General features: G+C 32.3%; 7 protein-coding genes, 1 long non-coding RNA gene and 1 other non-coding gene across 13 annotated transcripts; 4 read left to right on the forward strand and 5 right to left on the reverse strand.

Moving 5' to 3' along the window:
• Window positions 1-3,702: 3,702 nt before the first annotated feature.
• Window positions 3,703-5,253, forward strand: LOC114424210 (ATP-dependent DNA helicase PIF1-like). The gene has a single exon (XM_028391061.1). The coding sequence runs from the start codon at window positions 3,703-3,705 to the stop codon at window positions 5,251-5,253; it is 1,551 nt and encodes a 516-aa protein (XP_028246862.1).
• Window positions 5,254-7,747: 2,494 nt separating this feature from the next.
• Window positions 7,748-17,875, forward strand: LOC114423368 (serine/threonine-protein phosphatase 5-like). Of its 3 annotated transcripts, none has more exons than XM_028390108.1 (14): window positions 7,748-7,891; window positions 8,903-9,057; window positions 9,243-9,412; window positions 9,494-9,565; window positions 11,265-11,415; window positions 13,125-13,298; window positions 14,149-14,257; window positions 14,347-14,464; window positions 15,475-15,622; window positions 15,975-16,223; window positions 16,382-16,507; window positions 16,590-16,690; window positions 17,127-17,201; window positions 17,403-17,875. In XM_028390108.1, the coding sequence occupies exons 2-14, from the start codon at window positions 8,988-8,990 to the stop codon at window positions 17,460-17,462; spliced, it is 1,623 nt and encodes a 540-aa protein (XP_028245909.1). In that variant the 5' UTR covers window positions 7,748-7,891; window positions 8,903-8,987; the 3' UTR covers window positions 17,463-17,875. The 3 variants fall into 3 exon arrangements, with proteins under 3 accessions (XP_028245909.1, XP_028245911.1, XP_028245910.1); XM_028390109.1 differs by lacking the exon at window positions 7,748-7,891 and adding an exon at window positions 7,928-8,047; XM_028390110.1 differs by lacking the exon at window positions 13,125-13,298 and having other exon boundaries at window positions 7,750-7,891.
• Window positions 17,876-23,122: 5,247 nt separating this feature from the next.
• LOC114423369 (protein MAIN-LIKE 2-like) lies at window positions 23,123-28,113 on the forward strand. 3 transcript variants are annotated; one of them, XM_028390111.1, is made up of 7 exons: window positions 23,123-23,267; window positions 24,620-24,793; window positions 25,217-25,335; window positions 25,455-26,099; window positions 26,223-26,390; window positions 26,486-26,875; window positions 26,950-28,113. In XM_028390111.1, exons 3-7 carry the CDS (start codon window positions 25,228-25,230, stop codon window positions 27,904-27,906), a joined length of 2,268 nt encoding a protein of 755 aa, XP_028245912.1. In that variant the 5' UTR covers window positions 23,123-23,267; window positions 24,620-24,793; window positions 25,217-25,227; the 3' UTR covers window positions 27,907-28,113. The 3 variants fall into 3 exon arrangements, with proteins under 3 accessions (XP_028245912.1, XP_028245914.1, XP_028245913.1); XM_028390113.1 differs by having other exon boundaries at window positions 26,971-28,113; XM_028390112.1 differs by lacking the exon at window positions 23,123-23,267 and adding an exon at window positions 23,352-24,096.
• Window positions 28,114-29,515: 1,402 nt separating this feature from the next.
• LOC114423370 (citrate synthase, glyoxysomal-like) lies at window positions 29,516-37,174 on the forward strand. Its single transcript, XM_028390114.1, has 13 exons — window positions 29,516-29,970; window positions 31,216-31,396; window positions 31,644-31,729; window positions 32,232-32,336; window positions 33,542-33,604; window positions 33,803-33,912; window positions 34,215-34,334; window positions 34,493-34,568; window positions 34,703-34,776; window positions 34,953-35,073; window positions 35,397-35,494; window positions 35,601-35,724; window positions 36,773-37,174. The coding sequence occupies exons 1-13, from the start codon at window positions 29,719-29,721 to the stop codon at window positions 36,902-36,904; spliced, it is 1,542 nt and encodes a 513-aa protein (XP_028245915.1). The 5' UTR covers window positions 29,516-29,718; the 3' UTR covers window positions 36,905-37,174.
• Window positions 37,175-39,624: 2,450 nt separating this feature from the next.
• TRNAM-CAU lies at window positions 39,625-39,696 on the reverse strand. The gene has a single exon. It is a non-coding gene; the product is annotated as a tRNA-Met (tRNA).
• Window positions 39,697-41,219: 1,523 nt separating this feature from the next.
• Window positions 41,220-41,581, reverse strand: LOC114421845. Its single transcript, XR_003668583.1, has 2 exons — window positions 41,521-41,581; window positions 41,220-41,442 (listed from the first exon to the last, which is right to left on the reverse strand). It is a non-coding gene; the product is annotated as an uncharacterized LOC114421845 (long non-coding RNA).
• An 83-nt stretch (window positions 41,582-41,664) lies between these two features.
• Window positions 41,665-46,884, reverse strand: LOC114424211. The gene is made up of 8 exons (XM_028391062.1): window positions 46,811-46,884; window positions 44,007-44,202; window positions 43,701-43,919; window positions 43,344-43,607; window positions 42,630-43,265; window positions 42,304-42,542; window positions 42,159-42,221; window positions 41,665-41,674 (listed from the first exon to the last, which is right to left on the reverse strand). Exons 1-8 carry the CDS (start codon window positions 46,882-46,884, stop codon window positions 41,665-41,667), a joined length of 1,701 nt encoding a protein of 566 aa, XP_028246863.1.
• Window positions 46,885-48,179: 1,295 nt separating this feature from the next.
• LOC114423371 lies at window positions 48,180-51,819 on the reverse strand. The gene is made up of 8 exons (XM_028390115.1): window positions 51,599-51,819; window positions 50,464-50,659; window positions 50,232-50,369; window positions 49,785-49,863; window positions 49,393-49,461; window positions 49,184-49,259; window positions 48,660-48,716; window positions 48,180-48,506 (listed from the first exon to the last, which is right to left on the reverse strand). Exons 2-8 carry the CDS (start codon window positions 50,650-50,652, stop codon window positions 48,422-48,424), a joined length of 693 nt encoding a protein of 230 aa, XP_028245916.1. The 5' UTR covers window positions 50,653-50,659; window positions 51,599-51,819; the 3' UTR covers window positions 48,180-48,421.
• A 10,990-nt stretch (window positions 51,820-62,809) lies between these two features.
• Window positions 62,810-69,301, reverse strand: LOC114423372 (glutamyl-tRNA(Gln) amidotransferase subunit A, chloroplastic/mitochondrial-like). Its single transcript, XM_028390117.1, has 10 exons — window positions 68,668-69,301; window positions 66,955-67,266; window positions 66,581-66,760; window positions 66,367-66,461; window positions 66,193-66,268; window positions 65,318-65,395; window positions 65,040-65,133; window positions 64,904-64,953; window positions 64,271-64,384; window positions 62,810-63,324 (listed from the first exon to the last, which is right to left on the reverse strand). Exons 1-10 carry the CDS (start codon window positions 69,205-69,207, stop codon window positions 63,232-63,234), a joined length of 1,632 nt encoding a protein of 543 aa, XP_028245918.1. The 5' UTR covers window positions 69,208-69,301; the 3' UTR covers window positions 62,810-63,231.
• Between the last annotated feature and the right edge of the window lie 1,164 nt (window positions 69,302-70,465).

Below are 70,465 nucleotides of genomic sequence, written 5' to 3' on the forward strand. Positions count from 1 at the left end.
ATAATTAAATTTGGACAATAACTATTTTAGATCATATCATAATTTCTCAAAAAATAAAAATTAGTTTAAATTTGATTTCACTTTTTTTTTTTTAAAAAAAGAAGCTCAAACCTAAATCTAATTAAAATGAGTTTTTCTCGATTGAGTTGAGGTGGAATGAACACCCATGATTCAGATTTAATTACTATCATGTTTATCATTAATTAGTGTGTGTTTGGATATGTGTTAATAAAATTAATTTTAAATTGATGTGATTTAGGTTTAGATATTTTTATTATAAAATTAAATTATGAGTAAAATCTAATATAAAATTTTGGATATAACTAAAAACTATTTAAAAATTTTAATTTAATTCAAAATTAATTCTTAATTCTTCTTTAACATAAAACTAAATATGTAAAAGTATATTTAAAATTAACTTTAGATCCTCAATCTATTTTAACACAAAATCAAACACGAACTTTGTTAATTTTCCATGTACATCAAATTGAAAAGATAAAAACAAAAGAGCTTTTGTACTTGCGATGCAAATTTCAAGTAATAAAAGTGCAAGAAAAGGATGCGTGCTTACTACGTACCCATGTTCCAAAATAGTGAAAAGCTATGAACCCTAAAACAAAACATTGGCTCTACAACACCAAGACCACTGTTCCTCTATTCAGCTATTTCTCTTTGCTGGCTTTATCTGTCTCCACCACATGCATGGGGTCACCCCTTCTCTTCTCTTAGGAGACCTACAAATGCATAGACGGAAGCACAAAAAGCTATTAGTACCCCCATAAAAAGATGTAAAACAAAACAAAAACAAAAACAACAACTCAACTTAATTACAAGTTACCAAAACGAAAAGATCGAAGAAAAGCTACCAACATCGTGACTTCGATATCCGAACCCCCTCAAATTTTGTCGTCGTCGTTGTTGTTTGTCTCCCAACTTTTGCATTGTGTGGTACACGTTGATCAAATTCTGAGATATATATTCATATATTGCTCCTCTTGACTCAACTTTTCTTTTGTTAAAGATGCTGCATCCCCCCCCTCTACGTGCAATAGAATATATATTTTAAAAACAATTATGAGAAGTACTTTAACCCTAGTGCATGACATGAATCTTACACATCATGACAGTGTTGACTCGATATCTTAACACAGTTGTGTGGCACATCACGACAAGTTCACCAATTTGAGAAAAGAAAAAGAGTCTTTATTATCATGCCAAATCAATTTTAATTAGCATACAATTAAATAAAATAAAAGGTTTTGAGTATTCATGTAATTGTTTTTCTCATGAGAGCAATTCGCGTGATTTCATATTCTAAATTATTCTTACAAGAAGTTCGAACTCATCTTTTTTTTATATGATTCAATTCTCTTCGTAAAAAAGGAAGTATACAAAAAAAAGACTGATTTTTCTATTTGTTCATGGAATTAATTGGCAATTTATTGAAGAGTTTTTTAAATCCACTTTTGAGGAATCTATAGGAAAGGCAAATCTCTAATGATGCACCTTATCCAAAATGGTTGCGGGAATATTGTAGTGTCCTTGCACGGGAACCTGCAGTTCTAACTAATAGATCACAACTCAATTACTATTCTTTTCACTTGTATTTGGTCGGTTTTCAGTGTCACAGTTTGTATGTATATAATTAACTATATATGGAACCAAAGTTTTTCTCTTTCCTTGCTTGTTTTTGTGCTTATGCTTATATGATGATTCATCAATTCTCTTACGAATAATCTTGGTAGTTTAGTTGTGTATATTAAGCAACAACAATGTAACAAACTGTTTATGTTCTACTATACAATATACATTCTTAACTTGATTATTAGAAAAAATAAAAATGTGGGAAAATGAGAAAACTAAAAATCAATTGATGAAATGCTAAAACATATTCATCTCACTCTATTTTTGCTCCTAATTAACTCCACAGCTGTTTAGCTACCTTTTCAAACAACCCTAGTTTTGTCATGACTGAAGTTCATGAGTTTTACTACGTACCATTTTTTTTTTAATCAGCTACTACGTACCATATAAAATAGCTACATATGCAGCAGCGTGGTTCAATTTACTTGACACCTTCAATTCGCGTCAAAATGTATAGAATAGGGAATTAATAACCATTCAGCTTGCCTAATAATTGATGCTATTCAAGAGTTTTGAAGGATAACTTTTGCACTAGTTTCCAGGTCTCATTTAATTTTGAGAATGTGTCACGTGTGAGATTATAATCTGTGAACAGTGAGCACAAAAATTGATCACCATAGGCAATTAATTCAATATATTTATTTCCTATTCATACGAGGACCAATGTGTGTTTAATTTCGCCTTTCATGTCTTTTTTTTTCCATCAAATTTCCATGGCATTATTCCTCTCCCAGACCAATCAATATAGTTTCACCAATTAGTTTTTAGTTATTCCATGGCTTTAAATTCATAAAAAGTTCGAAAAATATTATTTAAAAAATAAATGTTCTTTACTATATCTATATATCTTGCTAGCTGACTTCAAAACTCAACCTGCACATATATAGTATCATAAAACGATTCGAGTTTTCTTTTCGAACCGCAACCTATTGACCCGGTGGCACATTCCAGGTAGGTCAAAACTTATCGACCAAAATATAGAGATAAAACATAATATATTTAAATGGCCCAAACGATCAAATTTCAGGATGGACCCAGTGGCCCAAACCAAAAGGCACAATTGTGAATAGGAAACAATATTCTTCTTTCACTCCTTTCCCTTTCATTTTCATTTTTTGGTGGTGTTTTTCCTCCAAACTAAAACTTCAAAAACTTATCATCTTCTTAAACCTCATTTCTGCTTCTGCAAAATTTGGGTTGTTTGGGACCAGATATATTTATCTTTATTATTATCCAACTTATATTTTGATAAATTTATATGTTTAAATTTAAATTTAACTCAATTAAAACCCAATATTATATGAAATAAGACTACATCAACCTAATTTATTTTGTTACACAATATATAAATATTAATTCTTACTATATTATATATAGTTAAATCATACAATTACAGTAGTATAAAATATAATTAAAATATTTTTTATAATATATATTTAATATAAATAACATTAATATAAATATAATATCATTAAGTAAAAAAGTTTTATTATTAATAATAAATAGTTATTTCAAAATATAATACCTTTTAAAAATAATATTAGACATTTGATCAAATTGAAAAAATTAAGTGTATAACACAAACTCATTTTTAAAATACATTAGATTTAAGTAAGATTAAACTTCAAGCATAAGATAAGTTTCATAGTCAATATAAAAAATCAAAACTTGCATAAATATCTTGAAGTTCTACAAAGAGCCAAGGATCAAAATTATAATAGTTAAAAAATGCATTAGATTCTGACAAAAAAAAACATTAGATTTGATTTTTAAATATAAACATTTCAAAATTAACTCATGATTAAAGATATTGGACAAAAATGAATCCTCCCTCAGAAAATATAAAATATAGCATTTTTCGCTCTCCCATTCTTTGTAACATATCTACTTAGGCTTTAGCGCTTAGTCCAAGCCCAAAGGGTGTGTACCCATAAATGACAAAACACTCACCAGCAACACTGACTGCAACCCGTCCTCTATCTCAAGCTTAATTGTTGTTTGAATCTTCAACCCTTTTGGATGAATTAGGTGTTTTTCAAAATGTAGACAAGAAAAGCCATGAAAGTCTTCAACTTTAAAGCAGTAGCTGCTGCTGCATACAGGACCTTCAGCAGCAAGAGGGTTGCAAAACCCTCAGCTTGGGCTTTAACAAACCCCAAAACCAAGAACACCAACACCACAGTGGAACAATGCAGAACCCCCATGTCCAAAATTGAATGGAGTGAAGAGCAAAAGCAAGTTCTGTCTTCCGTATCTGAGGGAAAATCTGTTTTCATTACTGGCTCTGCTGGCACTGGAAAGACCCTTTTGCTAGAAGAGATCATCAAGTTCCTGAACAGATTGCACACCCCATATGGGGTTTATGTCACAGCTTCCACTGGGGTTGCAGCTTGTGCTCTAAAGGGCCAAACTTTACACTCTTTTGCTGGCATTGGCATCATCTTCAGTGATGATGACCCTCAGCTTTTGGTGGAGAGGGTTTTATCCAACCAGGGTGCATGCAGGAGGTGGAGAAAGGTTGAGGCTTTGGTCATAGATGAGATCAGCATGGTGAGTGCAAAACTGTTTGAGAGTCTTGAATTTGTTGCAAGAGAGATGAGGGGTGTGGATGAAACCTGGGGAGGGATTCAGCTTGTTGTGAGTGGTGATTTCTTTCAACTGCCACCAGTGGTTAGTAACAAGGATAACTGTTGTTCTTCTCAAGGGGTGATGTATGCATTTGAGGCTGAGTGTTGGAACAGAAGCTTTGATTTGCAGGTGGAGCTCACAAGGGTGTTTAGGCAATCAGATTATGGACTTACAAGGCTGCTTGAAGGAATCAGAAGAGGGGAGAGTGATCCCCAAGATTTGGAGTTCTTAGAGAACTTATGCTTAGGGAGTAGTGAGTGTGATCATGATCCTTCTATTGTGCAGCTCTTTCCTTTGAATAAAGATGTGGAGAGAGTGAATGATGAGAGGCTGAGAAGTTTGCAAAAGGATGTTGTTGTTTATAGGGCTGTTGATAGTGGTAAGGGACATTGGAAGGGGAATCTTAGGTATGGCATAGTGCCTGATGAAATTTCCCTTTGTGAAGGTGCAAGGGTTATGCTGGTTAAGAATTTGGACACTGAACATGGATTGGTAAATGGGGCTACTGGTGTAGTTGTGGGGTTTTCATGGTCATTGGGGGAAGAAGAACATCTTAGTGGAATATGTAATGATAAAGTGTTGCCTGTGGTCAAATTTGATGGAGGGAAATTTTTGACAATTAAGCCAGCAAAATGGCATCTAATGGATGGACCTGAAGTTGTTGCTTGCAGGAAGCAGATTCCTCTTATATTGGCATGGGCTATGAGCATTCACAAGTGCCAAGGAATGACTCTTGAGAGAGTTCACACTGATCTGTCTAGAGCATTTGGTTGTGGCATGGTGTATGTAGCACTTTCCCGGGTTAGAAGCTTGGAGGGACTTCATCTATCTGCTTTCAATAGATCAAAGATTAAAGTGGACCAAAGGGTTTCAAGGTTCTATAGGAGCTTGGCTTCTGAAAAGAGTAAGGAGGTTATGGTAGTTGATAGGAGGAGAGAAAAGGTGGCCACAGAAGTAGCAGTGGTGTCTCAAGAAAAGTGAGTAAGGGTAGAACAAAGTACAAGACTTGGTTTATCAAAAGGAAAATGAACAAGGTTGCTGAATACTTTGCTGAAATTCTTCTTTTTATTGCAGTTGTCATATATTATATAAACTGACCTGAGGATGAAAAGTTAAATTTTCCTCAAGAGGGTGTTATAATTGACTTATGCAAGACCTGGAAGAGCAATGTACTGTAGTCACTATTATTATTATTCTGATCCTCGAAGCTGTTCATCGATATTGATTAGTGTAAAGAGTATATCATACTAGTAGTGTATAAGATAATGTAGCCACTGTTATTATTCTGATCCTTGAGGTTGTTCATCAATATTTTTTTGATTGATGATAAATTCAAAATCTTGGTTACTCTCCTTCCATTTAAATGCTATACATCTTTTCTTCATGATGAACCGATACAAATCTCTCATAAAACTTTTTTCATACCCATTGATTCATTTAAAATTGATCCCTCCCTTTTGTATTATCATTAGTTTAAGTATGATATATATGTGTGTGGGCGCGCATGTGTGCGCCACTTAGAAACATAAACTAGAAATTTAAGTATGACTAAGTCTTGGACAAAGAATTAGTCTCATAGCTAACACAAATTATCGATGCTTGTGAGGATACCTTGGATCTCACCATGGAGCCAAAGACCCTAGTAATGGTGGTTAAAAAATAGGTTAAATTACAATTTTGGTCCCCATATAATTTTTAATTAACAATTTTGGTTCCTTTTTTTTCTCACGAGTTTGGTCACCTATTTTAGAAAATTTGCAATTTTGCATTTATTTCATTTTTATTTTATATTTTAGTTAATAAAATTATCATATATGGTATCTTAAGTGAATATGTTAGGTCTAGAATTCAAGTATACCAAAATAAATGGATAAAAATATGCAAAATTGAGGATTTAACCAAAACTATAGATTTTCTAACATAGGAAGACTAAAATCACAAGATAAAAAATAGGAGGACAAATGACATTTTGGTCCTTTATCTTTTAAAAAGTTCACTTTGGTCATTTATCTTATTAAGAAAGTACAAATCGGTCCTTTTTGTTAGATTGGAGGCCAAATAACATCTTTCTCTTAGTGTTTTCTTTATTATTTCTCTTACACTCCTCTCACAATTTTTTCTTGAATGAAGCTCTCTAAGGCTTTGTTCTCTCCCAAACCCTAATCCTAGCCCAAGCCCCAAACTCAAAACCCCTCAATCTCACCCTCTTTACCATTCTTACATTTCTCCTTTGTGGTCTTCTGCATTATGGGGGTAGTACAATAACAAGTGTGTTCATGCACCATTAGAGTCATTCCCCTCCATTTCATCCTCCTTCAATAAATATTTTAGGGGTTGTGTAGAATCAGAGTCAACAAAGACGAGGAGAATTAGAGTGACTATGCATTTGGTGTTGTGTTTTTTTAGATATGCATTTTTAGATCTTGAGTTTTTTTTATTTTATTTTTAGATGTGCATCCAATGTTGCGCTTTTTAGATCTTGCATTTTTTTTTATCTTTAGATGTGCATCTGGTGTTGCATTTTTTAGATCATGCATTTTTTTAATCTTCGGATGTGCATTTGGTTATGTGTTTATTAGATTTTGCATTATTTTTTCTTTTTAGATCTTGATTTTTTTAATCTTTATTTTAGGTGTTTAACCAGTTTGGAGATTCATTGTTTCATATTGGTATTGTTGAATCAATTGGATTTATGGTGTCATTTGTGTTTTGGGTTTGAAGATTTTGTAATGTGTTATTGAGTCTAAGAAGAAGGTGGAGAGAAGAATGAAAAAAATGACAAACCAACTTCTAAAAAAGTAAATGACCAAAACATAGTTATAAAAATTGGACCATTTGGGCGGTTGGACTGATTTGATCGGGACCGTGTCCTGGGCGACTAGAATAGGGTGTAGGACCGAAAATACAAATGACTTGATTTGGCCTGATTAACCTAATTGAGTTTGGTAAAATTCGATAACCTGGCCTAAGTTGGTTTGGTTTAGTTTTTTTTTTTTAACTTGCTATTTTTTTAATCGTTCATATAAAATGTTAAATTGTTAATAACTAATTATTGAATAACATACAATATATTTCTTAATACTATTTTTTTTATCTTGATAACAATAAACAATAACTAATTATTATCATAATTTATATATTTTATATATCTTCAGCAAACTTATTTATGATCATTTGATAACTTTTATATTTATTCTTAAAAAATAAGAATTTATTTAATTATTTGATGATAATACAAAATAATTTATAATAATAACTGATTATATAATATTTATAGTTTAATCATCACCATGAATTTAGTTTTATATATTAAAATATAAATTAATCATATTATATATATATATATATAAGTGAACCACCAATTATACCTATTACCCATTTGACTACTATCTCTTCCGGATGGATCACCAAATATGTCATTTTGTGAATTATATGAAACCAAAATTGCAATTTAGGAAAAAAAATAAAAAACTGAAAACCAGAAAGGAGTCCATGAATTAGGGTGGGTAGAGAGACAAAGTAAGAGAGAGAGAGGCGTTTGTGTTGTGTTGTGTCTCATAAACCTCACACTCTCCCTCACTATTCTCCAGCCTCCACTCGCTGAAAGAGACTCCTACTCGTACGTACCCTAACCTCTTTCTACACTTTTCTTTTTATGTGCTATTAACCCGATCCTTTTCTTTTATCTTCTTCTTCCTATTCTCTTCTTTTTCTTCTTCTTATTATTCGTATTCTTCACTGTGCTGTTTCTCCCCAACTACCCCTTTACCTTCAAGTTAGCTTCTCCCACTTATTGCTACCTTTCACAACAACTTCTGCAATCATTTTTATTTATTTATTTGTCTGTTTATATTTGCATGTGTACCTTTTATTTTTCCTCACCCTTTAGAACTTAGTTTACAGTACGTGTATTGTGAGTAATGTTATGGCTTATGGGAACTTTTTTTTTTTATGTCATTCGCATGTTTTTCTGTGTGCGCGTGTGTAACTATTAAAAAAAAAAAATCAAAATTTAAGGGTGCCCTTTTATCAAGTTATGACCTTTTCCCCTAGAATTGTATTGGGTGTTTGTGCTTTGGGGTTGAGGCTTTGCCCACCCAATTCAGCAAAAAAAATAAAAAATATTGGGTTTTGGTGTTTTGTAGCCCCTCGAATGTAGTTGATTTTGGGGACTTGGTTTTGGGGAATGGAAAATGTGAGTTTAATCATGAGGGTGTTGTGTTTGAAGTGGGAATTGAAGATGTTGATGACAGTGATATTAACGTGATTACAGTGATTGGGTTTTTAATGTTTACATTAGGAGAGAGAAAGAACCTTCATATTATAGCTTCTCTGTGTTTAAATTTTGTTTCTGTTATGAATTAGGGAGATTGGTATTAGATATAATAAATCACAATGTGAAAAGCTATCTATTCATATTACTCATACATGTATTGTTCCACTTTGTTTTTCCACCTTTATCAATTTTTGCAACACTGTATTTTTGTAGATTTGGTAATTTAAAGTCAGCACAATATAAAGTAGGTGGAAGCTTCAGGATTTGGATGTAGTTCCTTTGCTAGTTGAGTATTGTTGTGCCGGTTATTGCTATATTGCTAATTTTTTTTGTTTGCTTGTTTGATTGTTGCAGGTCAATCATTGTGAAGAAAAGAAGTGAACACTGACTCTGTTATTGTTCTGAATTTCCTCACCCTATACAACTAGTTTTAACGAACATGGAAACTGAAAAGTCTAATGTTTCAAAGGCTGAAGAATTTAAACTCCTTGCCAATGAAGCATTCAATGGTAATTAATACTCAAACAATTTCTTGATTCTTTTACTTTCTTTAACATCACAGTGAAATTTCTGGTTAACTTTAGCTGAATTATTGAATCTGACTCGATTTTAATAAGCAGACTTTTGTTGAGATGCCACTGCTTTAACTTATTTCTTTGTTAATACTTGCTGATCTTGTGAGTTCCTTTTCCAGCTCGAAAATTCTCCCAAGCCATTGATCTATATACACAAGCAATTGAGCTGAACAGTCAAAATGCAGTTTACTTTTCTAATCGTGCCTTTGCCCATCTTCGGCTTGAGGAATATGGTAGCGCAATACAAGATGCCACAAAGGCTATTGAAATTGATCCTAAATATTCAAAGGTGCTCTGAGTCCTTAAACATTAGAGGCTTTCTTATATTTACTTTAATAAAACATGTCCTTATTTTGGTTTATTGTTATAGGGTTATTACAGGCGAGGTGCTGCTCATCTTGGGCTGGGGAAATTCAAGGAAGCTCTGAAAGATTTTCAGCAGGTAACTATTTGCAACTATAAATATTTGTTACTTTGATGTCTTTAAAATATTGAAATGAAGGAGCCTGGGTTGAAAATAACATGTTCATATTAGTAGATCAGTTGCATGGCAAAATATTGGAGAACATTGATATTAATATTCGTAATCCTTTCATTAGTCATGTAGATAAACAATTCCAAAGAGAATATGGAGATGCAAAAAAAAAAATTGTAGCAACACACCATCTTTAAAGTTATTTATTTAGTATATTTTATGAAATTCTACTAACATTAGTATCGAGAGGAAGAGAGGAACGTATGTGCCAACAAATGATAATGTAAAAGGATAAAAAAAGATGTACTAACATATTATATGAAATTGTACTAATATTAGTACTCTAGAGTATGGGTTACAGCTTCGGTAAAAGGACAGAAAAGAAAGTAAAAGAGAAAACGAGATGTTGCAGACAAGGTTGTTGAGATTGAGATTCCACCTAGAATTGAGAGAGTGGAAAAGAGGTAGACAAGTAAAATGAGAGATAATAATATGGGTCATTAGATCCTGCCTAAAATGCAAAATTATATTGAAACATGCTTATATGAAATATAAAATAACTTAAATAAGCAAAATAACATTAAAATCACCACTAGCAGAAACTGTCTCAGTCCCTCAGGCCCGCAAGCATCCCCAGCCCGAGCTATTTTCACTTACAGCCACAATAGAACCACCAACCATTCACTCTCCCAAGCAGTGCCAAAACAAAATATTAACAAATAAATGCAGCACTCAGACAATTGGCAAGGCTTAGATAGGTATCTCACAGTAGCTGAGGTTGCCGCACTTACAGAACAGAGCTCAGAATTTGCAGCATGCCGCACCAACATCTTCCATGTGGCAGCTCCAAATAGTGTTTTTTTATTTAGGGATATTAGTGTTTTTTTTTTAATTTCTATTCAAATTCTTTTATAACCTTAAAATCTATATTTATTTATTTAACAAAACATTTGACTTTGATAAAATATATTTCTAATACCTTCACTGTTCTCTTTACTGATATTTGTTTAGATTCTGTGTACGTAATGTTTGTGTTGTTTTAGAGTATTGTGTCTTGGAATGAATTGCTACCATGGTTTTTTACATTCTGGTTATGTTTGTGTTACTTGTGTATGTGTATCTTGTATTGCAGTTGTGGTAGTTGGTGGCTGAAGTGGGCCAATGTGGTCTGCAATTGCAGCCTAATACTGTTTCAGGGGCCACTGCAACTGAAATGTTGCACACTTGCAGCTGCATCATGTAATGAGCTCTGCAATTTAAACAATTGATGCTTACAATTCTGTCTTCTTTTTGTAAGCCCTTTGTGTAAATAGAAGTTGTTCTGTCAACTTGCTTTCTAACTCTAGTGTCTAGAGATGATTTTTTTAAGAAAAAACTTAGTAGTTGCTAATGTTTATTGAAATTGTAGGAATCTGAATTTTTCTTGGCATGCAACCTTATTGAAATGTTCTCACACCAAAGTCATCTTGATTGGCTGAAGCTGATTGTTCTTGTCCTTTAATTCTGTTTTAATGTTTTCCTTGTTTGCAATATCTCTTAACCCAGCCTCTACTTTTAGGTTTTTACTTTCCTTCAAAGTAACCCTGACTACCTCACTCTTATTGTTCTGTAACATGCACTTTTTTCAATGTGCAAACATTTTGTTTAATATACTTTTATTGAATAGGTCAAGAAAATGTGTCCAAATGATCCTGATGCAACAAAGAAATTGAAGGAATGTGAAAAAGCAGTAATGAAACTTAAATTTGAAGAAGCGATTGCTGCACCAGAGTCTGAAAGGCGTTCAATAGCTGAATCCATAGATTTCCGAACAATAGGTAATATTTTGAATACAGTTTATGCTAGTATCTTTATTTTATCACATTTTCTGTTTGCCTCCCTCCCCTCATGCATACCTTTTTTTTCCTTGAATTTTTATACCGTTTATTATTTGATACAGTCATGCTGTTATATCCCTTAACTTTTGTGTATTTTGGATGTGTTTATTTTCTAAGGGTACTATTGCAGCTTTAATTTTGTAATGCTTAACTTGCCCGTAAAAGAGTAACTGTAGATTTGTTTTGATTATTTGAAAGTTCTAACTTCTAATACAATGTCTCCTGTGATGAATACCATCTGACATTAAATTAGCAAATTATCTTGATATCCTGATAAGAACCTTGGGAGAACCATATCACAAAAGCTAGTTGTTGTAGTTGGAGAGCCCAAGGCCTTATAAATCCCACACTACAATCCCATACTTCCAATGTGGGATTCAAGTCCCATACCTTGCTATTGGATCCTAACGTATTGTCAATGTACTAACGTGGAAAAATGCAGCAAGTATGTTGTCATTTCTATAATTAAGTTATGCTTGAGATTTTCAGTTTTTCATCAGATTATTTGATTGCATATGGTCCTTGGTTTTCTCCTCATTTAATTGTGTTGTTGATGGGATTTCCTTCTTTGAACACTGTTATTTTCACGTAGTAGATTGAATGGAGTAAGATGCCTATCACTATCTTGTTTCATTTCATTGCCACTCTTTGTAGTGAAATTTGTATTGTCTACTGGTACTGTTTCTTTGATGATAGTGGTCTTGGGTAGCAATGAAAAAAGTTCAATGGACCATTTTGCTATGAATTTGTGGATTTAATTTTTAACTCCTCAGGTTCTTGATTGCTTGTGTATATCCCATGGAATTTGTTTTCAATCCTAATAAGAAAAATATGAAGTGTAATGCTGATAGAGAAGGAAGGGCAAAACAGTGTAATATCATCTCATCTCAGTATACAAAGAAATGAATATTTAAACATCAAGATAATGCACCATCCAATGCTTAAACCTTTTTCTACAATCACAGGAACCATAAGTCAGAAATGTTTGGTGCATTGTGACACGAAAGATTACATCTTCTGTTTGCTTTTATTTCATTTCCTCAATGGTTCAAGATTCAAGAACATCTTATCGATATGATGAGTATCTTTCAAAAAAGTATTGGTGATGTAGGATCTCATCTACTTTTGTATATTCCTTTTACATATTTATTTCAACCATTCACCATCCATTTCCTAGTTGGGAAAATGACCCAGAAGGTTGTCTCACCCATATGTTTTACATTTTATATAATGCTTTTAACCAAATAGTGACACAGTTTAACTAAAGGAAAATGATCCATTTCTTCCACCACCTTCCTTTTCATTGGTAAATGGTAATTTGGAAGACTAAAAGAAAATGAAATTTATCACCAGTTTTGAGTCTCTTGTGAGGAACATGTCTTAGCAGTGACAACAAGTTTTAAAAATAATCATGTTGTATAGTTAACCATACCCTTTTCACCTCTTGGTTGATGCACTTTTTTTTCTTCCTTCCTGACCTAAATCAATAGTGAATACTTTCAGGATTCCATCACATTCCTTAATCATCCTTCTTTCCCTCTCCAATCCCTTTTCATAAATTCTAGGGATATTTTATGCCTGTCTCTTTATGAATGTTTGTCGCACTTTTCTATAAATTGTCACTCTTTGTATATATTGTATCATTATAGGAAAGGGCCGCAATTCTTCGGTGTCAACCGAAGTGGCCATAGCAGCAGTGACAGTAGCAGTTATGGCAGCGGCGGTGATGTTGTTCAGGACATCAAAGACCACAATAGTAGTTGCAATTGTGGTTGGTTTGCTGTTGCTCCTTGGGGCTTATTGGTGGAGTGGCCACAATACTGGTACACGATCTAGGTCTTAGCTTAAAATTAATCAAGACAAAACTAATTAATCATAGAATGAACTTTAAGAACCTAAGAATTTCAATTTAAGTTGGATGGAATCATTATCAATAATGCATTAAAACGTAAATTGTTTTGTTCTTTACAATGCAAATTCCTTATATTGGCTATTTTTTGGAGCAAGTTAATCACGTGAAAAGCATCTCTTGTTTCTTTAAGATCCTAGTTCCTTAGAATGTGCTTAATACCCTTGTTAGGCTTTCTGATACTAACTTAGGCTCATTCTTTTGAGAAGATTTCAATTTGGTATGTTCTCCAATAAGGAATTAAGGATAGTAGTAGGTGCTATGCATTTTTCAATTTACTTGTAAGAGTATTTTATCTGAAACTGTAAGAGGTGCAAGAAAGGAGGATAAGTCATCCCCTAAACTGACTAATAAAGAACAATGTACATGTTATGCTTATTTTTACTATTTTCAGCTGCTTGCACATTGTTTGAATTATTTTATCTTTTCGGGGTGTTCAATTGCTACCTGGATCGACATTACAAACTTCGGTAATTTGAAAGATTGTTGAGTATGTATTTTATAGATGCCTTTGGATGTGATAGATAATGTAATTTCATGATCTTCAACCCCTCCCATTCTTTTCATTGGATTGCTAATTTCAAGGACCATTAACAACACACTTGCATGATAGATGAGCAACTGTTCTTGTTTGTATTATCGGTGGTCTATAAGATTAACGACCTTTTTTGCTGATTTATATTTACATTAATTCTAAGTTCTACTGTATCGTTTTATTCCACTCATGGACATGAACAAAGTTTGGTGTTTCATTTTAATGCTAGATGTTGAGCCACAATATTCAGGAGCAAGAATAGAGGGGGATGCTGTTACTTTGGATTTTGTGAAAAAAATGATGGAAGATTTCAAGAATCAGAAATTCTTACATAAACGGTACCAAAGGAAAAAAATTCATTGTATATCTGTTTCTTGACAAGTTATTGAAATGTCTTTTTCTCTCTTGTCCTGTTTCAATTTTTTAGGTATGCATTCCAGATTGTATTGCAAACAAGAGAGATGTTGCAAGCTTTGCCTTCTCTTGTTGACATACATGTTCCTGATGGCAAACATTTTACTGTTTGTGGTGATGTTCATGGTCAGGTAATTGGTTTATTACAATATTTGAATTGTTCATAACATTTTTTGGGTCACAGACTTGATTTTGAACTTAAGGGCAGCTGAAGTTGATAGGTGACTTCAGAATATGGTAAAACAAATTATTGCTTATAACTTTGTAATGCCTTCTGTTACTTTTACAGGAAACCCATTTGAAATAATTTAATCGCATATGAGAAGCAACTGTGAAAACCCGTCCTTTAAAATTCTGACATTCATTTTTATCAATAATCACCAATTTACAGCCTCCAGGATCTACTGCACTCCTTTACAGGGCTTTTCTCATACATCTCTTATCCAAACCTTGGAAATGACATTAAAAACTAAATTTGTTAATCAAATACTTTGCTGATCCAAAAAAAATGCATTTGTAAACATCATAAACTGAAGAAAAACTATGCAAATAATTAACTGACCACTCCTACTGTTGTGAAATAAAGCATCTTTCCTTTCTAGTGGTTGGATATGGGGAGAAAGAGCACACTGGAATTTGAAATTCAACAAGTCACTGCTTTACTAATAAAATATCAAGATTTACTGTGTATGTCTGAATCATTCCTATTGTAGTGTTGGCACTAAAAAAGAAATTAGGCTGTGCAGTCGAGTAGGATGCTTGTGTGTAGTGTTTATAATACAAAATAGACTTGTCAAAAGGAAGTAACTTAGGAAAAAGTGGCGTTTGAGGGAAATTAGCCCATTTTTCGTTTGAAAAACCAACCTGAACAATGCCGTGCATTGTGTTTCCAGAGTAACTTGAAGTCTTGAACAGTAATAAAAAACGAAATTTGAATCCCATAGAAGGTTCTCCCATCATTGCAGGGCATGTAATTTATAAATTTTGTTATCTTTTAAACAGTTCCATTTCTCTCAGACATACTTGAATGTGATGTGAAGTCTTCTTTTATCCTGTTGCATCATTTTGCTTGGCTTTTGAATTTTTTTCTTTAATTTTTAACCTTGCAATTTCATTAGTATTTGTTTTCCATCTTCTGCAGTACTATGATCTTCTGAATATTTTTGAGCTTAATGGGCTTCCTTCAGAAGAGAATCCGTATCTATTTAATGGTGACTTTGTGGATAGGGGATCTTTTTCATTGGAAGTTATCCTCACTTTGTTTGCATTTAAGTGCATGTCTCCATCAGGTAAACCCTAGATCTTCATCAGTAACTTTTGTTATCCCTTTTTTGAGACATTATGAATTTAGGATCCCTTAATCATCTGTTTTGTTGCATTTTACGATCTGTTAGAATCAAAAAGATTTTTTCCCTCTAATATTATAAGTTGAAATTCTTTATTATTCCTTTTGCAATTGACCTCATAAATTGCAGTAATTAGTTTTATTGTTTCAAGTGAATTGTATAATGTTGTCTGTGATTGGGCATTACTTAAATATTTTCTTCTTTCCTCACTTTATCCAGTTCGGTTGTTTGAGAGAATGTTATTCGTTTTTCTCCTAGTATATTGTAACTTATTTTGTTGCCATATGATTTTCAGCCATATATTTAGCCAGAGGAAATCATGAGAGTAAGAGCATGAACAAGATATATGGTTTTGAGGGTGAGGTGCGCTCGAAGTTGAATGAAACATTTGTCGAACTATTTGCAGAAGTATTCTGCTGTTTGCCTTTGGCTCATGTGATAAATGAGAAAGTTTTCGTAGTTCATGGAGGTCTTTTTAGTGTTGATGGGGTCAAACTCTCTGACATCCGATCAATTAATAGATTTTGTGAGCCTCCTGAAGAAGGTTAGATACATCCTTTTTTGTTGTCTCTAATTGATCTCCCAGTTAACCACACATACCTAAATCCCTCTAAACTTTCCATTCTTGCACTACATAGACTCACCTTTGGCTTTTTCACCCTCAGTATTGTAGTTTTATGTACCTATGTTTGGTATGTGTAGGGTTGATGTGTGAATTGCTATGGAGCGATCCACAACCTCTCCCTGGAAGGGGCCCAAGTAAGCGTGGTGTAGGCCTTTCTTTTGGTGCAGATGTTACAAAAAGGTTTTTGCAGGAAAATAATTTAGGTATGTTTTGCATTAGTCTGATGTTTTATTAAAGCTTATTTGTTCTTTAATCAGTGGCTTCACATAAATTACCAATTTACAGATTTAGTTGTGAGATCTCACGAAGTAAAGGATGAGGGTTATGAGATTGAACATGAGGGTAAACTCATAACTGTGTTTTCTGCTCCAAATTACTGTGACCAGGTAACCATATCCCTTCTGCTATATTCTTTTTTATTTTTATGGCATTTGCTTACTTGATTGTCTTGGAAGATTTGAGAGGAGGGAGAAAGGGGGCTGGGGGAATGGGATTCATGGATCCCAGCCCCATGTTATTGAAAGAGGCATATGTTGTAGTAATCATTTATATAGGCTCATCCCTCAGGTTGTGCTTTGTGTATGTAAACATATTATCAAGATAAGTTCCAGGAGTGAGGAAATTAATCATGTTACTTGCCTGATTAACTAGGATGCTTTTCCAGCCACATTAAGTGTGTAAATGAAAATAATATTTCACTGCCTTTCCTTTGTATATTTGTTGTTTGCATGGACAGTGTGCATAGGGCATGCTTATATTAATATCAAATCATTTTCCCTTCTATGAAGTGTGTAAATGTTGATTTTTCATTGCATGCTGCAGATGGGTAACAAGGGTGCCTTTATTCGATTTGAAGCGCCTGATTTGAAACCTAACATTGTCACATTTTCAGCGGTGGTTAGTATCTTTTATCTTTTGGAGTATGCTCTGTTATATCATGTTTTGTCACTCATCCTCCACACAAAAAAAAATGAATATGTTCTTTCTTTGTTTTATTTAACAAATTTTCTGGTGCATTATGACTGCATATCTTTCAATCTGTGTTATATAGGGTTGACATTCTTTCCTTGTGTCTGGTTTATTTTGTTGAATATGCAGCCACACCCTGATGTCAAACCTATGGCATATGCAAACAACTTCCTCCGGATGTTCTCATAATTTATACAGCTGACTAGAAGCCTAGAACTGCCAATTGTTATGCTGTTTTGCAATGACTGTGTTATGCCCTAAGGGCAAGTTTAAGGTGGTGGCTAGCGAAGATTTGGTACATGTTGGCCACTGTTGTTATGTATAATATTTTTGGCTTAAAATTTTATTAAAATTCATTTTTTCTCCCCCCTAATGTTACCCCTTTAGCTTGTGCCTTGTCATTTGGCAAACAAGTGTAAGAAAAATTTGCATCTTCATTAGCTTTGTGAAACTCTAGTGATAATGTTTACTTAAAACTGAACATGGACACTGCATAGATGGATGCAAGACCATTTACTTTGTGTTTCTGCTAGTGTCTAGCTGTTGATTAGACTTGGATCCCAAGTTTCAATTGAATGAGATATTTGTTTTATGCAAGACCATTTACTTTGTGTTTCTGCCAGTGTCTAGCTGTTGATTAGACTTGGATCCCAAGTTTCAATTGAATGAGATATTTGTTTACAAAATTGATGGTTGCTTGTTATTAAACTTAGAGTTTATGTAAACTCGTAAGAGTTTTATAGACTCGACTCGTAGACTCGTAAGAGTCCATTTCATATAAAAATAATAACAAGATATTTATAAATAGCATATCAATTAAACATTTAAACAATATAATAAAATAAAATAGTAAATCATAAATTTCACAATTCTTAAATAACCAAGTCTAATAATGTATTAGTACTAGATAATAATTATTTTAGTGGTAGATCATTGTCATTGAGGGTTTGATGTTATTAGAAAACAAAAATTTGATGTTATTAAATGTAAGAATTTTTTTTATTTGAAAACAACACATTAAAGAAGGTATTTTGAACACTAAATAGACAAAAAATATTCTAAAATGACTTATATTTTTGTTTAATTTTTTTAACTTACTAACTCGTTAACTCAGTGATAAATTCAAGAGTCTATCTATCAAGTTTATTTAAAGTTTAGAGTCTATCCAAAGTTTATTAAAAATAGAGTTTACTCATGAGTTAATTCATAGAAGATAGAGTTAGCGAGTTAACTTGAGAGTTTAATAACCATGATTGTTTGTTTCACTGAAATAATTATTTTTATTAATCAAATATTAAAAGGTTTGTATCTCCAAATTTGAGGATTCAAAGTTTATTCTGCAACATTTTTTGTCAAGATAAATTTTATCCTTACTAGCAGCAGTCCATGACGGAAGGATAATATTGATCTTTATTATATGGAATATATTTTTACCAAGAAATATTAAGGGAAAAATAAGTGAAAGCACTTGACAAATTTTGCACGAGGATAACTTAAAAAGGTTGTCTATTTTTATTATTATTTCAATTTCTATGTATCTGAGTTTTTGTATTGTTGTTGTTCATATAGTAGCTGTCGTAATTAAAGTTTTACTAATTTACTAAAAAAGAAAACAATAGAATTAAGTCGAAATTATGATTTATAATCCCTTCATGAGCCGATATTCATAAAAATCATGAGCCACATTCTTAAGGTTTTGCCCAAAACGATTGGTTGAAAATCTATATGGAAAATGAGTATATGACCTGAAGCGGTGAATCTCGATGCTTTCATGTTATCTTGTGCTTGCGAGTTAGTTAGTAAAAGTTTAGATAGAGAAATTTTGTTAATTAACTTGACATAAAACTTGCTTTTATGTAAACTTGGGTTTACTCGGGTAGAATCATATGTACTCAAGTTTAGGGACGATTGAGTGAGTGAATTCGAATTGTATTTTGCTTATAAAGAAACTTAAAATGTTGTGTAAATGAAGTTTGAATGTTGGATTTCAACATTCAAAATGACAATGGTGTAATTCAATTTCGAAGTTGCGTCTAACATGCCAATGTGAAGATAATTTCCGCCAAGGAGTGAACAAAGTTGGAAGACGTGGAGATCCTCAATACAAGTGCAATGAGGTGGGTAACATGACTTGGATGAACCCAACAATGCAGTGCATGCTTGGCTTTCAGGTGTATGAAGCTTGAACGAATGTTTGTAAAAGACACTCGTTCGTTACTTTTAATCTTAACGAATGTTTGGAACGGAATTCCAAATATGCTTTTAAGTTTGGGATGAAACTCATGAGTTCTAGTGGTGAACCTAACTCGGTGACTCTCATGAGGTGTACAAACCTAGGATCAATGAATGTTGAATGTTGATGTTGTTATTTGCCAACATCCTAGTCCATTAAGAATTCAACGGACATTCAGCCTAAAATGAAGGAAGACTTAGGCTCCAAATATTAACAACCATTTGGAAACTATAAACTCAACCATCATGTGAGTACCAACTCAATTATTATTGGTCTACAATGGTGATAATGGAAATCAAATCAAAGTCCTCATATATTTATTTCAACCTTCCATCATTTAGTTGACCTTAATAGATTAAGTAACAACTCAATTGAATATCCGTGAAATGGTTATGAATGGTTAATAGCTTAATAATTTAATTGTCACTCACCAATACTCAACACCTAAGGGCTTAAGTGCCTACTTTCTATACGTTTATTAGTTACCAGAAATATTTTGCATTACCTAGTTCATTTTAGCAATAAATTTTAAAGAACTGTAAGCAGCCTGTGTAGTCTATTTTATATATTACTTTTTATATTTATTTGATTACTTGTATAAAAGGAATTGGACCAATTAAGGAATATCATGAGTAAGCACTCTGTGTAGTTAATTCTGTATATTACTTTTTATATTTACTGATTACTTGTATAAAAGGAATTGGACCAATTAAGGAATATCATGAATTTGCATGACCTCTTTTAAGATCTCAAGTCAATTAAGCGAGAGTGAAAATGATGTGAAAATTTTATTACCAAATTCACCATTTTTTTCCTTGAGGAATGCACTTTACTTCCGCTGTCATTCCTTGTGAAAAAAATGCCTTTTTTGTTGAAAAAAATGGTGCTAGATATTTAGTTTATACGTGATAAATTATGTTAGAAATCAAAACATTTTATTGAATAAAAGGGATCTAGATACTCTTTATATCTTTAATGTTTGAATAACACATACATCTAATTTATAAATAAAATAAAATAACTAAATGCAAAATTCGACCATGCTTACTTATATCATTCAACCTAATTATCAAAATCAAATGGGTATTTCACCATCTATTTCTGACTAAAAGATCATAAACTTAGTGTTTATGTCACATTGTTTCTAAACTTAGATTGATCTTCATTTTTTGACTTTGTCCCTTTTTTTTCCTTTCAAAAGTTGGTCTATGGTGATGATTTTTACTTCAACTTTTTAAATTAATCAACTGATTGAACACAAGTGATTAATGTGTTAAAGTTAAGATTAAATTGTTCAAGTACTATCCGAATTATTTGATTTTTGGTGAAAATAATTTTTTGTTAGACTTTACTTATCTCCTGATTGATCTTCAGAAGTCAAAATCTCTTTCTCCTAATGAATTGAAAGGTTAAGATAAAAAAAAAACTTTAACTTTTCAAATTAATGAAGTTGTTGAAAAACAATTAAACACATGATGTTATAATTTAGAAATATATACTGACATGATAAGCAATTTTGTGACTTGAAACCATTCTTAACGGTGTAAAAAAATTGTTCACAGCGATACATTTCTACATGTTAAGCTCTCTACGCTCTAACAACTTGTATCCAAATTTGGATCCAATTCAAAATCTAATATTAAACCACAATCCCTAATGGATAGTTAGATAAACACCAACTCTCCAATGACAAAGAAAAATTCTACAAGTTTACATATTTAGTAAAATAAAATAAAATTAGTATACCGTGTGTCCAAGTCCTACTTCTCTTAAATAGAGAAAACCTAAACTTATTAGTAATGAATTTCATTTTGTGGGGTTTAAGTTAATAAAATTTTATGAATTTCATCTCTTATTTAATGAATTTTATTTATAGTTTTGTACTTTGTAATCAACTTTAATCAATAGTAGAGAGTATATTAATATGTGAGTATTATAAAGTGTTTCTAACATTTTTCATGTAAAAAAAATCTAGACCTCAAATTGCACATATAAAAATGACTCTCAACAAAGTTTTCTTCTCCAATCTTACATTTTTATCGAAATGTTTCTTTATATATATAAAAAAGTGTCCTAGCCTTGTTTACCACATTTACTAAAATGGAGAGCTTGGGGAACATGAGACCTAAAATGCAATACCAAGAACATGATATAACGTGTGTTTGCTAAGGTATTGCATTCAATCGAATTCGTATCATTTAGAAGTTGTCTATTGTTATTTTTGGACATGATTTTGGTGGCGTTTGTCGTTCTAAACACGCTAATAGTCATTGTTAACAAAATTTTGTTGAAAAGAATCTGGAGTCCATTCCACAAAAGTAGTAAAACTAGTTAATTTGAAGACAATTGCAAAATGTACTCAATTTTTTTTCTTGTTAATAAGTTTATATAAACATCATTCTTTTGTTTCTCTCTCCCTCTCCCTCTCTTTCAACTTCTTTCCATTTTTTCTCAATGCTACCTCTTTTTTTTTTTTTTTTTTTTTTCTATTCCATTCTCTGGTGATGCTCTCCCTTTTTCTTTTTCTCTTTCATTGATCATTCAGCTTTTTCTTCTCCGGTGTCGCTCTTCTTCCACAATTTTTTTTATTGCCTTTAATCGACATAACTTGCATCCACACTAGATTTTTTTCATCTCATTTTTTCCCTATTACTCCAACAATATATGCTTCTTGTCTTGCTCTATTTTTTTTTTCTAATTTGTTTTGTCACATATGCTCTATGACCTAATGATGCACCACTACATGCATTGTAAGAATGTCCACAAGTGCTTAACTCACAGTCCACACAATATAAGCATCAATTTTTTGTTTCTATTTAAATTGTGTTTTTTTTAGTCTGACTCGTTTAACCTGCTGGATTAGACTGTGAGCAGTCATGAGTTTTTTAATGCTTTAATTAAAAAAAAATGTAATTCGACTACTTTAGTAAAAGTAAAATAAAATAAAACTAGACTAATAAAAGAATCTTGTGGACATTGGAAAACATCATGTAGCAAAACAATGCATGTTGCTAAATGGCTATTCACACCTCCTTTTCAGCATATGTTCCCTGCACCCAACATACATATGCTAAATATTTACGCAATTGGACTATAAAATAATAAAAAAAGGGTTTTTAATTTGTTTTTTTAGATTTTTTTTTAAATGGGTTTGAAAAATGTGCTAAATTTTAGATTTTTAAATTTTTTTTTTCTATTTTTTTTCAAATGCAGACGGGTCTATTTAGCCTGTAAGCTAATTGCTGGCTTGGTAAAATATAGAGCCCTTTAAATTGCAGGCAAGTTTGTCTGGTTGCGAGTTTTGCGGGTGCAGACTTAAACTCACAGACTTATCCGTATACCATATACCCAACTCAAGATACAAGTCTCATGTATAATTTCATCCCATGCTCTTCAATCTCAAATATCACAATGTGTGTAAGTGCTGCACCAAGGAAGATTTCACATAATTGTGGAAGCCATTAATCTGAATAATTCTGCAAGAACAAATCTTCTTACTCTACAATTAAAAGGGTATTTTGGATAATAAATACACAAAAAGGAAAAGGGGTACATGAGCAATTTCCTAATGAGAATCATAGGCCCAAATCATGGGGACAACTTGGGCCACCCCCAAACCCAAAGGAATCCCCCATTGAGAATTCCACACACACCCTTTGTACGTGTGTAATGTTTGCCCTCAAACAATTACAAACCTGTGCTAAGTGCTAAATCAAGCGACGACGACGGTGGAAGTCGTATCGTGTTCTCCTCCATTCACTGTAAGCCCCCCCTCTCTCTCTCTCTCTCTTCACTTTTCTTCGTTTTTATTTTAATTATTAATTATTATTCTAACACTCAATGCAATTCTGAGCGAAAACTTAAGCCATGCAGATCTCTTCTCACCTTCTTCCTGTGCTTCTCCTCTATCATCTTTCTCTCTCTGGGTCCCAAATTCGTGTGGGACCCAACCACTTCTCTGTGAATGAGTTTTTTTTTTTTTTTTTGGTGTGATGACCCAGTTGGACCCTTTTGTTCAATTTGCCCAAAGTTTTCATTTTTTTTTTGGTGGGGTGGGGGTGGTTTTGCGTGATTCACTATTTGCTCTCTGTTTTTGGTCTCAAGTAAATTCTGGATTGTGGGGTGTGGGTTTTTGAGCAAAAACGGTGGTGCCTGTAATGCTAATTGATGATTGTTGAAGTGTTTTTGGAGTGAGTTATGTTGAGTGCTGTGGAATGGGGAAAGGGAAGGGAAGGGTTGTTTGTTGAGTTGTGTTGAGGTTGTGCCTTGAGGGAGAATATTCTGTTTGTTTTGAGTAGAAAAAGGTTGTGGCTTTTGTTTGTGGAAGTTAAGGTTCAAGGAAGAGTTGTGGTGTTTGTTTGGTTCAGGAGGTTGAAATGGGATGATGATAGAAAGATGAAGTTTTTAAAATTCTGGATTAGCTGTTGAGTGGTAATATGGGGAATGAGGTTTTGCTTTTGAATTGAAAAGTGAAGTGATGTTAGGTTCAAGGAAGAATCGGCAGATAGGGATTAAGGAAAGTGGGTTTTGATAAACTATGGAGAAAATGAATTATTTTTTTAAAGTTGAGTGGGACCCAGACAATTTGAAGTTAAGTTAAAGAACTTTTTTCTTCTTCTTGTAGAAGGATGGTGCTTTCTGTGATTTAAATGAAAGAAAAATGATTTGAACTTGTGTAAGCCTTGGTATAGGATTGTTTTTTTAAAACTATTTTTCATGGACTAAGCAGCTATTATACTTTTAGTGATCATTATATCAAATTCTTTCTATTTTAGGCATGACTCTACCGGCCTTAAAGTTAAAAGAGAAATGTTTTGAATCTGTTGGATGACTAGGCAATAGCCTCATTTCAAGCTCTTATGCTTTTGGGCAGAGCAACAGATGATGGTCTGTTGTTGACTTCCTGTTTGTTGTGATCTTATGCTTGTCGTATATCACTAATTGTGTTAGTATTGTTTTTTGTTGTATAATATCACTAACTGCATTCGGATTCTGTTTTGTCGTATATCACTAATTGCGTTAGTATTGTGTTTTGTCGTATATTATCACTAACTGCATTCGTCTTCTGCTTTTGTCGTATATCACTAACCGTGTTAATGTTGTGTTTTGTCAGATTCGGCGCTCTGGCAATTTTCCCTCAAAATGTTTTTCGTACAAGGAAAGAGAATTTTGTAACTCAATGCAGCAAGAATAGATGGCAGTCAAAGTTGAGGCTTATCCATTACTCGGTTTAGATAACAGGAAAGATCAATCCCTAAAATCTGCAATATAAATCCTTCATTTCCTGGTAAAGAAAGTTCATATATATATATATATATTTATATAATTTGTAATGCCATTCCTTAATTGAGTTGATAGATGCTGATTTCTGTCAAGTTTCATTTTTGGACATTCTTCTCATTATTCCAATTCTACCGTTATCATTGGCATATGTTATTGTTTTTGAAGTTTTGAACTGGTTGCTTATGGGGCTTTGGGGCTAATAATTTGGAATTTTGGGGCTACTAAAAGACTAATCCTTAGGATTTGTAGGCTTATATGCCTTTGATGTATTGACAAGATTTTACCTTCGTCCTTTTTGTTTTCAAGAGTTTGCATTTTTCTCAGCCATTGCATTCCTCTCTTTTATATTGTAAACTTCTTTTATTAAAAGAAAACTTTGAAGATCATGTTTCTTATTTCAATTCTTTGTTGGATGTTTGGTTGTTAGTCGTCATAGTAATGGAAGCGGCAGCAGTGGACCCTTATACAACTAATCCAGGTCCAATTGATGGTTCAGTACTGTATGACCAAGACAAGCATGTCTCTGCAGCAGTTTGGGATGGACAGGTACTGTTTTCTAGCTGAGAAGCCTTTCTGCTTCATATTTTAATTCATTTTCTTTTCTGAAAAATCTTGTCTATATCTTGATTATTTATATAACTGTTCTCTCATTAATGCATTAACAGGAGCGTGGTGCCCTCAGATGTCATGAACATACTTCAAAGCTTGATCAGTGGACACTTACTCATAAACAGGTTGAGTTGGTAGATAAGGCTGGATTTGGATACTTAAGGTCAATCCCAGCTATTAGTCTAGACAATCCTCTTATCTCAGCTCTAGTTGAAAGGTGGAGAAGAGAAACAAACACATTTCACTTGAATGTTGGTGAAATGACAGTAACTCTTAAAGATGTTGCACTCTTGCTTGGGCTGGCAATTGATGGAGAACCTGTAATTGGTATTACCTATACCGCATGCAGTTCAGTGTGTGAAAAGTATCTTGGTAGATCACCAGAGTCTGGTTACACAAGTGGCGGAATGGTGAAGCTAAGTTGGTTGAAAGAGTTCTTTTCTCGCTGTCCTGAAGATGCTCCATTGGAAGTGATTGAGCAACATACTCGTGCATATCTTCTTTATCTTGTAGGTAGCACCATATTCTCCACAACTACAGGGAACAAAGTCCCTGTAATGTATCTGCCATTATTTGAGAATTTTGATAGATGTGGGCAATATGCCTGGGGTGCTGCAGCATTGTCATTCTTGTATCGTGCACTCGGCAATGCCTCACTAAAAACTCAAAGTACCATTAGTGGCTGTTTAACACTACTTCAGGTAATTTATACAAGTGTGCTTCTCTTCTTTTTAACTCCTCTTTGACTGTTATCTCCATTTTCTTTCAAACTGCAGTTTTCCTTTCTTAAAAGTGTTTATTTAATTGGTTATATGTATTTACAGTGTTGGAGTTACTTTCACCTAAATATTGGACGACCAAAGCTCAATCTTGAGCTGATGCATGATCGATTTCCCTTTGTGCTTAGATGGAAAGGAAAACAAAGTGGCCCAACTGCAAATCGTGATGTAGTTTTCTATCGGAAGTCTCTGGATTCCCTAAAACCATGTGATGTATGTCTTATTTTCATTTGTATGTTTAATACTGATCTGGCAATTTTCTTATTACTTTAAAAGTAGAATCTAGTTGAACCGGTGTAAATGTACAGGTGGAGTGGCTCCCATACCGAAACATGGACAGCATGGTAATTCCAGAATATATCAAAAGCACTTTAATTCTTGGGAGGTCAAAGACAATGCTGATATGCTTTGATAAGGCAGAACGACATCTTCCAAATCGATGCTTAAGGCAATATGGCATGCTTCAATCTATTCCAGATGATGTGGAGCGGTGGGAGAGGAAGAGTAGAGGAGTTGATGGTGGCGTTGATTTGTCAGGGAAAATGGAATCCGAGCTTAATGAATGGATGGACCGTCAAGTGAGTATTGTTGATGGAGATGAGGGTGCAGATGAAAGTGAGTACATGGAGTGGTATATGAGAATCACTCGTAAGTTCATCGGAAGGCCTATATCTCTGTCGTCTGAGTTTCAGAGAACGGTAAGGATATGTTTCATGAATTTGGTTTTATATCTTATAGCAATTATAGATTAAGTTTGAAATGCTTTTTAAAGAACATAAACAAATGTTTGCAGAATGCTGGTCTGAGGGATATTGCACACATAGCGGATACCTTTTCAACAAAAGGGCTAGATCCACAACAAATTGAATCAATATCAAGGATAAGATATATTGCGCATGAATGTCTGAGAGACCAATTTGGTGGTTTGGTCATGGCGTCAGGGAGCCCCCAAGTTGAACTAGGAAAAAGGGTCAGAGGAAAGGAGAGGGTTAGAAGAAAAGGAGGAGCGGGTAAACGACTGCGAAAGGATGGTGTGGTTCAATATAATGCCGTTAGTGAGGATGAACAACCTCAGTACTATGGCACTGCTATTGAGGTTGGCCAATTACATCTAAGTCATATTGAGAGAGAGCTGAGTCATGCACAATTATGTAGTGTTGACAATGAAGTCAGTGTTGCCCAGTTGATTCATGCAAATGCTGATGGTGAGAATATGCAGCTCTGTGATCCACACATTGAGGTTGATGAATCAGATCTAGGCTATGCAGCAGGTGAAGAAAATAATGAGGACCCAGATGATGCGGCTGCTGAATTTAGTCCTGAAGAACTAAAGCACAGAGTTGGTGAAGAAATAAAGCAAGAGCTTAACCATGTGCCTGGAGAGGAAAACATCGAGGAACTGAATGCAGCCAATGAGATTCATTTTGTGGAACCTTCAGATAATATGGTGATTGATAATTCACAGCTTTGTGATGTTAGTCCCGACGATTCAACGCTTCCAGATGCTGCTGCTGCTGAGGTCAATCACTCACAACTTGCTGACTCAAGTGGTGTGATCAATCCACAACAAAGCAGTCCAACTGACAATCTTGTTAATTCTCAGCTTTCTCACATTAACCTTGAAAGTGAATTTCTTTCTGCTAAAGGAGCAATGGAAGTGTCTCAACATTCTTCTATTGAAACTCGTGAGGATATTTCACAGAATGGTGATTGTAGTGTTGCTGTATAGGGTGAATACCTTACAATATTGTAGAGAAGCAAAATTTTTTAGGCTGACTCAATTTAAAGGTGTGATCCTTGTATAATTATTTATATTCATTTTTTGATGCATAGCTTGCAGCTTTTTCTATGCTTGTGAATTAAGGTGCATGACATGCAACTTAATCGCTCAGGCATCACCAATACAATACAAGAAATGGGTGATTATGCAGTATCACATTCCCTGGTTCCTCTGGAAATGGGTGTAAATGGGAGTTCAAAGTCGCTAATACTCTTTTTGAGTTTCTATAGTGAAGGGCAGAATAAGAGTTATCAAGGTTGTCTTCCAAAATCTACCAGGTTTAAAAAGTTCATATATGTTTTTAATAATTTAGTGTTATCAATAGATATATAAAAACTGTTCAGCAGTTATCACGTCTTAACAGTTTGTACTTTATTTTGTTTTTAATGTATTTTATTTTTGTTTTTAAAAAAATCAAGCATTTTATTTTATTATTTTTTCTCTCACTTTTATCCCTATAAAGAACCGTGGATTGCACGGGTTTCAATGTTAGTTCTCTATGAAAGGATAAAATATGATGTTTTCTTTGTTTTTTTTTAATGTTGGAAATACGTAATCAAACAAGTTTTTTATTTAAAAAATATTTTCATCACTAAAATTGTTTTCATATCAATACTTACCGAACAGTTTTTTCCCTCTTATTTTGTTTTGAAAAACAATTTTCAAATTATTTTATAGAGTATTAACAAGTAAGAAATAAACTCATATCATTAAATGATGTGTGTTTGATTTCTGCTGCGGATGTATTCCTGCTGTGTGTTCAATTTCTACGAAAAAAACTATTTTATAGAACAATTTTTAAATATTAAAAAGACTTAAATAACAATTAGATCCCTATAAAATACTTTATTTGTTTTTATTGAAAAATGCTAAAGAGACCGAACGGTTTTCTTCAAAACCTTAGTTGATCCCGTTAAAACGTGACAATTGTCAACACTTTATAAATAAAATATTAACTAATATTAACAATTGAAATTTGTTTCTTATTCCAAACTTACTCCTCTCTCTATTCTGTTTTTTCATGGAACATTTTGCAAATAAGACATCAGATGCAACACTCATTAATGTTTTACAATTTTACAATAGAGAAAATTCTTTTTCAAAATGGCCTTTGGGTGACCTAAAAAGGAAAATAAACTTGAAAACCTCAGTTACATGAAATGCTATATACATAAATAATGGTTTGTCATTTTGATCAAATAATTTAAACAATCTAACTAGTCGAATCTTGTTTTATACATAATTTTTTTTCAATAACTACTTACCCCAATTAACTGACCATGTGAATATAAAGATATATCACAATTTGTTTGCTTCCATTCTAATGTACTAAACCCCAAAATTAATTTAACGGGTCTTTCAAATATCTCATCCTTCATTAACTATTTTGTGATTGTTGGAGTTTTCTGACTCAAATTGTTGTCATTATAATCAAAGTTAAACAAAATTTGAATAGACATATAATATCCTGACTATTTTTAAACAAATAATCAAGAGATTAAAAATGATAAAAAAAATAATTTTCTCGACTATAAAGCATATACGTGAAACATGCGCATTATTTGCATATTCAACTCTGAAACACGTGCATCACTGTGACACGGTCCGAAACAATTTCGCTTTTCCCTTCAAACTTCCAAGTTCCAATTCAACTCTGATCCTTAAATTCATTTGCATATTCAGTCCTTTGAATTATTCCACTTTCTTCAAATCATTCCAATTCCACAACCAACGAAGAAGCATCATCAACACAACACAACAATGTCAAAAACAACTACTTCTTCCGAACAAACTGCACGAAACCGTTTGGCCACCCTCGCAGCTCACTTGCTTCCCTCCGACGCCACCTCCGCCGCCGCGATCCTCCACCCCCACCGGCTCTCCGCCCCCACCGGAGACTTGCCGCCGGCGAACCTGAAGGGCACCCTTACCGTCGTCGACGAGAGGACCGGCAAGAAGTACCAGATCGAAGTCACCCCAGATGGCACCGTCAGAGCCTCTGACTTCAAGAAGGTACTTCTGATGCTGATTCCTCTTCCTTTTTCGATTTGGTGAAGTGGGTTTTCGTCAATTTCGATCCTTTTGTATTGTTTCCTCTTTTGGATTACTGTTTGTGGTGTATTTTGATGTTGATATTGATGCGTTTTTTTTTTTTTTTTTGAGAAAGTTGTGGTTTTGTTGATAATTTTCGGTTGTGATCTTGGCCCACGAAAGGGGTTTGAATTTGGTGAATTGGGTTGTGCTCAATTTTGCTTGGATAAATTACTTTTTTAGTCCTTCAAAGTGTTTAGCAATGTCACGTAGGTTTTAAAAAGATGGAGATTGCAAACAAATACTCGAAAGACGAAAGTACTAGCTGATTCATCTATGTCTCTAAACTTAATTACTTACAGGCATTTTGGCTCCCGAGAACATGTTAATATAATGTGATTGACATTGTTTTTTTCAAGGACTTTATTTTTAATTTCCTTAGTTTCAGGGACGAAATAGGTGATTTGCCCTGCTTCGTGAATTGTTTGGAATGAGTGAGTTGCCAATTTGGTCGATTTGGTTGCTGACATTAACAAAATGGCAAATTGATAGCTGAAAATGTAAATTGTCAATCAATTTAGTATCTATGTTAGATGCTGTGATTGCTGTCCTGTAGCGCTGTTCAAAAGGATGAGTTGGCACGTTAAATGCCTGTGTGGCATCCAACTTTAGCACACACGCACCTGCCATGTTATTCCTTATATATGTCAAAGGAGTTATAAGGTGTGTTGGATGGTTAAAGGAGGAGGAAAGGGGGGAAATGTCACGGGTTCGATTCCCTTTGGCTAACAAAAACTAACATTTCTAACAACTAACATTTGACTTTCAAAAAAACATTGTGCCTTCAAAATTGGTAATTTTGAAGAAATGTTTTTCCTAAGCTCTTGTTTTAGAGGAAGACGAGAATTTTGTGAATAGTAGAGATGAAGACGAGAAAAGAGAGGGGGGGGGGGGGGTCAATTTTGTCAATTTGTTCCCTCTTATTTGGATGTACTGTTGGATGTCAAGCAAGCACTTTTGTTATTAAATGTAAAAACAAAAAATAAAATAGGCTTTCTCAAATTTTAAGGTTAGTAAGGTAATTTATTTTGTATTTTATTCAGATTTTATGGTGACATACTGAAATCGAAAAATCGGAGGTTGTTTGTAATTAATTGTAATGATGATTTTTTATGTTAATATTGTTTAGTGTTAGATTATGAGGTTTTTCTTATTTTTGATTTGTAGATATCATCTGGGAAAAATGACAAGGGACTCAAACTTTATGATCCTGGCTATTTGAACACTGCTCCTGTCATCTCAAGGATTTCTTACATTGATGGTGATGCTGGAATCCTTAGATATAGAGGATATCCTATTGAAGACTTGGCAGAGAAAAGCACCTTTACAGAAGTGTCATATCTCATACGTGAGTATTGGTTAGAATTTTTCTTGCATGTGCATGGGACTTATGTGGCCATTGTTTATGAAAAGTGAATGGATTTTTCTTTTCACTGATGATTAGCTGAGATACGGATTTTATATCAGCAAAGATGCATATACAGTTTATGCAGGTGTAGGGTCCTTATTAATGAATCCTGTTAATTACAGGCTTCATTTTATGAATTAAATACATGTTTTTAGTGTTTATTAACTCTGCTTTTCTCTGTCTTTAGTGTATGGAAATTTGCCTTCTGAAAGTCAGTTAGCGGAATGGGAATTCGCCTTATCTCAGCATTCAGCTGTACCACAAGGAGTTTTGGTGAGCTTTTCTGCTATCAAATGACTTACTATTGGTTTAAGGACCCAAATTATGTGGTAGCTCTTTATTTTTATTTATTGTTAATATTTACAATGAACAAGTGATTAAAAGCTTAAGTAATCAATCAGAGTATTAAGCAGTAAGTTCATGCACATACATTATCTTGACATCTTGAAGATGTGAGTTAGCAATGCTTTTAAGGTGAAACTTGGGGATCATATTCAGCACTTTGCTATTTCACTTAACTGGATGGTTGATAAATGCTAGGGGTGGCTCATGTATAAGTATTATTGTTGTTCACTTTTATGTTATGTATATGCCTCTTTTACCAGACTGGTTTGTGTTCCAAGTTATAAGCCTGAGAATTTCTTGTGCAATCACTCTACATAGTTCTTAGTTCTTTTGTCATGATTATTTAAAGGACAGTAATCAGGTTCTTAATTTATTTTTGAGAAGTACAAGTGTATTAATCTAACAGCTGCAGTATACATTTGTTTTGTAGGATATGATAGAATCAATGCCTCATGATGCACATCCTATGGGCATGCTTGTCAATGCCATGAGCGCTTTGTCTGTTTTTCATCCTGATGCAAATCCTGCTCTCAAAGTAAGTAACACAAACTTTGGTCAAGTTCAAGTTACTGAACTTTTGATCTGCTCGACAGTGATTCATAAACAATGCAAACCTTACCTTTGTTATGAAAATATGTTCTTAATTTTATCTTGTAGAAACTTGTATTTTTTTAAATTTCTAGTTTTTGCAAATCTTTTAGCTCATTTCATTTGATTTTTTGTGAGTATTATATACTCACATAGGTGGTTGTTAAGTATTATTTACAGTAATGAGCTTTGATTCTGTTGATATTAAAGGGATTTAGGTAGGTAAGGAGGAAGAAAGAATAGAGATTCTGAATAATATTCTCTTGTATATAATGACATGACCTGTTGGATGTGATACAAAAACAAAGCTATAATCTCTATTTATACTTATACAAGACTCCTAATACTAATGAAATAAGGAAACAGATTGTAAAATGTAAAGAAATATGGAAGCTACTCCTAAGAGATTATTTAAGATACTTGGAAATATTCTAATATATAACCATGATATTATGAGATATCCCTCTAGATATTCTAACAGATTCTACACATTGTGGGAGCCCCTGAAGATTTTAGGTGTCTATAAAATTGAATCACTGAAAATTTTAGTTACAAATCAAAACTCAGAATTTTGTAACAATTTATAAATTAATATTATTTTGCTTTATATTATCTGAACCCCCAAGGTCTGAGTTGGTAGCTATTGCCTAAGATGATTGCACTATTTAAGTTTATAATGAGACAAGTAATCAATAGAACTGCATCATATGTTTTGAGTTTGAACCTTTGTTTTTTTTTTTTGGTGAATGAACCATTATTTACCTCAGCTTTGAAATACTTAAGAAAAACAAAAATAGGTGATTCTTTTCCAGTCAATTTCTGCAGTATTTACTTAATTCTGTCAAATAATGCTAAGTTGTTCCCTTGAAAATAATGATTTATTTTAGTTGTTATATTGAAAAAATTGGTAGACCCAGGTTTACAGTTTGTTGATTCTACCTGCCGGCCTCTCTTTTAGATTTGATGCTGTTCATTATTTTGATAAGTGGTTATCGTGGGATATTACATTTTCCTACGTCTTAGTTCAATATACATGTGAGTGCAGAGTAGTACTTTATTATTTATTAGGATTTAACATGTTATTGCCTTGTTGTGTTTAATTTGATTCAGCTTTGACTATTTATTTTAAAACTTTTTTGTATTTTAATGTAGGGTCTTGATATCTACAACTCAAAGCAAGTGAGAGACAAGCAAATAGCACGGGTTATTGGAAAGGTTTGCTTATTCAGTTGTCTTTGTTCTTCTTAAGCATCTGTCCCAGATATATGTAATAAGTAATTCAATTATTCTGAATGCTTCTCGCGTGCTTATTGGTTATCTTCTGAATTTCCATGAAGTATTCAATCAATTCAATGCTTATTTGCAAGCTCTCCAACTGCTTTGTTGCATCATTATTTTCTACTTTGATTGCAGATAACAACAATTGCTGCTGCGATTAATCTTAGATTGGCAGGAAGGCCGCCTGTGCTTCCATCCAACAAACTTTCTTACACAGAGAACTTCCTATACATGCTAGATTCTTTGTATGTCTTGCTGTATTAAGTCTGATTGATATTTGGAATAACCTGAAGTTGTTTTTTGTGTTTTAAGTTATTTTTTCTTCTGAATTCTGAGCTTCATGATGGTTTTCATTTTTCTTTTCCTCTGGCTCTGATACAAAAAAAATCTATATCTTATCAAAAGTAATATGATTTACTTTAAAAAAAAAAAAGTAGTATTATTTAATTTTTGATGGTAGAATGTTAACTACATATCTAATTTATTTTTGTTATCGTGAGATTTATCAGCATAACTCAAATAAAATCTCCTTTAACCATGTTTTCAGTGGCAATCGATCATATAAACCTAATCCTCGACTAACTCGAGCGCTGGACATTATCTTCGTCCTGCATGCAGAACATGAAATGAATTGCTCTACATCTGCTGTACGTCACCTCTCATCAAGGTAGACATCTTACTACCTAAGCAAGAGGTTCCTGCAAATCAAACTTACAGAGTCAGCTTTGACTGATAACAGACACAATTTGGGCTAAGTAGATTTTCCAAGCAAAATGAAGCAACTTGCTTATATTATGTAACTATTACCTTATTTGTGCTTTGCAGTGGTGTTGATGTATATACTGCTATTGCTGGGGCTGTTGGAGCTCTATATGGACCTCTTCATGGTGGAGCCAATGAGGTAACGTAAATGGCTTAGGATGTTCTCATGATTATTTTCCAATTGCTTATTTAAATATGGAAAGCAAACAAAGCAGAAGTCTAACCTTTGACTGTACTCATTGAACGAGGCTAATGTAACTTTTGGTTATGCAGGCTGTCCTCAAAATGTTGAGTGAAATTGGAACTGTTGAGAACATTCCAGCATTCATTGAGGGTGTTAAAGCCAGGTGGCTATTACTTTCCTTTTCTTTTTCTTTTCATGTGTCTGTTTATCCTATCTGTGTAAAAAGGATGATGGTGTGATGACTTGCTCTTTTATGACTCCTATTTTTTGGGTCTCTTCACAGCCAGCAGGGAAAATGATAAGTTTTATTTGATATACTGTCTGTTGCTTTTTCTCCAGGAAACGGAAGCTCAGTGGTTTTGGACATCGTGTGTACAAAAATTATGATCCAAGAGCAAAGGTCTTGAGGAAACTGACAGAGGAAGTGTTTTCCATTGTTGGCCGGGATCCTCTTATAGAGGTGTTTATCCATTTTTGTGCTTGCTATGTATCTTTTGTATAATCCTTACACTGGATATGCTGTTAAACAATATCAAAATATTACATTTTGAAAGTTTTTTCCGTACATGTTATTTTGAGACATTTTTTTAAAAAATCTGTTGCAAACTATTTTGCATAGTTTTTACATATAATGTATATATGTACAAGTATTTGAAATAAATTCACGACAGTTCAGTCAAATTTTGTTACAGGAAAATTTCATATGCTTAAAGTGATGTCGACTCAGTTCCATATATTCAGTTTGAACTTGAAAGTTTCATCTGAAATTATTTGATTGTGCAGATTGCTGTTGCCTTGGAGAAGATTGCACTGTCTGATGAGTATTTCATCAAGAGGAAGCTATATCCAAATGTTGACTTCTACTCTGGACTGATTTATAGGTAACCTATTATTGCATCCAGTTTTTGTAACCAGGGAGGATAACAACATATGTTACTCCTCCCACATTATATGACTAGGATTGAGCTGATGGTTTTGTGCCATCAGGGCCATGGGGTTTCAACCTGAGTTTTTCACTGTTTTATTTGCCATCCCTCGAATGGCCGGGTACTTGGCACATTGGCGAGAGTCCTTGGATGATCCTGATACAAAGATTATGAGACCTCAACAGGTTATTTCCTTTCCTTAAATCATTTCTCTGGTTATATCATGATCTTGCATATTGGCATAATCATTCTTGGTTAATGTGTGCTGATATGCTTGTACGTATGATGTGCTGATATTCTTAGTTGTATCGGTGAGGCTGAATTATATCTTTAGCAATGGGAAATATTTGTAAATACAACAGACTGATATGGTAAACCAGTAGTGGATATATGCTGCTTACCCTGTGTCATTATTAGGCTTGATGTGGCGGAAATGACTTAAGCTGGGTTAGTTTTAGATTAAGGCTTGTTTGCATAAATTTCTCCATAAGCACTTATAGAAGAAAAGAAGAAAAAATGAAATATGTTTCTCCAAAAGTTAAAATTAGCTTATGCATAAACTAATTTGTAGAAGCACTTTCATATTAGCTTTATCCAAAAGCTGATTTTTAAGTTATGCATAAGCTAAATTTAACTTATGGAGAAGCTTATTTCATTTTTCTTATTCTACTAATGCTTATGAAAAAGTTTATCCAAATAGATCTTAAATGGTAAGTAGTTTTCTGCCAACATTTTCTCATAGCAAGCATTCCACTTAGCAGTTAAAAAAAATCACACAATATTTTGCTGTTATTTTCTTGGTAGTTGATGAAGTTTGATCACCATATCAGCCACACAAATGAGATGTTATTGCATAGACCATGTTTGTTTGTGCAGTTAGTGAATTACTCCCTCCATCCCAAAATAATAGTCATCCTAGGTTGTCTTATACATACTAAGAAAAAATAATAAATAGATGAAAGAAAGTACTAATTTTGCAAAATTAACCTTACATTGTCATTAATCCATTTCTAGATTTTATAATTCATCATTAATATATAAGGGATATAAGTGGAAAAAAGTAATTAATGTTACATTGAAAAACTAAAATGATAATTATAATGAGGCACTTTTTTTTCCTTACATGACAATTATAATAAGATGGGGGAGTAATTGACTAGGGCAAATGTTACCATTTTATTACAGGTTTTTGGATTTTTGAGCTACTCTTATTATGACTATTTGATGTTCCAGGTTTATGTTGGGGAGTGGTTGAGGCATTATGCACCAATTAATCAAAGGACTGCATCAAGTAACACTGACAAACTTGGTCAATTGGCTGTATCAAACGCCTCAAAGAGGCGTCTTGCTGGATCTGGGGCTTAACTAGTGAAACTGCCAAGTGCTCAATAAGGTCCAGACTCCAGAGAAAAAATTAATTTTTTTTCTGGTACATAAAATAAGTTTGTTTGTTTATGTATAAAATTATGATATCAAATAGATAAATAAAATCATGAAATCAATAAGACCATGGTTTCAGTATTTTTTTTCTATCTGAAAAAAAAAAGAAAGACTCCTTGTATTTGCAATGTCATAACATAAATTGTATAATTCTGAAATCTCTATCTCAATATGGAATGTGGATCAGATGACATATGGAGGCTAGTACAATTGTTAGAGGTAGGGAGAGACTAAGAAAAAACTGAAAATTAAATCATTATAAATGGTTTAAAGGGAAATAATTGGTTTGTTAATACAATCTAAAATAGAATATTAGTGTTGTAAGCTTAATGGGAAAAAAAACTTATTATCTTCGTTGTTTATGAGTTTTTTATTACCTAAATTTTCTTTGGTATAATCTAAATGAGGTAAGGGGTTTTCTTTAAAAGCATGTCACTGCATAAATTAAGCAAGCTGGTGGAATGTTGATGGGATTTGCAAGTTCCGGCTTTCAACTATTCAAGTAGGTCTTGTAGTAGACTAGTAGTTATGCTGATAATTTCATCAATATAAGTTGTAAAAATTGTGAATAATTTAAATTAATGAATCAATCGAAAATAAATACTTATGAGGATAAACCAATACGGTCATGGTCGATGACTGAGTTTCTTAATCATACTTTTAAAAATTTGATTCCTTGGCCGTGTTATGGAGATATATTGATTTTAAAAGAAAAAAAATACTTATGAAAATAAACAAACTAATAACTTTTGTGTGATATTATGTTTTTTAATCACCGATGCAAAGTTAAAAGTGGAAAAGTTTTATCTTGTACCCAAAAGCTTTAGTAAACAGGAAAGATGAGGCAGGGGTTTGGGGTATTATCAAGCTTAATATATGAAAACATCATTTTAACTTTTAAAATTTAAATAAATGTGTTGATAAATGACATCAGTTATCTTAAGAAGGGGTGAATTAATTTATCACTAACAAAACAAACTTTTAACCCCCTTTTAAATGATAGACTTAGAATGCAGAACTAGAAACAACAATCAATTTAATAATTTTCTTTAAACATACAAAATTGCAATAATATAAATTTGATAAGGGAAGAGAGAAATATAAACTCGATTTATACCTGAACCACACAGGAACAACCTTTCCCTTGTGTTCATAAATTCTTACAACTTAAGAGACCCTTGGTCCCTTAATCAATCTCTTTGAATAAGAAGAAGAAGAATTCCTTCTTTAAGAGAAAGATATTACAATTGAAGTTCATGGATGAATTCTTAATGGATTTGCAAGTGTTTGCCCAAAAGTTGTTCAGAGAGCATTTGGGAATGAAGTTCTATTGGAATATCTCTCTCATACTTTTTGAAGTCAAACACACATATATAGGTCCTTCGTGCATTTTCAAGATGGTTTGAAGAGATGTGCCTTTTCAAGAAGCTTTTTCTGATATTCTTTACTGGTAATCGATTACAGTTATATTTTGAAGGATCATGAAGTTTGAATTTGAATTTCAAGAGTTTCATTACTGGTAATCGATTACAGGTTCAAAAATCAAATTCAAAATCCTTTTTAACAGCTATTTTTCAAACTTTTCTTTTCTTCTAGTTACACTGCCTCTTAATCGATTACCAGAGCCTTTCATGTTTGACTTGATTTTTAGTTAATCTTAGAGTAAGACTTTGTTTGTTGAAGTAATCTTGTGTTAATCTTAAAGCAATGTTTATCCTTTGAAATAACCTTACTTGATTCTTCTTTGACATCATCAAAATTCATTCATGTATTCATACATTCACAAAATGTATATCTTATATTATTGTTCTTCTCTAAATATATTTTAAAAATAATTATCTAAAAAATGAAGTAAAAATAATAATTTTATTATGATAACAAATTTTAATTATATTTTATTTCCATGAGTCCATATTAAATGCTTACTTGTGTAAAAATAAGTGTAAAACATGAATTTGGCATCCATTCTCTAACCTTTAAATGGATAAAGCTATTAAACTAATTTCTTAATAAGCTATATTCTATTTTAGCTAGAGATTAAGAATTTGCCAATAATTTCTTTTAATAAGTAGGTTCTTAATGAACATGGAAAGGGCACTAAAAATAAATGAACATGGAAAGAGTACCCGAAAAATTACTTTTTGATAATAGTGTCCTATGGAGAATCGCATAATTCAGCGTTAGTTATATATGGCATAAGTTGCCTAACATGTGAAAAAAGACATATTTTTAATTTTAAAATATAAATTTCAATTCATCATCTATCTATCCTATATTTTTCTCTGCATGCAATTTATAAATAATTATCTCAAAAGAAGTTAAATAAAAAATATTTTGCTATAAAAATAAATTTAATTGCGTATGTAAAAATATTAGATATAAAAACTAAAAATCGTTTGATAATTATTTTTTGCTTTGGAAAGATGTTACCCTCATTCGTTTTCTTTAATTCCGTAGCTTTTGTTGTGTAGTATTTGGTACCATAGTTCAGGACAAAAACTTAAAGCGTTTTAAAAATAGTTTATATACAAATAACTTCTTCTAGTTTATATATATAAAAAACAAAACTGTACCAAAAAAGCCTTCAGTTGTATTTGAATTTGATTGAGAGAAAAAATAACCCAAAAAATTCGGAAGCTACTCTTTATCAGAGCCAGGTTTCGATCCTGGGACCTGTGGGTTATGGGCCCACCACGCTTCCGCTGCGCCACTCTGATTGTTGAAGTATTATTCATAATAATATTACTTATTCTAGAAAATTGTATGGTATTTAAATTTAATGAAAGGAGCTGTTTTCATCTTTTTTGGGTACATAAACAGTTTTCTTCTTAATGCCTACGCTTTAAATTTAAAAAAACAATAAAAATAGAAATAAAGAATGCACATGAAATTGAGATTTGGTTGTGGGATTCTCACAAACTTGATCGTGGTAAGCAAATGTTGCAATGTCGGGTAGTTACTAAAGCAAGGAATTACGTGGGAATGGAATGAATTTGATATTCAATTAGGTTTGGTGATGGAGTAGCTATAATGTTAGGCTCTACAATTACATGACTGGGTTCCGTTTTGATGTTAATGGGTACCTGTTTTTTGCATTAATATTTTGGGAGGCAATTTTTCAAAACGAAAATTTCTTCCTTCAATTGAAATTCAAGTTTTGATTAGTGAAAAAACACAAGTTATATGAATTTGATTTTCTTATTTAAATAATACAAATTTAGAGTTTTATCTTTACTTGTTTAAAAATTTAGAAACTTTAACGTGATTTAATAAATTATTTATTATTTATTATTTAATTACTTTTATCTATTTTTTCTTTAAATCACTACTAGAAAATAAGGTTTTAACATCGGTTATTTAAGACTTTCAACATCGGTTATTAATTGATGTTGAAAGTACCGATGTGGAAAGTAGTATCATTAACATCGGTTTTTCAAAACCGATGTTAACTAATACATACAACATCGGTTATTTAAATAAGCGATGTTATATGATACGAATTATGAAAAAAAAAAATTATAAATCTATAAATTAACATCGGTTTTTTAAAAAACTGATGTTGTAAGTGACATTTAACATCGGTTTTTTAAAAAACTGATGTTGTAAGTGACATTTAACATCGGTTTTTTAAAAAACTGATGTTGTAAGTAACATTTAACATCGGTTTTTTAAAAAACTGATGTTGTAAGTGACATTTAACATCAATTTTTTAAATAACAAATGTTAAATGTGACATGTGACATCGGTTTTTTAAAAACTGATGTTGTAAGTAACATTTCACATCAGTTTTTTAAAAATCTGATGTTGTAAGTGATATTTAACATCGGTTATTTAAATAGGCGATGTTATATGATATGAATTATGAAGAAAAAAAAGTTATAAATCTATAAATCAACATCGATTTTTAAAAAACTGATGTTGTTAGTGACATTTAACATCGGTTTTTTAAAAAACTGATGTTGTAAGTGACATTTAACATCGGTTTTTTAAAAAACTGATGTTGTAAGTGACATTTAACATCGGTTTTTTAAAAAACGGATGTTGTAAGTGACATTTAACATCGGTTTTTTAAAAAACTGATGTTGTAAGTAAGATTTAACATCGGTTTTTTAAAAAACTGATGTTGTTTTAGAAATTTATTTTTAACATGATGTCTGTTTTTTCAATAAATCCCAAAAATAACCTGCAAATTTTAAAATCAGACCACACAACATATAATTTTCATTCTGTTTTGAAACAGTTTTTACCAGAAAATTCAATAAGAAATTTACTAATTACTATGAATTTAAAACATATTTAATGTTGAGACATGAATTGTAAATTAAGTAAGTAAATATAAACTACAATTACAAGATTGTCTAAACATCCTAAGTTTCATTTTTCACTTTCAAATAGTACTTTGCCCACTGGTTGCGAAGTGCCTTCAATCTTTCTGGTTCCAATGGTCTAGGATCAGTGAAATACTGCATGATATAATAAAACATAAGTTAATAATATATTAGCAATCATAATAATATGAAATTTGGTGAATTAAAAATTACCATTTCCCAATTATTCTGGAAATTTCCTAAGATTATAGTTGACATCCAATGCATGACGTAATACCCACACTCAGTGCTTCCTTTTTGTCTATTACACTAAATACATTATGAAATTTAGATATGCAACGTTCAGTACAAATTAGTCTACACAATACTAAAATATAAGTGAAAACATATTGTTTAAATAACTTACTTTAACAACAATCCACCTAGCAGGAGTCTTGGATTTACTTTGTTGAGTATCGTCAAGTCCTTTCAAAGCACTATTGAATACAAACATAGATTCTTATTGTACATTTAAAATTTTGATTTACCTGACTAATGCTAATGCAAATATATTAAAAAACAACACTGACCTATTAATTATGCCTTTGAGGTAGTTGTCTGGCTTATTATGCAACGAACAAAACCAAATGACAACATTTTCCTTAGGCAAAATGACGACCATTTGCCAATGTGCACTGCAGTGGAGACCAATATATGTTATTATACTATTATACATTATTTAAATTCATTTGTTGAGTTTAAGTTACCCATTCAAGTAGGCTCCTAGGTACACATCTCGTTTTGAATTTTGCATCCAGTTCTTAATGTAATTTTCTGATTCAAATTGTGATTGGCCAGATCTCTGGATAGACTGTGGCTCGAGGAATCCATACACATCGATATTCCCAGCTCGCATACTTGTCTCAGTCATATGCCTATTATTGTTAACACAAAGTAAATTATGCATGAAGGTAAAACAATAAATTAGGTAACTAACAATAATCTAAATTGACTTACAGAATCCACAACTGTATAACAGATATGCTGAGACATTGACCACCATGTGCAATTTCAGACAGATCTTCATGCTTTATGTACAAGGGAAAGTTTTCATTAAATAGGCCAAACAAGGTAGCATCCCACATAACCTGCAATGGCTTCAGAAAAAGCTGTGGAATGGTCAATGTCATTAGATATAGCGGATCATCGACCTCATCATCCGGCCTATCTGCAGGTTTCGCGGGTCTCACAGCTCCCTGTTTATCCAACATAATTAATTGACATAATTTAATCACAGTAAACATTTTAATTGGAAAAATAAGCATTTAATGACACTAAAATACCTGTTCTGATAAACGCTTGACTAGATGTGTCGGCCAAGCAAGGAATGTGTTAAGAGCCTGTCCCACGACCTTAACCTCTTTAGTGGGTACAGGAATGGGAGCATCTACATCTCTAATCTCCTCAACACTAACCTTAACTTGATCATGCAGCAAAGGAATGTTGTGAATTGTTGTAGATCCCTCATAAACTCTTCCCAGGGCAACCAGGCGAGAAGGATATTCTTCAATATACAACCCACATTTGTATGAGTCACCGGTGTCTAGATCGTTCCCTGAGGGATCAACACAACTCTCCTTTGTGCTGACACGAGCAGCTGAAGGACCAACATCAGGTTCAGGAGGCAGTGCGAGTCCCTGTGATTGCATTTGGCTGAAGGATAACATTAGCCGTCGAGTGACTTTTTCTGTGATTGAATCCTCTAGTTGGTCCTTGATTTGTTGCGTCAACTGTTGCAGGTATTCGGGAGCAATGGAGGAGGTCCTTGAAGCTGATCCAAAGTATTGTTTGATGGTTATACCGGCTCCTACAGCACGCACACGACCAGGGTGTTCTGGTCGCCCAATGGCAGCAGTCAGTATATCATGACGTCCATGGGTAACAAAGGAACCCTGTGAGGCCTGCTCCTCAAGCGCATCCTGTGAAGAACACATTTATTCTATACTTAATCACACAATAAAAAAAATAATTACAATTATGAATTGAAAGTGACTTACAATCTTGTCAGCAATTTCCTTTGCTGCTTCAGATGTCATGTCACCAGTTTTCTTGGTGCGGGCTAGCTTCCACTTCACGTGTCGTTTGATGGGAGATGGAGGATCAATGACGGTGTCAGTGCTTCCGGATTGAGTTGCTTCCTCTAGTTTTTTCTTTCTCTTCTCATCCATCAACTTTTTTTCTAAATATTCATAACCCCCACGAGACATCACGTGAGGGGCAGTGTTTTGTTTTTGGACAGCTTGTGCTTTTTTTCGAACATTCTGTAAAAATGAAACATTAATGAAACTCATGATTACAATGTATTATAATAAGTTCATTTAAAGTTAAAAAAATGAAAATCCCAAATTAGTTACCTCCCATGAAGGGTCTCTACGGCTCTGGCAAAATTGGGTCCATTTCTCCTTGCTAATGCCGTACATTTTGCATACAGTGTCATCAACACTATCCTTGTCAGCTGCAAGTGCCCATTTCGACGTCAAATCAGACTTAAACTGTCTCCACCGCTCCCCCACAGTCTGAAGTATTTTCTTTTTTGTCCTTAAATCAGATGCTTCAGGGATATCAAATTCAGCCTAACAAAGAGTAAATTAGGTTTTATTAATACTAAATTCAAATATTTGGCTAACAAACAATATGGAACATGAAATAATACATGATACCTGAATATCCTCCCATATCAAATCCTTCTGAGTAATAGGGACATGCTTCCAATTTTCGTATGTGACATCCACCTTATCACGAGCAACGATCCCTAAATATGTTCTAAATTTCTTGCTGTGGGGACCGTCTGCTTTGCCAGTAACAGGATCCACATGGACAAGGGGTCTCTCTGCCCCAACTGGTCTAGGGTAAGTACTAGTATTAATTAAAAAAAGACTTTAAATAATAATTAGACTTGCATTAAACTTGAGCACTAGATTATAATTTGCAGAATGATAATTCCCTTTTAAGGTAAGTACTTTGCTTTATTAATTTAATTTGCTCGTGTTGACTGTTGAGTTTCAAAAGCAATTTGTTGATTGTCAATATATCAGTCCCCCATTGGAAATTGAAATTCAATTTGAAGTTAGATACTGGTACGAATCTTCTTTTTCTTTTTGTAATATAAGTCAATTATTTGCACTTTTAACTATAACTTGTTTAATTGACTTTTGCATTCTCAAATTAATTTATCAGTGAATGGACAATTGATATTTGGGCCCAGTTCAGTTTTGAACCGTTTAGCCCAACTAGAATTTTTTAACAGGCCTATTTCTCTTCGCCAATATAAATCAAAAAGAATAATAAAAACAGCTAGTTTTCTTTTTAAAAGAGAAACGCTATATTTGTTAATTAGTTCGATTTTCATGGTTTAGTAATTTACTTTTTTTAAAGCAATTCATGAGCAAACCAACATTAATCAATCACATTTTCATATAATTTAAAAACATGCCTATATACTTTATCAATCAACTTCATTTTGACGAATGATATGCCTTTTAAAAAATATTAATTTTATATTTTTTATACTCTATTTGAATTTTAAAAAATTATTATATTTTTTATATTTCAGTAAATATATATGTATCTTTAACGTTTTTTCCTAAAATATGTATCTTTTTGACGGCATGTATTTAATATTATGCAAGAATCATATCTTAAATTAATTTTTAGAATTTTTTTATAAATAACAATGATTTTATATTTATTCTGAAATATGTCCATTGAAATAAATTATTTTATCGGTCATAGAGATCTGACTAAACAATTATTTTTTTTTGTCTTTTCTTGGTTGAATAGTTATTATATATTTTTATGTTTAATTTTTACGAATAAAAAAAATTAATCAATCCGACCCTACACTTACTTGGATAGTAGTCACACACTACATTTGGACATTTGCAGTAGATCGATCTTTGACAAAAAAAAGTTACGCAAGATTTTAATTTCTATAAAGAAACCATATAATTTTGTTGATTAAATAATAATAAAATTAAATTTACGAAATTCATTTTAAAAATTTAGTTTAATTTTTAAATGTTTACCTTTTGAATTTATATTTGTTTCTTAATTATTATATATTTTTAATTAAAATATAATTAATAACGCAATATATGATTTTTTTAAAATATATAAAAATTAAAAAAAAATTTATATTAACATCGGTTTTTTGGAAAACCGATGTTAACATATCATATGTTAACATCGGTTTTTCAAAAACCGATGTTAACTAATGATGTTAACATCGGTTTTTTCAAAAACCGATGTTAACTAATGATGTTAACATCGGTTTTCCAAAAAACCGATGTTAACTAATGATGTTAACATCGGTTTTCCAAAAAACCGATGTTAACGTGTATGCATTAACATCGGTTTTTTGGAAAACCGATGTTAACATATTATACGTTAACATCGGTTTTTGAAAAACCGATGTTAACAAATGATGTTAACATCGGTTTTCCAAAAAACCGATGTTAACATCATTAGTTAACATCGGTTTTTTGGAAAACCGATGTTAAGAATAATACTTTATTTACAAATATGCCACCGCGTTTAACTTAACATCGGTTTTGTAAAAACCCGATGTTAATAAGCCGATGTTAAAACTACTTTTTGTAATAGTGAATAAAAATTTGTTTATTATTTTAGTGTTTCATAGATAACTTTTACGCTAAAAAATAAAGTAAATTGTTCATGAAGTTAACTTAAGATTAGAGATAAAATTTTGGATGATAAAAATGGTGGATTTTTTAAAGAAAAATCATGGCCATTCATTTAATATACAACCCTTGAAAGTTGGTATTAATTAAATGATAATGATAATAAATAAAATTATTTTTTTATAAGTAAATATAATAAACAAAATTGCAATGATCAAGTTATATATATGTATACCATTATTCTTGAATCTTAAGTTTATAATGTTTAACTGAGTCATTAAATAATGACCATGATGTTCTAATGATGGTGGGTTGAATCAATGAATTTTTACTATTAAATGACTAAATATTTTCTTTGTAAATATAATTTGATTTGATGTCATTATTATCATTGAGGAACCAAATTAACATTAACATAGTCCTTCAATGACAAGATAGTAGTAGTTTACTTTCAAGTGAGACATTTTTACTTGATCACGGGAAAACTAATGTTCTACTTTGGAATGTCTCATTGGGTCATTCCAATCACTTTGTATAATATATGTGAATTATTTTTCAAAAGCAATGTAAGACATGCAATGCAATCATCATTGTTTTAAGTTTTAGAATTTCTTTATTTCTTTCATGCCCAAAAGCTTGACTCATTTGAAGGTCTAGAAACTTTTAAGCATGGCATAGTTTACTAACAACTTGCATTGCTCGTCTTTATGCTGTTAGTCTTGTAAATCAATCCCACATTAATTATAAACTTTATTACAATTAATGATTAAATTGAATCATGTTAATGGTAAATATCCCGGGTTCAGAGTGACATTCTCACGAACCTCGCATTCAGATCACACAGTTTCATATGCCAAAACTCAAGTACACAAGATGGATATTTGAATTCTGGATCCATTGCTATTATATCATACCTTTGATCATTCAAGCATGGAATATGTCAATGTTATCACCTACAAATTGTTTTAATTTTTCTAGTTCAATTAAAATAATAAAGTGTAAACTTCCGAGTTGGTGGATCTTGCATCTTGTTTTTCCTTCAACAATGAGATTTTAGTTTGGAATTAGGTATGATGTATCCATGGATATGGTGTGAAAACATTAAATACAGATAGACAACCTATTGAATACTTTAAATTAAATTACTTGGGAAAAAAAACATTCACTCACTATGAAACACTTTTTGGTGATAACAATGAGAGGTTGTTTGTAATTTGGTTTAATTCAATTTTTCATTAAAAGGTTACCCAAATTAAACTTAAAAATATATATAATTGGTTCAATTTTCCTTTAAAATAAAATCCAAACAAACCAAATCTTTATTGTGCGATTTGGTTTGATTCCACTTTTATGATTTTATTAAAATATTATTTCATTAAAATTTATATATTTTTTTCATCTTTTAAATTAAATTACATTAAAAAGAATTACTAATAACAATCAAAGAAACTTATTAACATGTTTAACCTTTTACAATAACAATTTACTAAGTTTTTATTCATTTAAATCAAATATATCTTAAAAAGATTGTCCGAAAAAGAAATTGATATACAATATATAAATTTTATATACATAACACTATGAAATATGATAAAACTCAAGTACACAAAAGTAATGCAAGTATTAATACAAGTATTGTGATTTGATTTGATTTCAAAAATACAACACAAATTGAACCAAATGAATCAATTTAAGAAAAAAATTATCCAAACAAATAAAAAAGAATGAATTTGATTCAATTTTTTATTTTTTTTAGGGGTTTCCAATTTTTTATTTTAAGTCGATTTAGATTTTAAAACCCTATAGCAACAAGCATCCCTAATGAAAAAGCACAGCAGCAACAAACTTTCTACCATGACATTAATATGCATCTTCCTACTATCTCGCAAGTTATACTTTTATCCATTTATGTTGCGAAATTCATCCCCAGGTTACCAAATTTTCAAAATGAAATGGACTTTTAAGTTTCTAATCATTGTACTGAAATTGATTTATGGAACCATTAAGTAATCTAAATAATACAATTACACAAATCAAGTTTGAGAAAGACAAGTAGATAACTTGAAAGCAATTAACATTTTGAAGAAAAGAATAAAACTTCCTCCTCCCTATTTAGATTGAAATTGGTTCACTATAACTGTTGAACAACAAACCTATAGAATCCCCCATGCCAGCATCTACACCATAAACATCTGATATGAAAAATAAAGGAATTTTTTATTGGTACATGAATATAAATATATTATATTACAACAATGACCATGCATACTACGCTTCAATTCTATCTATCTATGCGGCAAACATAAATGCAAACAAAAGTAAAATTTCTTAGCTGAGAAATAGAAGCCATTTTTTTTTTCTTATTAAGGAGATAAATGTTTAAAATTTAAAAGCAAATCACGATACATGGCATTGCTATCTTTCACAGTCTGCCCCTAAAATACCCTCTTTGTAGGTTTGGGATCTTTGGAAGTTGAACCAATTCCAGAAATGCTTCCGGTCTTCTTGAAGCTTGATGAACTACAGGGACATGGAACAACATCGGAATCATTGAGAAGAGAGAGCAGGAAAAAGAAAAAATAGGGTTAAATATAGTTCAGCCTTATAAACCAAGGACAAAAGTGAATGCCAAGAAATAGTTTCTACAAAAGAAAGAAATGATGTTATATGTACCTTGGATTCCTCTGGATAGATTTATTCTTCATTGCTGCAAGATTTTTTACCTCATGACTGTAGAAAATTGAAAAGAAAAAAAATTTAAGTCATTCAGTTGGGCATACAAGCTTTAAGATGAATGATCACAAAACAGAATTACAGCAGACAAAATTCCAGTAAAATTCATGATAAAATTATTATTTTTTTCTTTTTTAACTACTTTAACATATAGGCCCGGCTAGTTGATTCGGCCCACTATCAATGCAAGGCCCAAATGTGACAAACTTTGAGGTCAAGAACCCTTGGATTGGATATTCCAACCTAGGAACAAAATTACAGTGAAGTAAGAAAGATTGTGGACGATAAATAGCTGAATGCAATCTTGTGCATGCTACAGGAAGAAAAAGTGTAGTTTCCCAATGATCAAATAAAAAGCATCCCGTCCTAGGGAAAAGCTTGCTCACTTTCTTAGCTGGATGGAAGTATGGATTGGACTTGAGATTCTTGGAAGCATCAAATAATTATTATAAAAGAAATGTTACCTCTTCAGAAATTCTATCTTTGCCTTCTTCATTATGTTACTCTTCACATTTGATACATTGTATCCAGGTCCATTATCTACAACAGATCATCAAAAAGATGAAACAATAAATAAAAGCTACAACTTGATCAAATTCAAAATGTACTTAACAAAAGTACAGTAGTTGGAGTGAATGAGAAGGAAACAAACATGAAAAAAATAAAGGGTTACCTCCCCAAAATCTTCTTTTACTTGAAGGTGGAACTTTAGTGCATGTCCTTACTTGCCTACTCTGTTTTCCTACAGAGAACCAATACTTGGTAACTATTTGAAACTAAACAGGTTGCAAGAAATATAAGTATATAACTATCCAAGAATTGCTACATTGCTCCCCAGTGTAAAATGAAAGGCTAATCAAATCAAATCAGTAATTAATAGTTATATTAGTATTCGTTTTTTGAAATAAAACAATCATATTTACCAGAAGGAAAAACTAATATAAAGAAGACAAAGGATTAGACCTTCATCTTAAATAAAGCAGAAAAAGCCAGTAAAACTTAGACAAGCCCCTCTCCCCAAAAACCATAAATACAGAAAAACAAGAACATGGACTAGGGTCATACTTGCATCTTCTTTCTTGTACAGTTGTCTGATTCGGTCAAGTGCTTCATTCTCAGCCTGAGCCCTTTCCTTTCCTTTTGCCTATGTATAGAATTAGAAGTGAGACTAATCACTCAACACATTTATACATTTATACTATGCACATTATAAAGTAATGATTACAAGAGGAACCATTCCCTGAATTAGAGTCACTCAGTACTAATCACCTGAGTCAGTAACAGCTAATACCACTCATTATACATACGCTTAATTCTAACATTTAATTCTATATTTCTTGGTACCGTAAGGATGTTACCTTGTTAACACAACTGATAATTAGAGTTTTTTTTTGGTAGAGATAATGAAAGAAACGGTAGTAATATCTAATACTTCTCTTTCATTTAAATTAATTGAGGCTTAAAAGGCAAAACAAAAGTCAAAACAGCAAAGCAAATAAAGAAAAGTTATACCTCATACAATTGCATCCATCTAAAGTTCACTCTTTTTTCCTTCATCCTCTTAATCACTTCATTAGTGTTATTTGTGCCAAACTGCTTTTCATAGAACTTTTTCCACAACTTATCAGTTACAGGGCTGAGATTTCTTCCCTGAGAAAGCACATCAATCAAGCATATTAGATAACCATTATATTCTTGTTCTAACTTCATTCTCATTTAACAAAAACAACAAAGCCCATCTTACCTTGGTGGACTTCTCCACATGCATCAACTGGTCAGCTGTGCAGTGCGGCAAAATTTGCTCGAGCAGATGCTGGTCAAGAGAACCAACATTTCCAAGGTACCTTACATTATCTATTACTTTCTGAACACAAAGGTCAACCAGGGATGGGGTTCGCATCTCACGTGCACGTATTTGATCTCTTCTCATCATAGTAACACTGATCACGAAGAAAACAACACAACAATCAAAATTTCATTAAGGGAACAAAATAAAAACTAATCATCAAAACTAACTAAATTCAGATGATGGGTATAATTTTTCCAAGTTTTTGTTTCTCAGTAAGCTTAGCCTCACATAACCAAGAAAACAATAATTACCAAAATACCACCCTTTCTTTTTTGGTACATGAATTAGTAGTTAAAATCAATAACAACAATAAGAAGAAAATTTAATTAGAAAATGTTGACTTTCAATCACAGATTATTATGACAAGTTTGTTCACTTTTAATAATTACTGTAAAAGTTATACCTAAGACAATTTTTTCATTGACTGACAGTATAAAAATTACTACACTGATATATAGATTAAACTGCTACTACTAAAATTCCTCTCCATCCATTAGACAATAAATCTATTTTTCACTTTAACCTTTGGTTAAAAATTAATTAAAGAAAACTGATTCAAAATTATCTTGATTTAAAAGATTAATCAATAAAATAATAGATAAAAAAGGGTTGTGTTGAAAATAAATGAATTGATGGTTGTACGCCACACCAACCACCCGAGCTATGCTTATGAAGAAAACACCATCAAATCGATCATATTCAGCAAAAAGGTAACTGAAAATTGGAACTTGATCATATTAACCTTCAGTTTTATTAATTCATAACATTAAAAAAAAAAAACAGAAGATTTATAAGGTTCTTCCCCCTGTTGCAGATATTTTGGTTATTTATTAAAAAAAAAAAACTTCCCACGATCCCCTAATTCCTATTTTTCTTTTAGCAAACCCAATCCAATTAAAAAATCATCAAAAGGGCAATTTAAAAAAAAAAACAAAAAAAAGAAAAGAAAATGGAATATAGATCATTAAGATAATCGAAACAGAAACTCAATTCCTTAAAACACAGATCGAGAAAATTTTGATGTGCTTACAGATTCGATCGAAACAACGAAGGTGGATCCGAAAGAAGGGACAGAAACGTCGACGGATCCGAGATACGAACGTAACTAAGGTAGAGAGAGAAAGAAAGAGTGTCGACAACGGTTGCAAGAGGACGAGGAGGACTCAGGCGCGTGAGTCCCACGCGCTTTGTTTTTTTGTCAACAATGCTAACATGCGCCGTGAGGGAGTGTTGTGCCAATGTAGAGTGGTTGAGAGATTAGTAGCACCATTAAATATTCGCGTGGCGCGTTTTTTTAACCGCCTGGCATTCTTTCTTACTTTAACCCTTTCTTTGAGGAAATTACGGTTAAAAAGAATAAGAAAATACTTTATTCGTTTTTATTTTGTTTTCTTTGTGGGAGATTCAGTTTTGTTAAATACATTGATTTGTTTTAATGTATCAACAGGAGATTCATTGATTGATTTCCTAGGATGGTCATTATCTGTTGTTTATCCTATTTTATTTATTAGTATGGTGTATTTCTTTCTCTTTTTTAATTGACATATTATCTTATATTAGGAGAAAAAAAGAAAAAAATATGTGTGAGAGAATTAAATTTGCGTCATATAACATATATGAAGAGTTAAAATTTAATGTCAAAAAGTCATACGATTTTTTTTTATAAAATTTACATGACTTTTTAATTGATTACATGATATTAAATATTGATGTTTCATGTTTGATTATAATTTTGACACAAATTTTAAATAAATTATTAATTAAAATTAAATATTTATTATTAAAGAAAAAAATTGACTATTTTAAAAATCTTATATTATTTGTTTATAATTATAAGAAAAATAACTACGTAAATAAAATATACTTTTATATAACTTAGTTACTATTTTTTTAAAATTCAAATTAAATTTTTAGAAAATTATATGTAATTTTAATGAAACTGTTTTTAAATTTAAGTATACACTATTATTATCTTGTACGAATCAAGCATTAATTGAATATGATTAAAATTTATCATGTTCTCATCATATTCATTTATCCATCATATCCTATCTTGACAACCAACTAATAGATATGAAATGCGGTCCTAAAATTATCATATGCAGATGAATCGAGAAAATGTTTTTTATTACTAAAATTATAAAAATGATATTTTATTTTTTGTTTTGTTTTCTTTAACGATTTCTTGAGCTCAGGTATTCCATTGTACAAGTTTCTAAAACAATATAAGAAGACTCTTGAGGCAAGTTATAATAAGGAAATGAAGAAGATTTTCAAGGCACTGAATTCAAAATTATTTTTGAAAACCTTTTCTCCCATTGTACAAGGCAACAATTTTAAATTTATTGTCTTAAAAGTCTTCTCCCTTTCCTTGTTATAACATGTATAATAGTTTTCATATTGTGTCACAAATTTATACAATGGAATACTTGAGTTCAAGAAATCCTTAAAAAAAATTATTCATACTTTCACTCCTTTGGGTGATGGACATTCCAACACAAATTCTAATGTACATATGGAACTATCCATTTTTCTCGAATGTAGTATATCTTATGCAACCACTTATTATCTTGCAACCCATATTTATCTATTATTGCTTCTCAATCAGATTCAAATTCTTCAATAGTGAGAGATTGACAAATGCACTTGTGAAATTGATTTTTAAATTCACTATGCTCATGATAAATATGGTTCAAGTACTCTCAAATTTTTTTTCTTTTGGAAACACCCTTGCAACAAAATTAGTGATAACAACGTCTTGATTTGTGATAATAGTTTTAGGAGAAACTTTAGACATTGCCTTTAGCCAAGTATTCAACAACCAAACTAAGTTCTCTGTAGTTTCATATCCCATAATAGAGCACAACCAACCAAAAAAAAATATTGTTGATGATGATTAACTCCAGTTAATGGAACGGAAGGCATCATGTATCTATTTGTAAGTGTAATACCCCATTTTTCGTAAATAAATTTTAAAATTTTTTTAATTAAAAATAAATAGAGTTTTAGAAAAATGGTAAGGTTTTTATAATTAAATAAATAAGAAGAAATAACTTTATTAAAATAATGGTTTGAAGGAAAAAAATATTTGATTTATTCATTTGATAGGAAATAAAATAGAGATATTTTTTTATAAAATAATAAAAATAAAGAAAAATAGAGTAAATAATAGGCTGGGAATACCTAGCTACAAATAAAGCCATGTAAAGTCACTTTTTAGACTGATGATTGTTTCTGCCGTTTCCCTTCCTCTCAATTTCGTTTTCCCTTCTTCTCCTTCCAAAATCTTTTTTTTCTTCTCAAATTCATTAATCGTTGGATCATTGTGAAATTTGAGCACCATGTTTAGAACGCATTTCCGAACATTCTGACCGTTGGAATTTGGGAAACAATGTCGGAGGTGAGAGAATTGCCCTTCGCATCGTAGTTTTTCCTTTTCACACAGAGACTCAAAATCAGTCCCAGTAAAACTACGATCTTGGACTTGTTAACCATTGGATCATTGTGAAATTTGGATAACGTGTTCGAAATTCATCGCTGCACATTTTCACCGTTGGGATTTATAAAATAATGTCTGGAGAGGGAGAAATACTCATTTCACGAGGACAATGGAATCTATGATTCAATCTCTTCTCTTTCTCTCTAATGTTTGGAAACTTTATCAGAGCAACTAGAGGAAAAACTTGAGGAATATTAGGAAACCATTAGAGATGCCACTATCACTTTCGGAACACACGTGAGTCCACTTAGAGGTAAGGGATGAGTTTATCGCAATTGGAATTAGAATGGACATGAGTAGCAATCCTTAAGGGATCAAATTGGGATTTATTTTGGGATGTTTATTGTATTGAAATTTTTCCTGTATGATTATATGAAATTTTTTGAGGGGTTTTACTCCCCGTGGATTGAGAAATATTTTTGAATAATTTGTTTGTGTTTTTGATAGGACTAACGTGATAAATAATTATATTGGGATCATGAAATTATGATTAAAATTGTATATAAGTGATAAATTAAATATGTGATGAATTGTGGGATAACATGTTGCTTTGAAATTATAATATTGTTATTGAGATTGAGTATAAGTGCAAAGTTGAATATGTGTTAATTTGTGAGATACACGTAAACATGCGATGGTGGATTGTGATATTATGAGATATGAAATTGTGAACATGAGATTTAGTTGTGAATTAGTGTGTGGTTAACACTTGATCTAAAAATACTTGTGTTATGAGCTGTGAATTATACAATAATCTGACCAGTATTTACCTTGAGAAAAATGTTCATGCGCAATGTTGAAGGGGAAGTGTAGGATTCCTAGTTAGGAATCTAAAGTGTTAAATTGTAGCGCAATATGTTAAACGTATTTGAAACACGAGTGTGAGATCATGGATATTGTATAATTCATGAGCAATGCCTATGTGTAAAAAAAAATTGTTATAAGGGTTGAACCTGAATCAGGAAGGTGAGGCCCTAACGGATTCTTCGGAGTCTAGGCTTTGGGGGTAAAAACACTCGGTTTGAGTGCTCCTTTAAGCTTATCTTGATCCCATATGGTTGGAGCATTCTCGTAAAACGGAGTGATCTTGACTGATCACCTTATGATTTTACTTAGTGAGAGTGACCTGACATACCCATTGTGTGGTGTGACTTGTTATGTACTCTTAAGCACCCTAGGGTGGTTTTTCACTGACATAATACCATATTGCATATATGCTTGAGTCTTAGTGTATCTGTTGCATAATGCTTGTGTATTTATTGATATTGATTGATTTAGTGATATTGTATCTGTTGCATAATGCTTGTGCCAATGTAGAGTGGTTGAGAGATTAGTAGCACCATTAAATATTCGCGTGGCGCGTTTTTTTAACCGCCTGGCATTCTTTCTTACTTTAACCCTTTCTTTGAGGAAATTACGGTTAAAAAGAATAAGAAAATACTTTATTCGTTTTTATTTTGTTTTCTTTGTGGGAGATTCAGTTTTGTTAAATCCATTGATTTGTTTTAATGTATCAACAGGAGATTCATTGATTGATTTCCTAGGATGGTCATTATCTGTTGTTTATCCTATTTTATTTATTAGTATGGTGTATTTCTTTCTCTTTTTTAATTGACATATTATCTTATATTAGGAGAAAAAAAGAAAAAAATATGTGTGAGAGAATTAAATTTGCGTCATATAACATATATGAAGAGTTAAAATTTAATGTCAAAAAGTCATACGATTTTTTTTTATAAAATTTACATGACTTTTTAATTGATTACATGATATTAAATATTGATGTTTCATGTTTGATTATAATTTTGACACAAATTTTAAATAAATTATTAATTAAAATTAAATATTTATTATTAAAGAAAAAAATTGACTATTTTAAAAATCTTATATTATTTGTTTATAATTATAAGAAAAATAACTACGTAAATAAAATATACTTTTATATAACTTAGTTACTATTTTTTTAAAATTCAAATTAAATTTTTAGAAAATTATATGTAATTTTAATGAAACTGTTTTTAAATTTAAGTATACACTATTATTATCTTGTACGAATCAAGCATTAATTGAATATGATTAAAATTTATCATGTTCTCATCATATTCATTTATCCATCATATCCTATCTTGACAACCAACTAATAGATATGAAATGCGGTCCTAAAATTATCATATGCAGATGAATCGAGAAAATGTTTTTTATTACTAAAATTATAAAAATGATATTTTATTTTTTGTTTTGTTTTCTTTAACGATTTCTTGAGCTCAGGTATTCCATTGTACAAGTTTCTAAAACAATATAAGAAGACTCTTGAGGCAAGTTATAATAAGGAAATGAAGAAGATTTTCAAGGCACTGAATTCAAAATTATTTTTGAAAACCTTTTCTCCCATTGTACAAGGCAACAATTTTAAATTTATTGTCTTAAAAGTCTTCTCCCTTTCCTTGTTATAACATGTATAATAGTTTTCATATTGTGTCACAAATTTATACAATGGAATACTTGAGTTCAAGAAATCCTTAAAAAAAATTATTCATACTTTCACTCCTTTGGGTGATGGACATTCCAACACAAATTCTAATGTACATATGGAACTATCCATTTTTCTCGAATGTAGTATATCTTATGCAACCACTTATTATCTTGCAACCCATATTTATCTATTATTGCTTCTCAATCAGATTCAAATTCTTCAATAGTGAGAGATTGACAAATGCACTTGTGAAATTGATTTTTAAATTCACTATGCTCATGATAAATATGGTTCAAGTACTCTCAAATTTTTTTTTCTTTTGGAAACACCCTTGCAACAAAATTAGTGATAACAACGTCTTGATTTGTGATAATAGTTTTAGGAGAAACTTTAGACATTGCCTTTAGCCAAGTATTCAACAACCAAACTAAGTTCTCTGTAGTTTCATATCCCATAATAGAGCACAACCAACCAAAAAAAAATATTGTTGATGATGATTAACTCCAGTTAATGGAACGGAAGGCATCATGTATCTATTTGTAAGTGTAATACCCCATTTTTCGTAAATAAATTTTAAAATTTTTTTAATTAAAAATAAATAGAGTTTTAGAAAAATGGTAAGGTTTTTATAATTAAATAAATAAGAAGAAATAACTTTATTAAAATAATGGTTTGAAGGAAAAAAATATTTGATTTATTCATTTGATAGGAAATAAAATAGAGATATTTTTTTATAAAATAATAAAAATAAAGAAAAATAGAGTAAATAATAGGCTGGGAATACCTAGCTACAAATAAAGCCATGTAAAGTCACTTTTTAGACTGATGATTGTTTCTGTCGTTTCTCTTCCTCTCAATTTCGTTTTCCCTTCTTCTCCTTCCAAAATCTTTTTTTTCTTCTCAAATTCATTAATCGTTGGATCATTGTGAAATTTGAGCACCATGTTTAGAACGCATTTCCGAACATTCTGACCGTTGGAATTTGGGAAACAATGTCGGAGGTGAGAGAATTGCCCTTCGCATCGTAGTTTTTCCTTTTCACACAGAGACTCAAAATCAGTCCCAGTAAAACTACGATCTTGGACTTGTTAACCATTGGATCATTGTGAAATTTGGATAACGTGTTCGAAATTCATCGCTGCACATTTTCACCGTTGGGATTTATAAAATAATGTCTGGAGAGGGAGAAATACTCATTTCACGAGGACAATGGAATCTATGATTCAATCTCTTCTCTTTCTCTCTAATGTTTGGAAACTTTATCAGAGCAACTAGAGGAAAAACTTGAGGAATATTAGGAAACCATTAGAGATGCCACTATCACTTTCGGAACACACGTGAGTCCACTTAGAGGTAAGGGATGAGTTTATCGCAATTGGAATTAGAATGGACATGAGTAGCAATCCTTAAGGGATCAAATTGGGATTTATTTTGGGATGTTTATTGTATTGAAATTTTTCCTGTATGATTATATGAAATTTTTTGAGGGGTTTTACTCCCCGTGGATTGAGAAATATTTTTGAATAATTTGTTTGTGTTTTTGATAGGACTAACGTGATAAATAATTATATTGGGATCATGAAATTATGATTGAAATTGTATATAAGTGATAAATTAAATATGTGATGAATTGTGGGATAACATGTTGCTTTGAAATTATAATATTGTTATTGAGATTGAGTATAAGTGCAAAGTTGAATATGTGTTAATTTGTGAGATACACGTAAACATGCGATGGTGGATTGTGATATTATGAGATATGAAATTGTGAACATGAGATTTAGTTGTGAATTAGTGTGTGGTTAACACTTGATCTAAAAATACTTGTGTTATGAGCTGTGAATTATACAATAATCTGACCAGTATTTACCTTGAGAAAAATGTTCATGCGCAATGTTGAAGGGGAAGTGTAGGATTCCTAGTTAGGAATCTAAAGTGTTAAATTGTAGCGCAATATGTTAAACGTATTTGAAACACGAGTGTGAGATCATGGATATTGTATAATTCATGAGCAATGCCTATGTGTAAAAAAAATTGTTATAAGGGTTGAACCTGAATCAGGAAGGTGAGGCCCTAACGGATTCTTCGGAGTCTAGGCTTTGGGGGTAAAAACACTCGGTTTGAGTGCTCCTTTAAGCTTATCTTGATCCCATATGGTTGGAGCATTCTCGTAAAACGGAGTGATCTTGACTGATCACCTTATGATTTTACTTAGTGAGAGTGACCTGACATACCCATTGTGTGGTGTGACTTGTTATGTACTCTTAAGCACCCTAGGGTGGTTTTTCACTGACATAATACCATATTGCATATATGCTTGAGTCTTAGTGTATCTGTTGCATAATGCTTGTGTATTTATTGATATTGATTGATTTAGTGATATTGTGTTTTGATCTTTGAATACGTGAATGATGTGAAAATAAATGAGATGTGTTGTGGTTTGATGTGATGTTACGCGACAAAGTGGTGGAATTACGTGAGCTATGTTTAAATAAGTTGTATCTCATTTATATGATATGTATATCTAGTTGTCTCATTTCTTTCTATTAGTTAGGAATGTAATAATTCACTCCCAGTGTGCTATTTGTGTTGGGATCATGTGATGATCTTGAACTTTGTGTTCTTGGGAGCAGATGATTAGGTGAATGACTATGGAGAATCCCATGCTAGAAGACGCAGGAACACAATGCTTTGATAGGATGTGACATTGGGGTATATGTTTCTATATTAATTGTATGAAGTATTGGACGGCCTAGTTTGAGCCGAGATGATTTTATTATTTATTTGGACAAGTTTTATTATGATGCGAGAAAAGTGAATCTAAGTCTTTTACCCTTTTGAAAGGATTTTATTTAAATGTGTTTTAAGAACTTTTAATTAACTATAATTTCTTTTCCTTTTATTATTAGTACATATATGTATGGGGTAGAGGGTGTCACAATAACTATCTTGGATCAAAAGTCACAACATCACCAAAAAATTTGTAAGATATTTAAGACCTTGAATCAACCCAAAAACAATTTTCTAATTGTCCATCTGCATCAATTTTAAGTGCATAAAAAATCGAGGATTCTTCAATTGACAACTTCTTTTGTGAACATTGATTGATAATCTCCCTTTTTTTAATTGTCTTTGTCTCTTTTTACTTAAGTAATCAATAACATCTTGTGGACTAAATTCAACATTTCAATTCCACCACTTTCAGTACACAAGACACATGTTTTTTTACTAGGACTTAAACCAGAATCATCAATCACATCAATAAGTTTTTTTGCACTGGTGTTTTCTTCCTATAAAAGAAATTGTGAACTCTTGGGGGAAAAAGTTAATGATTATGGTCTCTCATAAATCTAGAAATAATCCATTTATCCTCAATTTTCTTTACATATAACATTGTCTTGCTTCCAATCCTTGTTTCATCCTGTGTTGCAAGGCTAATTTTTTTTTAACTTTTTTTCCCTTTTTCACATATTTTTTTCCCTGGTGTCCTTCCTTTGAACAAAACATCTTTTTACCAATTATCATACCATTGGTTCTTGATTTAGTAAAACGACCCATACGAAAATTATTAAACTAAAACATTTCTTATTTGCATATCTTGCACAGTACTTATATGCATCTTTAAATGATTCAAACTTCATTCCATCATAAGGTTATACCAAAGACTCCAATGATAATTCACTATTGGGATCATCTACATTAAGATCACCTTCACTTTCACTATCAGAACTAATTATGATAGAATCTTTGTGCACATCAATCATCTCAATTCCTATATAAGTGACACAATAATAATAATAAACAACTACACATATACAAATATATGAAGGAATCAAATTGAGAATAATGATATTGAATGTAATTTTAAACTCAAATATACTAACTGTATTTGTTTTTTTTATAGGCAAAAATATTTATGTATGTTAATGAAAAGTACAAACAGAGTCATATTACAAGATACTATCATATGAAGGACAATCCCCCTACTCAAATGATACAACACATCCTGCAACCACAACATAGGGACCAAAGCTACCCACACACTCTCGAATTTTGATATTTGAAACTTGCATATACAAAGATACCAAAGATAGTAAGTTGAGGATAATGTATGCAAACTGAACATGGTAGCTAATGAAATGCCTAGCAAAGTAACCACCCCAGGTCAATTAAAAAAAAACCCACATAACTGCATGTGGAATGCTTCTCCAAATTGTAGTTTATTAGAAAATGAACCCCACTGTTAATGCTTGGACCAAAATAATATAACCCCACAGCTGCCAGATCAACATAATCATGATCAATAAGCTACCAATTCTATTTTCTGTACTATACTAATTGAATTCTAGTACAAGCATTGGAAGAATCAAACATATTTTTTTTGACAAAAAAGAAAAAAACGAACATCTTAATCACGATCAATAATTAATTATAATGAAAATAGAACCTCAAAACAAAGACACATACATACACTCGTTAGGCTGTTTCGTTAAAACACACACACACACACATGGGAGAACCTCTCCAATGTTTACATTCAAAGAAACCCATAAAAAAGAGAACACATGGTAGCAGTGGAGAAAAAAAGAACGAAGAATGAAGCATGCTTGTTATATACGTAACCTGTCATGAGTAGAGACGACGATGTAAGTGGACAGTGCAAAGCAAAGAAAGTGCGATGAACGTGTAGTAGGACGAGAAAAGAAAGTACGAGAATCAGAGGTAAATTTTTGCTTTTGATTCTCTATCTTTGCCTTTGATTTGATTTTTTTGCTTTTGATTTACTATCTTTGCCTTCATATAGAATTTACTCTACGCCGTTTTCAACTCTTAAATTTAGGGAAGATCAATTGTTGTATAGTGAATCTCTGTATGCATTTGTCTTGCAACTCTCCTTAAAACAGGTTAGTTGTTAAATTTTGGTACATCTAATAGAAGTGCGGGGATCAAACTGAATAGGGTTCTTTGTCTACGTTTTTATTTGAACTTTGTTCATTTTTAAGGATGTGTTTGAAAATTTCAACGTAAAAGAATAGGAAGAAACAAAAATAGAAGAGATTGATTTTAATATTTAAATTAAGAGATTTATCTAATATTCTTACAAACAAATAAAAGATTAAGATATAAATTTGTTGGGATTTTAGAGTAAAATAGGGAAGAAAAGAATGCAAAATTAAAAATAATACATTCAAATTTCACTAAAAAAAAGGTGAAGTAAAAAAGCGGTATAAAATTAGCTGAAAAATAAGATTTTTGATCGAGTAAGTAAATTCATATACTGATAATATAAAAAAATGTTGTACTATACAAAATTTAAAACTTTTTATCTAATTATAAATAAATAATTTACGAGCCACTTCTCCGTGTAATGGAAAAAACACTTGCAAAGAATTATTTTGATTTTACTGAAATGCTTATTTTATTTACAAATGATTAAAATAAAGACAAAAATACATTTTGGTTACCCTATTTTTGCAATTCATAATTTTGATTTTTCATTTTTAAACGGAGACATTTAGTTCCACAATTTTTCAAAATCAATTATTTTAGTCCCTCCTCTAAATTAGGACGTCGACATCTAAATTTTAAACTTTGACTCTTACATGACACAATTTTAGTGACATAACACTATTATTTGCTTATTTTAAGGTGATTAGGATTTTTATTTAAGTAAAATAATTAAAATAAAGAAATGGGGAAATTGAAAAAAAAATACTTAGATTAAATAATCCTAATCACTTTAAAATAAACATTATTTATCTAAGCAATTAACTAATTTAGAAAGAATATTAACATGACTATCACAATTTGAAGACGAAACAGATTATAAATCACTGCATTAAGTAGGTGAAACTAAAGGCTGTGTTCAGTTGCAAAGAGAGAAATAAGTTAGACAAGACAGAAATAAGGTGGTTACATTTGGTTTGTGCGATTTTGGAGAGGTAAAATTAAGAATTTTTCTCTTCCCACTCGCAGTAAAATCGATTCGATTTTCTTTTATACAATATTATTTTTCATTTATTTCTCTTAATCCAAACAAAACAACACATCAGTTTATTTCTCCTTTTTCAAATTATCTCCTATTCCTATCTACCCAATTTCTCTCCTTTAAACTAAACACCCTAAATGCTACTTTACGTTGTTCTCGTTCCTGTTCACATACATAAAAATTCTGATCAGTCACAACACAAATTGTAACAGTAAGGTCCCTTTTTTGGACTTCAACATTAGGAGCTGACAAATTAAAGTATTCTGTGGCTACAAGCACCTTTCAATGTAACCAACATACTGATTCAAGCCTTGTTTGCATCCAAGCAAATTTATAAAGAAATTAGAAAATCCGTATTCAAAAGTTTCGACAACCTATTTGAAATCCTCAAGAATAAATTACAAGGGCAAATTATTTCAATTACAATCTAGCTAATTCTACATTGAATAAAACACAACATTAATTATTCATACAATTTGTCCCCAAAGCACATGACCCCCTCATCAAAAAGCTAATTGAAGGTTTATTATGAACATACTCAATTTCAAATAGTGAACTTTCTCACCCAACCCCCTTTCAGTAGTGTGACTAAAAAAATTGAAGTATTACCTGAGCTGAAAAATACCTGTTCCAGTCACCTCATTGTCTTGAAACTAATGGAACTATAGATGGAACACTAAAATGTAGAATTATAAGTTATACTCAGTATGCAATGTCATCAACTACAATTGGTGGAACGAATTTGCAATTTTCAAGGGTTTGCTCAAAGATATGTCCCACTCTCAGCAGCTCTCCCTGCAATTATAAGTTCCCAGACAAAGGATGATTCTGTTGCTCAATATCACAAATATACTCTTGCACATCATCACATGCCACATTTTTCTTCATTATGTATTTTATTCCAAAAAATTTCCAATCAGAATAACAGTAAGACCACGTTAGTTAACATTGGATGTATGGTAACTTTCAATCATATAAGCAAAGAAAATCACACTGACCAACTGTATCTTTCCTAGAAAAATGATGGATATTTTCACACACAGAGGAGGAATTCACTTCTTCATTTTTACAAGTCAAAATCACTCTTACAACATCTAATAACTTTTCAGTGAATAATTTTGTCCCAAAATACCACTGGATTGAAAGTTCCTATTATATAGATTATGTTTATAGTTTTTTACTTCATTCATGTTGCAGGCATTGTTTTTTATGAAAACTTTATTAGTAATGTTTCCTTTATTATTCACCATTTGAATTGTGATAGTCTTTTAACTCAACATCTGCTTAACTTTTAGGCCTCCTGCTTCATCCAGCAAGTGAACAGCATCGCAAAAAATGAGACGAATTTCAATCAAAACTTGGTGCATATAACATCTATGCTCACAGAAAAGCACTTTGGAACAGACATCGTTGAACCATCCCGAGAAAGAAAAGAGACACCAATGTCAAAACACAAGATCATTGTGATTTGTACCTTCTACACAAATATCTCATTTGACAGATAATTGGGAACAATTTTTTTAGAATTTCACATTATCCCTAAAGCTTTGATTTTCTATTTTTTTCCTTCCCTTGATATTGTTTGATCATTTTCAACTTAAACTTCAAAAAACTAGGTATTGGCATCTTCCTTTTTAATAATTTTAAGAAATATAGACTAGTAAAGAAAACAAAACTACTGGTAACAATAGAGAACTCCACCAACAAAGACTCCATTGCAGTGGATAGGAAAAGTAAATACCTCATTAAATGCAGCACCAATCATTTGCAGACCAACAGGAAGGCCTGAAGGCCCACCCTCAACAAATCCGCATGGCAAAACCAAGGCAGGTAGTCCAGCTAGATTGACATTTACCTGCAAAAAGACAAACCACCAATGAAGACGGGCAAACACTATGCTTGATATGTTAATGGATACGAATGAAACCTCAGACAGTACACAAGATCAAACTCTTAACCATTGGGTAATTAGTTATGTTCAATGGTGACTTAATTCCAACAGGAGATTCCCTTGCAGAGCTGCTAGAACTCAAACTACTACGTACAGGAACATGTTGAGGATGAACTCATGCAATGCAACCAACCCTGCAGTTAACGGTTAGCAAAGGTAATTCCTGGATTGGTTAGCACCCATCTAGATTTTCTAAGGCTAAACCTACACTTCTTGCCAGATCCGATCACCATCAGTTATGTTCTCTTCTCAAGTGCTCAAAGGGTTTCATGTTTTAGTAGCTCATTATGTATGACTCAAGCTTGAGCTAAGTGGAGTTGAAGAAGTTCAATAGAGTCTAAGACCTCATACTAATACTATTTGGCTTACACATAATCAACACTATGAGACAGAAATCTAGCCCAAGAAGAATGAAATGCTTACAGTCATGATATCGCCTGCATACATAGCCAATGGATCATTTTTCTTTTCACCTGAAAATGCCAAAGGCAATGAAACAATTAGCACTGCAGGCACTAAAGTGCAATAATGCAAAAAGCAAAGAGATCTAGATGCTTACCAATTTTATAAGCAGCTGAAGGAGCTGCAGGGGAAATCAAGATGTCATTTTGACTGAGGGCCTCCTTAAAGCTATTCCTAATTATGGTCCTTACCTGTAACATAACATTCATAAATATCTTAATTAAAACCCTAAACTTCTAGAAGAAGATGAAATCGATTAACTGCAGAAACTTTAAATTTCTTAAAGCAACATGTATTTGCACCAATCATATGAAACTGAATTCATAATAAAGACTTAAATCAGACATATCAAGGAAAAAAAAAAATTAGTAGTACCTGCTGTGCACGTTTGTAATATGCATCATAGTAACCAGCTGAAAGGGCATATGTTCCCATCAAAATTCTCATTTTAACCTGAGACATATTTAAAATTGAAAGCTAGCTTAAAAACCAATATTGACGCATAAGGACCATTTCTTTTAAACATGTATATGCTACCATAGGAGTGTTCGCAGTGCGGTTTAGTGCAGTTTTTACTTAAAATTAGTTTGAACCAAACAAAAGAATTAAGTGCGGTGTAGTTTGGTTCCGTTTAAATTATTTATAAAATTCAAACTAAACCAAACCAATATTTGCGGTTTGGTTTGATTCGGTTTTTGCAGTTTGAAAATTCTGCTAGTAAGTAATAAAAAAATGCTTAAAAAGTTTGTTATTAATTGGACAAAACTTAAATAACAACTAGTTCAACAATCAACGATATAAATGGACAACAATTGAACTTAAAGTAAAACAGTAATTATTTTCAAGTTGAATAATAACCATTTTACTTAAAAGTAGAAAATAACATAATACCTCCTTCAAAGTTCCAACAGGTGAACTTAAAAAAAAAAACAGTAAAACAACATTCAAAATATTTACTTCCAACCATGGAAACTTAGAAAATAGATATCCAACAACAAAACATTAATTGCAACAATAGTTTTTAAGGGTGTTCGCAATTTGGTTTGGTTAGGTTCGATTTCCGCGTGCCAAACCCCGAACAGAACTGGACCGCGCGGTTTGGAAAATACAAAAACCAAATCAAACCAATGATCATTTGTTTTTTTGTGGTTTTCAGTTTTACGCTTGGTTTGGTTTGGTTTTGAACACCCCTATGCTACCACACATCTTGTAGCCAAATTTGAAATTAAGAAGGAATGAAAACTGTGTACCTCAGAACCAAACCCTTGAGCCCGGGAACCTCCATAAAGAGAATCTAGCTCATCAGCATAAACTTGGTTTCCATATCTAAATATATACATAGGGTTAAAGTCAGGCTAATGGTTTATCAATGAAAATTTAGAACATATAATGAAACATTGTGGTCTGTTGAGCAGGTCACTTACCTGATACCATCATAACGAGACAAGTTGGAAGATGATTCAGATACAGCAAGGATATAATATGCTGGCAACCCAAGGGAAAAGGATGGCAGTGAAACCTGTAATAAGTTCATAGCAAATGGAAAAGACATACTGAGAATCTAAACTGTAAGAATACAAACTTGGAAAGCACCTATAGAAGTTATCATTCAGAATTGTAGAGAAAAACGATAAGCACCTCATTCACAGAGCATCCTAATTCCTCAAAATGCAAAGCAGCTGCCCGAATTGCAGAAATTACTCCAGCATCAACACCATCATCAATAGTTTCACGGATCAAACCAACTCTCAGTCCCTTCAAGGGCTTACTTTCCAAGGAGCTCACAGCGACAAAATGAGATTGAAAGTCAGGCACATCCTGATAAATGAGATTATTTATTATCGAAAAGACATTGACTTAATAACAAGAAATAAATAAGGCCTACATCCAGTAATTTCAGCAATCACCCATCTTATTGAGAAACAGATTTTACCAAACAATATTAATATCCCTTGCCAACAAAGAGAAATGACAACAGTTATACCAAACATGGTGAAAACCTCATACCCTACCTGCTTACTTGAGGTGGCATCAAATCTATCATGGCCAGCAATTGCATGAAGGAGAGTCCCAGTATCAGCAACCGATGAACCAAAACAGCCAATAGCATCAAGTGATGATGCATACGCCATAAGTCCAAATCTTGAGACACGCCCATAAGTTGGCTTCAAACCTACAACACCACAAAAAGATGCTGGCTGCCTCACACTTCCACCAGTGTCACTTCCCAACGATACAACACACTGTCTGGCAGAAACTGCAGCTGCTGATCCTCCTGATGATCCTCCTGGCACCCTAGACTCATCCCATGGGTTGGCAGTCACCTATTGAATGAACATATGCAGCACCTGAGTAAACCAATCGCAGTTATAAATGGGAGATATGAATAATAAAGCTAGGAACCAAACAAGAAAAATTGATAGCCAACCCACAAGTGAGGCACAGCCAACACAACCACACTTTCTTTCTTTTTTTTTCTTTTTCTATCCATTAAATTATTCTATAACATTACAGGAATGAAAATTAGCAATGCATCATCGGATGTAATGTCCATCATGCCATTCATTGACAATTTTCATACCTCATTTTCTCTCCCAAACAAACACTGAAATCCTGGTTTCAATAGAACAGGAATCAACATTCCAACTCCTAAACACAAAATGACAAAAAAAGAAGAAAGAAAGCAACCACGTAGTCATAAATTCACTCATCCTACCTTCATTTCAAATAATAACAGAACCAGGCCATTTGAAATTTGATTAGATACATCTTAGACACACCTAGCATCACACAATGCTCTTACATCACCCCACTCAACACATGCAACGTCAACCATGTGGATCACTAATCATCTTGATAACATTATCTAAGAAACTCAATTTTAAATCTTCAACAATAGTGCATGTGTGTGAGAACATATCTGGAGAGAGCATAAGAAATAAGAGGATTTGGCTATTGAACCATCCACGGATGGTCAAAAATCATACATTTTAATTATACAAAGATTCTCCCCTCGTGTTGTCATCTCTCACCCGATATACTTCCTATACAATAACCATAACGATAAGGATTAATGCTATTTTCAGTCCACAAAAATTTCCAAATCAACTTTTAAAACTATAGTTTTCGTCCATGTATTTTTTAAAATATCCAAAAATTTTCCTTTATATAGGACCAAATCACCCAAGTTTGAGTATTTCAAAAATAAGGATTAATGCTATTTTCAGTCCACAAAATCAACTTTTAAAACTATAGTTTTCGTCCATGTGTTTTTTTAAATATCCCAACTTTTTCCTCTATATAGGACCAAAGTTTGAGTATTTCAAAAAAATATAGAACCTACAATCGAGGACCAAAATCAAAATTAGGAAACTTTCCAGAGACTAAAACACCATTAACCCCAATACTACTAAAAATAAGAATACAGTTTAGTTCAGCTTGAATGCTGATTTAAACCTATAAAATACAAACACTGACTAGCCTTCAAATTGAACAATACAATAATTAAATAGATAAATGGCCAACATGTATAATGCAGTGACAATTTATTCCTAAAAGAACAAAAATTCTAATTTAGTCCTTCAACATGTAAAAAGTAAAAAGTGTCACAACTAAATTTTCATTCTTTTAACACTAAATTGTCACCACTTAAAAATGGTCATTTACGCATAATTAAATAGTAAATAAAATAAAATGTAGAAATAAAGGGGAGAGAAAGAGAGAACCTGAAATGCAGAAGCTTCAGTGGTGCTACCCATTCCAAACTCATCCATATTGGTTTTCCCAACAACGATCCCTCCCAACTCCCTCACTCTCTTCACCGCGGTGGCGTCGAACGGCGCCCGGTACCCTTCAAGGATGCGGGACCCGGCGGTCGACGGCATGTCGGCGGTGCAAATGTTGTCCTTGACGCCGACCAGCACGCCGGCGAGGGGGCCGGGGTCCTCCCCGGCGGCGATGCGGGCGTCGAGGCGGCGCGCGTGGGCAAGGAGGGCGTCATCGTCGGGGAGGTGGAGGAAGGAGCGGAGGCGGGGCTCGGCGAGGCGGAGGCGCGCGAGTTGGGAGAGGACAAGGTCGGCGGCGGAGGCGCGGCGGGAGAGGAGGGCGTGGCGGATGGAGAGGATTTCGGACTGCGGCGGAGGGGAGGGGGAGGAGGGGGTGAGAGTTTGGGTTTGGTGGGTGAGGGAGGCGCGTGAGGTGAAGGAGTGAGGGTGGCGCGTGAGGCGAGAGAGGGAGCGAGGGGTTTGAAGTGTGGATAATAGCATTTTGGTTTGAGGGAGAGAAGAAGAAAGGGAAATGGGAATGAAGGAACGAATTTTGAATATGGGAAGTGAGCTGGAAGGGAAGCACACATAGGGATGGATAGGTTAATGTTTCGGATATTGTTATGCTAACTTTAATGGGAAAAGCCTTCAAAAATCAAAATACAAACAAAGGCTAAATTACTTTATTTCTACATATTTAACTAAAATAATTTATTACTATATTATATATGTTTTCAAATGACGTATTTTAAAGTTTAAAATAATTAGTTTAAATATAATCCAAAAACTAAAATAATAGTATTAATCTAAAACATTAGATAATGACTAATGTAAAAACATTGAAGTGAAAAATATAATATTAATGTAATGACTAACACATTTTAAGTAATTTCTATGTGATTGACTATAGTAACTCTATTTAATAATAGTATATAAGATCATAAGAAGAATCAAATAAATGAAAGAAAGAAAAAGATAAAACTAAAAATAAATAATTAAGTATAAATAAAATATATTAGTCTTAAATTAAAGCAATTGATTAGGTCATCCATTGAGTAGGTTCAAATTGAAGACAAAATAATGAGAATCAAATCAATTATAATTAATTTGGTTTGAATTGAATTCTCAGATTTATTGTATCAATTTTAATAGAGTTGAGTAAAATCACTCTAACAAACAAAGTTGTCTCCTAGTTATTTAACATAACTTTTTCTTTTTTTTATGAAAGGAGGTTGTAAGCCCTTAGCATAAAATTGAACGAGGCCATGAAACCAGTCATATCCCTATATAACAAGGTTTTACAAGTAAAAGAAGGATTATTACACAAGTGTGATCCCACAGGTAAAGAATGCAATAAAGAAGCTAAATGATCAGCAGCAAAATTGTCCTCCTTGTAAGTATGAGACAACTTAACAGTCCATTCTCTCTCTTTCAATTGCCTAGCTAATGAAATCAGATGAAACAAATGATGACTGGGATTAGTTTGTTCCAGCAACAAACAAATAGAACACATGAATCTGATTCCTCCCAGACCTTCCCCATGCAAGTTGAAGACCCGAAACAACGCCTCATAATTTTGCTGCAGTAATAGTGCACACACCAAGTTTCCTATAAAGTAGAAAATCACTGTACCACCATTGGACCATTGATAAGAATTGGATATGTGGCATTTTGGAATAAGGTTATGCCTAGCCTCCAGACAACCCTTTTGATATGATTAACAATACCAATCGAGTTCCAAGTTGTGCTACCCATTGAG

This window comes from Glycine soja, chromosome 8 (genome assembly GCF_004193775.1).
Source record: "Glycine soja cultivar W05 chromosome 8, ASM419377v2, whole genome shotgun sequence".
NCBI lineage: Eukaryota > Viridiplantae > Streptophyta > Magnoliopsida > Fabales > Fabaceae > Glycine > Glycine soja.

Excerpts from the sequence above, each read along its gene's own strand:
- LOC114424210 (XM_028391061.1), top strand. The coding sequence starts at position 3,703 with ATGAAAGTCTTCAACTTTAAAGCAGTAGCTGCTGCTGCATACAGGACC.
- LOC114423368 (XM_028390108.1), top strand. The coding sequence starts at position 8,988 with ATGGAAACTGAAAAGTCTAATGTTTCAAAGGCTGAAGAATTTAAACTC. Across the intron at positions 13,299-14,148 it reads GTGGAGTGGCCACAATACTG|ATGTTGAGCCACAATATTCA; the intron begins GTACACGATCTA and ends TTTTAATGCTAG. Across the intron at positions 16,508-16,589 it reads TTTGCAGGAAAATAATTTAG|ATTTAGTTGTGAGATCTCAC; the intron begins GTATGTTTTGCA and ends ACCAATTTACAG.
- LOC114423369 (XM_028390111.1), top strand. The coding sequence starts at position 25,228 with ATGGAAGCGGCAGCAGTGGACCCTTATACAACTAATCCAGGTCCAATT. Across the intron at positions 25,336-25,454 it reads CAGCAGTTTGGGATGGACAG|GAGCGTGGTGCCCTCAGATG; the intron begins GTACTGTTTTCT and ends ATGCATTAACAG. Across the intron at positions 26,391-26,485 it reads ATTCCCTAAAACCATGTGAT|GTGGAGTGGCTCCCATACCG; the intron begins GTATGTCTTATT and ends GTAAATGTACAG.
- LOC114423370 (XM_028390114.1), top strand. The coding sequence starts at position 29,719 with ATGTCAAAAACAACTACTTCTTCCGAACAAACTGCACGAAACCGTTTG. Across the intron at positions 33,605-33,802 it reads TAGCACGGGTTATTGGAAAG|ATAACAACAATTGCTGCTGC; the intron begins GTTTGCTTATTC and ends CTTTGATTGCAG. Across the intron at positions 35,725-36,772 it reads AGATTATGAGACCTCAACAG|GTTTATGTTGGGGAGTGGTT; the intron begins GTTATTTCCTTT and ends TTGATGTTCCAG.
- LOC114424211 (XM_028391062.1), bottom strand. The coding sequence starts at position 46,884 with ATGGATCCAGAATTCAAATATCCATCTTGTGTACTTGAGTTTTGGCAT. Across the intron at positions 44,203-46,810 it reads CTGTGTGATCTGAATGCGAG|TACTTACCCTAGACCAGTTG; the intron begins GTTCGTGAGAAT and ends AATTAATACTAG. Across the intron at positions 42,543-42,629 it reads TCAAGCGTTTATCAGAACAG|GGAGCTGTGAGACCCGCGAA; the intron begins GTATTTTAGTGT and ends TTGGATAAACAG.
- LOC114423371 (XM_028390115.1), bottom strand. The coding sequence starts at position 50,652 with ATGATGAGAAGAGATCAAATACGTGCACGTGAGATGCGAACCCCATCC. Across the intron at positions 50,370-50,463 it reads ATGTGGAGAAGTCCACCAAG|GGAAGAAATCTCAGCCCTGT; the intron begins GTAAGATGGGCT and ends GTGCTTTCTCAG. Across the intron at positions 49,260-49,392 it reads TAAAAGAAGATTTTGGGGAG|ATAATGGACCTGGATACAAT; the intron begins GTAACCCTTTAT and ends GATCTGTTGTAG.
- LOC114423372 (XM_028390117.1), bottom strand. The coding sequence starts at position 69,207 with ATGCTATTATCCACACTTCAAACCCCTCGCTCCCTCTCTCGCCTCACG. Across the intron at positions 67,267-68,667 it reads CTGAAGCTTCTGCATTTCAG|GTGACTGCCAACCCATGGGA; the intron begins GTTCTCTCTTTC and ends TTCATTCAATAG. Across the intron at positions 65,396-66,192 it reads CTCAAGGGTTTGGTTCTGAG|GTTAAAATGAGAATTTTGAT; the intron begins GTACACAGTTTT and ends AATATGTCTCAG.